Genomic DNA, 72,089 nt, shown 5'->3' on the forward strand with positions numbered 1-72,089 from the left:
GAAAAATCCAAGGCTATAGCCTTACAAAAATTTTGCTCATATTTTCAACCTCTTCAGATTTTATTGAAAATCTAGGTATAGATGTTATCTTAAATGCTAATTAAGGATTTCTAGTCAAATGACAGCATTTCGCATTATTAATGCCTTTACTCCTAAGATTAATTATAGTAAAATTAGTATGCTAATTACTCGACTAATAACAGGAATTTTTGGGTGTTGACCACAGATTCGTATTCAGCATACCCAAAAGCATCTATGCTGACATTCTTAAGAAAATCCATTTTTTTGAAAAAATCAAAAAAATTCCAAGGCTATACCCTTACCAAATATTTTCCTCAAATTTTCAACCTCTTCAGATTTTAATGAAAATCTGGGTATACATGTTATTCTAAATGCTGATTAAGGATTTCTAGTCAAATGATAGCATTTCGCATTATGAATGTCTTTAATTACTCCAAACATTAATTATATCAAAATTAGTATGGTAATAACTCGAATAATTACAGGAATTTTTTGGTTTTGACCACAAACTCGTATTCAGCATACCTATAACCATCTATGCTGAAATTCTCAAGAAAATCCATTTCTTTGAAAAAAAAAAAATCAAGAAAAATCCAAGGCTATAGCCTTAACAAAAATTTTGCTCATATTTTCAACCTCTTCAGATTTTATTGAAAATCTAGGTATAGATGTTATCTTAAATGCTAATTAAGGATTTCTAGTCAAATGACAGCATTTCGCATTATTAATGCCTTTACTCCTAAGATTAATTATAGTAAAATTAGTATGCTAATTACTCGACTAATTACAGGAATTTTTGGGTGTTGACCACAGATTCGTATTCAGCATACCAAAAGCATCTATGCTGAAATTCTCAAGAAAATCTATTTTTTGAAAAAAATCATGAAAAATCCAAGGCTATAGCCTTACAAAATATTTTGCTCAAATTTTCAAACTCTTCAGATTTTAATGAAAATCTAGGTATAGATGTTATCTTAAATGCTAATCAAGGATTTCTAGTCAAATGACAGCATTTCGCATTATTAATGCCTTTACTCCTAAGATTGATTATAGTAAAATTAGTATGCTAATTACTCGATTAATTACAGGAATTTTTGGGTGTTGACCACAGATTCCTATTCAGCATACCCAAAAGCATCTATGCTGACATTCTTAAGAAAATCCATTTTTTTGAAAAAATCAAAAAAATTCCAAGGCTATAGCCTTACCAAATATTTTCCTCAAATTTTCAACCTCTTCAGATTTTAATGAAAATCTGGGTATACATGTTATTCTAAATGCTGATTAAGGATTTCTAGTCAAATGATAGCATTTCGCATTATGAATGCCCTTAATTACTCCAAACATTAATTATATCAAAATTAGTATGGTAATTACTCGAATAATTACAGGAATTTTTTGGGTTTTGACCACAAATTCGTATTCAGCATACCTAAAACCATCTATGCTGAAATTCTCAAGAAAATCCATTATTTGAAAAAATCAAGAAAAATCCAAGGCCTTACCAAAAATTTTCCTCAGATTTTCAACCTCTTCAGATTTTAATGAAAATCTAGGTATAGATGTTATCTTAAATGCTAATCAAGGATTTCTAGTCAAATGACAGCATTTCGCATTATTAATGCCTTTACTCCTAAGATTAATTATAGTAAAATTAGTATGCTAATTACTCGACTAATTACAGGAATTTTTGGGTGTTGACCACAGATTCGTATTCAGCATACCCAAAAGCATCTATGCTGAAATTCTCAAGAAAATCTATCTTTTGAAAAAAATCAAGAAAAATCCAAATATTTTGCTCAAATTTTCAAACTCTTCAGATTTTAATGGAAATCTAGGTATAGATGTTATCTTAAATGCTAATCAAGGATTTCTAGTCAAATGACAGCATTTCGCATTATTAATGCCTTTACTCCTAAGATTGATTATAGTAAAATTAGTATGCTAATTACTCGATTAATTACAGGAATTTTTGGGTGTTGACCAAAGATTCGTATTTAGCGTACCCAAAAGCATCTATGCTGACATTCTTAAGAAAATCCATTTTTTGAAAAAAATCATGAAAAATCCAAGGCTATAGCCTTACAAAATATTTTGCTCAAATTTTCAACCTCTTCAGATTTTAATGAAAATCTAGGTATAGATGTTATCTTAAATGCTAATCAAGGATTTCTAGTCAAATGACAGCATTTCGCATTATTAATGCCTTTACTCCTAAGATTGATTATAGTAAAATTAGTATGCTAATTACTCGATTAATTACAGGAATTTTTGGGTGTTGACCAAAGATTCCTATTCAGCATACCCAAAAGCATCTATGCTGACATTCTTAAGAAAATCCATTTTTTTGAAAAAATCAAAAAAATTCCAAGGCTATAGCCTTACCAAATATTTTCCTCAAATTTTCAACCTCTTCAGATTTTAATGAAAATCTGGGTATACATGTTATTCTAAATGCTGATTAAGGATTTCTAGTCAAATGATAGCATTTCGCATTATGAATGTCTTTAATTACTCCAAACATTAATTATATCAAAATTAGTATGGTAATAACTCGAATAATTACAGGAATTTTTTGGTTTTGACCACAAATTCGTATTCAGCATACCTAAAACCATCTATGCTGAAATTCTCAAGAAAATCCATTTCTTTGAAAAAAAAAAAATTAAGAAAAATCCAAGGCTATAGCCTTACCAAAAATTTTGCTCAGATTTTCAACCTCTTCAGATTTTATTGAAAATCTAGGTATAGATGTTATCTTAAATGCTAATTAAGGATTTCTAGTCAAATGACAGCATTTCGCATTATTAATGCCTTTACTCCTAAGATTAATTATAGTAAAATTAGTATGCTAATTACTCGACTAATTACAGGAATTTTTGGGTGTTGACCACAGATTCGTATTCAGCATACCCAAAAGCATCTATGCTGAAATTCTCAAGAAAATCTATTTTTTGAAAAAAATCATGAAAAATCCAAGGCTATAGCCTTACAAATATTTTGCTCAAATTTTCAAACTCTTCAGATTTTAATGAAAATCTAGGTATAGATGTTATCTTAAATGCTAATCAAGGATTTCTAGTCAAATGACAGCATTTCGCATTATTAATGCCTTTACTCCTAAGATTGATTATAGTAAAATTAGTATGCTAATTACTCGATTAATTACAGGAATTTTTGGGTGTTGACCACAGATTCCTATTCAGCATACCCAAAAGCATATATGCTGACATTCTTAAGAAAATCCATTTTTTTGAAAAAATCAAAAAAATTCCAAGGCTATAGCCTTACCAAATATTTTCCTCAAATTTTCAACCTCTTCAGATTTTCATGAAAATCTGGGTATACATGTTATTCTAAATGCTGATTAAGGATTTCTAGTCAAATGATAGCATTTCGCATTATGAATCTCTTTAATTACGCCAAACATTAATTATATCAAAATTAGTATGGTAATAACTCGAATAATTACAAGAATTTTTTGGTTTTGACCACAAACTCGTATTCAGCATACCTATAACCATCTATGCTGAAATTCTCAAGAAAATCCATTTCTTTGAAAAAAAAATCAAGAAAAATCCAAGGCTATAGCCTTAACAAAAATTTTGCTCATATTTTCAACCTCTTCAGATTTTATTGAAAATCTAGGTATACATGTTATCTTAAATGCTAATTAAGGATTTCTAGTCAAATGACAGCATTTCGCATTATTAATGCCTTTACTCCTAAGATTAATTATAGTAAAATTAGTATGCTAATTACTCGACTAATTACAGGAATTTTTGGGTGTTGACCACAGATTCGTATTCAGCATACCCAAAAGCATCTATGCTGAAATTCCTAAGAAACACCATTTTTTGAAAAAAAAAATCAAGAAAAATGCAAGGCTATATATAGTCTTGGATTTTTCTTGATTTTTTTCAAAAAATGGATTGTCTTCAGAATGTCAGCATAGATGCTTTTATGTATGCTAAATACGAATCTGTGGTCAAAACCCCAAAATTCCTGTAATTAGTCGAGTAATTAGCATACTAATTTTACTATAATTAATCTTAGCAGTAAAGGCCTTAATAAAGTGAAATGCTGTCATTTGACTAGAAATCCTTAATCAGCATGTAAAATAACATCTATACACAGATTTTCATTAAAACTGAAGAGGTTGAAAATTTGAGCAAAATATTTGGTAAGGCCCTTGGATTTTTCTTGATTTTTTTCAAAAAAAATGGATTTTCTTGAGAATTTCACCATAGATGCTTTTAGGTATGCTGAATACGAATCTGTGGTCAAAACCCAAAAATTCCTCTAATTAGTCGAGTCATTACCATACTAATTTTAATATAATTAAACCTACGAATAATTAAAGGCATTAATAATGCGAAATGCTGTCATTAAATAGAAATCCTTAATAAGAATTTAAAATAACATCTATACACAGATTTTCATTAAAATCTGAAGAGGTTGAAAATTTGAGCAAAATATTTGGCAAGGCTATAGCCTGGCATTTTTCTTGATTTTTTTCAAAAAATGGATTTTCTTGAGAATTTCAGTATACATGCTTTTTCGATATGCTGAATAGGAATCTATGCTCAAAACCCGAAAATTCGTGTAATTAGTCGAGTAATCAGCATACTAATTATATCATAATTAATCTAAGGGGCAATTAAAGGCATTAGTATTGCGAAATGCAGTCATTTGACTTAATATACTTAATCAGCATTAGCAATAACATCTATACCCTGATTTTCATTAAAATCTGAAGGAGTTGAAAAACTGAGCAAAATGCAAGGCCTAGGATTTTTCTTGATTTTTTTTTTTTTTTTTGAAAAAATGGAGTTTTTTAAGAATTTCAGGATAGATGCTTTTAGGTATGCTGAATACGAATCTAATGTCAAAACCCAAAAATTCGTGTAATTAGTCGAGGAATCAGCATACTAATTTTATTAGAATTCATCCAAGGGATAATTAAAGGCATTAGTATTGCGAAATGCAGTCATTTGACTTGATATACTTAATCAACATGTAAAATAACATCTATACTCAGAATTTCATTAAATTCCGAAGTTGAAAATCTGAGCAAAATGCAAGGCCTTGGATTTTTCTTGATTTTTTCAAAAAATGGATTTTCTTAATAATTTCAGTATACATGCTTTTAGGTATGCTAAATACGAATCTATGGTCAAAACCCAAAAATTCTTGTAAATAGTCGAGTAATCAGCATACTTATTATGTTATAAATGATCTAAGAGGTAATTAAAGGCATTAGTATTGCGAAATGTAGTCGTTTGACTTGAAATCCTTAATCAGCATGTAAAATAACATCTATACTCAGATTTTCATTAAAATCTGACGAAGTTGAAAAACTGAGCAAAATGCAAGGCTAGAACTGAACAACAACACACAATAAACATTTTTCTTTCTGCTTAAAGTCTTGAAAAGCTCTATACCCAGTATGGTGTGAAAGGGGATATATTCTTTTCTTTTTTTTCTCTCCATCGTTTGGCTTTGTTGGCATGAAACAAACGACAGAAGTTTGTGTAAGGAGGAGAAAGTTTCTTGCGTAGTGAGAGAGAGAGAGAGAGAGAGAGAGAGAGAGAGAGAGAGAGAGAGAGAGAGAGAGAGAGAGAGAGAGAGAGAGAGAGAGAGAGAGAGATTTTGTATGACAAAGTCACTGGTCGGACGCCGTTTGTGTGTGTGTGTGTGTGTGTGTGTGTGTGTGTGTGTGTGTGTGTGTGTGTGTGTGTGTGTGTGTATTCAACTGTTCTCATGGAGAAAAGAGTAATCCGCCATTTGCCGATAAGTTCAATAAAAGAAAATTTACGGTAATTTTTTGTTTTGTTTTGTTTGTTTTTTAGTCGAGTGTAAAGGTGGGCGACCCGTTGGATGTGGAGAGAGAGAGAGAGAGAGAGAGAGAGAGAGAGAGAGAGAGAGAGAGAGAGAGAGAGAGAGAGAGAGAATGGACTTCAAAACAGGCCAGAGAGATAAAGACATCAGATCCCCTATTTGAAATACATCTATAAAGTCCATGGTTCGACTTGCTGGCCGCTGGAGGGAAAACAAAATCAAGAGGAACGTTGAGCTGAGAAGCTGGGTGAATGGCGGGCTGATAAAACCATGAACCCGAGCCTCACTGACTCCCACCAAACTTTGGAAGCTTTTTGCAGCGAAAATTGAGGTGCAGGGATGAGCGAAATACCCGCAGACTTAACACTATTTCTGAGACACAGATGTTGCTGTGTTAGGAGAGGGAGGGGAGGGAAGAAGAGAGACAGTTCATTCCTGTGTCTGTTTGTATGAAAAGAGGACATGAAAAAACAAACAAAGAAAAAAACGCTTGAAGATCCTCTCACAGAAGTTTAAACCAAGGAAGATAAATGGAAATATATCGTTCAGAGAATACAATATACGGCAATAGCCTCGTTGAAGGACTTTGAGAGGGAGTAATGGAGAGACACCCAAAAAATCAATCGGAGATTTTTTCCTATCTTGACTGATTATTATGAATGTCTGAACCATGTTGCTCGAGCGTGGAACTGGGCTGTTAGTGAACCAGTCTCGCTGGTGTGGAACTGATTCGCTGGCGATACGAACGCTCGATCAATTCACTCTTCTCACACTGAGCTGACTACATCTCCATGAACTGGAGAGGTGAACCACTCGTTGAAAAGAAGTAGAAATGAACTTTCCCCTCACAAAGACCAGTTTGGCCCACAGACGTACAGATGGGTCGCCAAAACTAAGCGAAGCAGTTGATCAAACTGATGAGATTCTAACACTTCAAATACCTCGTCCAGCGTTCGTATTTCTGGGATACATCGTGAGTAGAGAGAGAGAGAGAGAGAGAGAGAGAGAGAGAGAGAGAGAGAGAGAGAGAGAGAGAGAGAGAGAGAGAGAGAGGGAGGGAGGGAGGCTTCAGCTATATGAGGCAATGAATCAGGTCTAACTACATGCCTCAACAGCACAGATTCAGCGTCCAGTAATCCCCCAGCTGATGGTAACGATTCCAGCTCTGTGCTGGCGCGCATTTCGTTTGTTTTTTTTTTCATTTGAAAGACGTTTTCATAGTCAGTTTAATGCCCGATGTTGATTTATCATTTCGTGAAATATTGCGTGACGAAATGATGAAATGGTTGAGGAATCTTTTGTTTCTACTCCTGTAATAGACTTACATAAATCCTCTGGAAAGCAAAATGATTTAGATCAAATCTGTCCAAATCCATAGATCTGAAAATCTATCAGTTTGGAATATCAACATCAACTTGAAAGGATAAAAATAATCAAGCTTTTACTTGTATCTAATTAAGAAAATAGTCGTATCCAATGTAAGGATAGATGGTAATGGCAATAAGATAGATTTTCATATATGTTTTATACATGAGGATTTCGTCCTCAAAATGATGGCAGTGTATGATATTCCAGAGAACGAGACGCTCATCAGACTAGATCATGAGTACTAATAAAAGGATCACCAGGGTATGTAACACTGATATTACATATTACATATTTTATCTGATCGTAAGAAACAACCAAAATTTCATGAGAAATCAAATATGTTGGCGCCCAAAAGAGTTGACTTTCCGAAAGCTATGGTTATTTTCACATCAAAACCCATTATCAAAAATCTCACACAGACACATGGAGGAATGGACTGAGCTAGGCAGCGAGGCCAGGTACTGACAGGTGGTAGGGTAGGAGGCCAAGTACTGACAGGTGGTAGGGTAGGAGGCCAGGTACTGACAGGTGGTAGGGGAGGAGGCCAGGTACTGACAGGTGGTAGGGTAGGAGGCCAGGTACTGACAGGTGGTAGGGTAGGAGGCCAGGTACTGACAGGTGGTAGGGTAGGAGGCCAGGTACTGACAGATGGTAGGGTAGGAGGCCAGGTACTGACAGATGGTAGGGTAGGAGGCCAGGTACTGACAGATGGTGGGTAGGAGGCCAGGTACTGACAGGTGGTAGGGTAGGAGGCCAAGTACTGACAGATGGATATGGTAGGAGGCCAGGTACTGACAGATGGTAGGGTAGGAGGACAGGTACTGACAGGTGGTAGGGTAGGAGGCCAGGTACTGACAGATGGTAGGGTAGGAGGCCAGGTACTGACAGATGGTAGGGTAGGAGGCCAGGTACTGACAGATGGTGGGGTAGGAGGCCAGGTACTGACAGGTGGTAGGGTAGGAAGCCAAGTACTGACAGATGGTAGGGTATGAGGACAAGTACTGACAGGTGGTAGGGTAGGAGGCCAAGTACTGACAGATGGATATGGTAGGAGGCCAGGTACTGACAGATGGTAGGGTAGGAGGCCAAGTACTGACAGGTGGTAGGATAGGAAGCCAAGTACTGACAGATGGATATGGTAGGAGGCCAGGTACTGACAGGTGGTAGGGTAGGAGGCCAAGTACTGACAGATGGATATGGTAGGAGGCCAGGTACTGACAGATGGTAGGGTAGGAGGCCAAGTACTGACAGGTGGTAGGATAGGAAGCCAGGTACTGACAGATGGTAGGGTAGGAGGACAGGTACTGACAGGTGGTAGGGTAGGAGGCCAGGTACTGACAGATGGTAGGGTAGGAGGCCAGGTACTGACAGATGGTAGGGTAGGAGGCCAGGTACTGACAGATGGTGGGGTAGGAGGCCAGGTACTGACAGGTGGTAGGGTAGGAAGCCAAGTACTGACAGATGGTAGGGTATGAGGACAAGTACTGACAGGTGGTAGGGTAGGAGGCCAAGTACTGACAGATGGATATGGTAGGAGGCCAGGTACTGACAGATGGTAGGGTAGGAGGCCAAGTACTGACAGGTGGTAGGGTAGGAAGCCAAGTACTGACAGATGGATATGGTAGGAGGCCAGGTACTGACAGGTGGTAGGGTAGGAGGCCAAGTACTGACAGATGGATATGGTAGGAGGCCAGGTACTGACAGGTGGTAGGGTAGGAGGCCAAGTACTGACAGGTGGTAGGATAGGAAGCCAAGTACTGACAGATGGATATGGTAGGAGGCCAGGTACTGACAGATGGTAGGGTAGGAGGCCAAGTACTGACAGGTGGTAGGATAGGAAGCCAAGTACTGACAGATGGTAGGGTAGGAGGCCAGGTACTGACAGGTGGTAGGATAGGAAGCCAAGTACTGACAGATGGTAGAGTAGGAGGCCAAGTACTGACAGGTGGTAGGATAGGAAGCCAAGTACTGACAGATGGTAGAGTAGGAGGCCAAGTACTGACAGGTGGTAGGATAGGAAGCCAAGTACTGACAGATGGATATGGTAGGAGGCCAGGTACTGACAGATGGTAGGGTAGGAGGCCAAGTACTGACAGGTGGTAGGATAGGAAGCCAAGTACTGACAGATGGTAGGGTAGGAGGCCAGGTACTGACAGGTGGTAGGATAGGAAGCCAAGTACTGACAGATGGTAGAGTAGGAGGCCAAGTACTGACAGGTGGTAGGATAGGAAGCCAAGTACTGACAGATGGTAGGGTGGGAAGCCGAGCAACAGAGCGATGTGTTTGACACACGTAATTGACGCCACATAAAACTCTTCCAGCTCATCACTCGCGTCTGTCATTCACCTAAATTACACACGAGGGAGATTCCAGTCCATATTTACCCACGATGGATGGTTCCAGGACGGCAGTGAGCTAGGATAAGCTGCACTGGGAATGAATGTGGGTCTGGAAACACACAAGCGTAAAGATATGGTGGATTAAACTCATTCCCTCTCACCAGTCAGTACCTCGTCTCATCATTCCCTCCCACCAGTCAGTACCTCGTCTCATCATTCCCTCCCATCAGTCAGCACCTCGTCTCATCATTCCCTTCCTACCAGTCAGTACCTCGTCTCATCATTCCCTCCCATCAGTCAGTACCTCGTCTCATCATTCCCTCCCATCAGTCAGTACCTCGTCTCATCATTCCCTCCCACCAGTCAGTACCTCGTCTCATCATTCCCTCCCATCAGTCAGTACCTCGTCTCATCATTCCCTCCCACCAGTCAGTACCTCGTCTCATCAATCCCTCCCACCAGTCAGTACCTCGTCTCATCAATCCCTCCCACCATTCAGTACCTCGTCTCATTCCCTCCCACCAGTCAGTACCTCGTCTCATCATTCCCTCCCACCAGTCAGTACCTCGTCTCATCATTCCCTCCCACCAGTCAGTACCTCGTCTCATCATTCCCTCCCACCAGTCAGTACCTCGTCTCATTCCCTCCTATCAGTCAGTACCTCGTCTCATTCTCTCCCACCAGTCAGTACCTCGTCTCATCATTCCCTCCCATCAGTCAGTACCTCGTCTCATCATTCCCTCCCATCAGTCAGTACCTCGTCTCATCATTCCCTCCCACCAGTCAGTACCTCGTCTCATCATTCCCTCCCATCAGTCAGTACCTCGTCTCATTCCTTCCCACCAGTCAGTACCTCGTCTCATCATTCCCTCCCACCAGTCAGCACCTCGTCTCATCATTCCCTCCCACCAGTCAGCACCTCGTCTCATTATTCCCTCCCACCAGTCAGTACCTCGTCTCATCATTCCCTTCCCACCAGTCATCACCTCGTCTCATCATTCCCTTCCCACCAGTCAGTACCTCGTCTCATCATTCCCTCCCATCAGTCAGTACCTCGTCTCATCATTCCCTCCCACCAGTCAGTACCTCGTCTCATCATTCCCTCCCACCAGTCAGTACCTCGTCTCATCATTCCCTCCCACCAGTCAGTACCTCGTCTCATTCCCTCCCACCAGTCAGTACCTCGTCTCATCATTCCCTCCCACCAGTCAGCACCTCGTCTCATCATTCCCTCCCACCAGTCAGCACCTCGTCTCATTATTCCCTCCCACCAGTCAGTACCTCGTCTCATCATTCCCTTCCCACCAGTCATCACCTCGTCTCATCATTCCCTTCCCACCAGTCAGTACCTCGTCTCATCATTCCCTCCCACCAGTCAGTACCTCGTCTCATTCCCTCCCACCAGTCAGTACCTCGTCTCATCATTCCCTCCCACCAGTCAGTACCTCGTCTCATCATTCCCTCCCACCAGTCAGTACCTCGTCTCATTCCATCCTATCAGTCAGTACCTCGTCTCATCATTCCCTCCCACCAGTCAGTACCTCGTCTCATCATTCCCTCCCACCAGTCAGTACCTCGTCTCATCATTCCCTCCCACCAGTCAGTACCTCGTCTCATCATTCCCTCCCACCAGTCAGTACCTCGTCTCATCATTCCCTCCCACCAGTCAGTACCTCGTCTCATCATTCCCTTCCCACCAGTCAGTACCTCGTCTCATCATTCCCTCCCACCAGTCAGTACCTCGTCTCATTCCCTCCCACCAGTCAGTACCTCGTCTCATCATTCCCTCCCACCAGTCAGTACCTCGTCTCATCATTCCCTCCCACCAGTCAGTACCTCGTCTCATCATTCCCTCCCACCAGTCAGTACCTCGTCTCATCATTCCCTCCCACCAGTCAGTACCTCGTCAGTTTGCCACACTTCTAGAGGCGAGGTCAGCCACCTTCTGATATCTGTGAGTCATTTACGAGAGAAGGTCGGTCTTCCAACATCAGCGGGTGTGGTGTACCTCGACAGTGTGTAAATCCCCCGACACAGTGTGTAAATCCCCCGACACAGTGTGTAAATCCCACGACACTGTAAATATCCCGACACAGTGTGTAAATCCCCCGACAAAGTGTGTAAATTCATGACACAGTGTAAATCCCCCGACACAGTGTAAATCCCCCGACACAGTGTGTAAATCCCCCGACACAGTGTGTAAATCCCTCGACACAGTGTGTAAATCCCCCGACACAGTGTGTAAATCCCCCGACACAGTGTGTAAATCCCCCGACACAGTGTGTAAATCCCCCGACACAGTGTGTAAATCCCCCGACACAGTGTGTAAATCCCTCGACACAGTGTGTAAATCCACGAATATTTCATTTACACCGCAGCCCAGACACTTTTTTGTAAACAGCTTCAGAAGTTCGCTTAGGGTCAGCGATGCCTTTGGGGGAGAAGGAGGAGGAGGAAGAGGAGGAGGAGGAGGAGGAGGAGGAGGAGGAGGAGGAGGAGGAGGAGTGGGGCACCCGCTCTTATCAGTCCGGCATTCACGAACTTCTCGCCTTAGCGTTGTTGACCTCCTTTATTTCACTCCCCTGCAGCGGCCCAGCCGGGGGTGTGGGGGTCATATCCTTTTCAAACTTTGATACAGCTCTCCTTAAGAGATCTGATAACCTCTCTCTCTCTCTCTCTCTCTCTCTCTCTCTCTCTCTCTCTCTCTCTCTCTCTCTCTCTGTGTCCAGTGTCACAGCTCATGCTGTCTGCCTTCAGGCTATCCATGGACTGAAGACAAGAGAAAGAGGAGGAGGAGGAGGAAGGAGTCTGGTGGATCCAACGTGGACTTTTTTCCAAGTTAAGTTATGGTGTTTGTTGTCAAACTTCTGTCTCCACCAATGACCCACTGACATATGATAGATTGATGCTTTGTTTACGCATAAACAAATGAATTCACACACACACACACACACACACACACACACACACACACACACACACACTCACACACACACACACATACATACACACAGATACACAGTTACACAGCTATACATACGTACATACGTGTACACAGACGCATAAATATAAATATATATATATATATATATATATATATATATATATATATATATATATATATATATATATATATATATATATATACACACATACAATCATACATACTCATAAAAGCACATCCACTCAAAGATATAGGGGTTCCAACGAGTGTAGAGCTCCCTCCCTCCCCGTACAGTGCAAATAAACAATTACAAACACATAAAAACACAGGTAAAAAAAATACTTCCAACGAGTGGCTTTGGAATTCAAGATCTCTGTCCAAAAGAATTTCTGTTTCCTACAAACTTCTGTCATTTGTCTCATTCCAATAAAGAGAGAGCAAAAAAAAATAAATAATCCCTTTTCACACCTTCCATTGTTGAGAACTTCTCAAGAATGTAAGAGGATAGAAACATGTTCCTTGTGTGTTATTTTGTGTTCAGTTCTGCATTCCACGTCTACGATAAGTTCAGGGGTTCAGGTAATGAGATTTGATGCGTTCACCTGCTACACTTGGTTCAGTCATAACCCCTCTCTTTACACACATATATACATCCATGTATCACGCAACCATGTCTCGGACTCGAATTAGGTAATGTAACACATATTCTTCTTCTTCTTCTTCGTCTTCTTCTTCTTCTTCTTCTTCTTCTTCTTTTCTCAAGCTTAAAGTATGTTTCACAGGAGACAATAATAACCCTCGTACCATTGGATTATCAGACAGTTTATCTATTTCTAAGCAAATTACTTTTCACTTCATATCCTCACTATCACCAAAGCAGAAGTGGAAGATAAAGTTACGTATAGTCTCAGCGTTCACTGAGGTTTCGCTGAGGAGAAAGAATTCCTCTCGTCTCTGTCCGTAGTGAGTGGAATGTAATCTTATGGTCATGTGTGGCTGAGGGAGAACCGTCATTTCCCCCCCCCATGATGCAGAAATCTTATTCAAATCTGTAAGAAAGAAAAGGATAACTCCTTTGTATGATATTTCGGGAGGGAAATATGGCATACTATTCTCACATTAGTCTCTCCCTCTCTCTCTCTCTCTCTCTCTCTCTCTCTCTCTCTCTCTCTCTCTCTCTCTCTCTCTCTCTCTCTCCCAGGCTTGGATTCTCGCCTTCCCTTTACGAGAGAGAGAGAGAGAGAGAGAGAGAGAGAGAGAGAGAGAGAGAGAGAGAGAGAGAGAGAGAGAGAGAGAGAGAGAGAGAGAGAGAGAGGTTCATGTGTGGAAAGAGACAATGAGGGAAGACTCGCCATTTTGTTGGCGTGATGTGTGTGTGTGTGTGTGTGTGATGTTGCGAAGCTTGACCAAGATCCGACCAAAGGACCTCCCCATTATACGACCAGAGGAGCTCCCCAGGATACGACCAGAAGACCTCCCCAGGATACGACCAGAAGACCTCCCCAGGATACGACCAGAAGACCTCCCCAGGATACGACAAGAAGACCTCCCCAGGATACGACCAGAAGACCTCCCCAGGATACGACCAGAAGACCTCCCCAGGATACGACCAGAAGACCTCCCCAGGATACGACCAGAAGACCTCCCCAGGATACGACCAGAAGACCTCCCCAGGATACGACCAGAAGACCTCCCCAGGATACGACCAGAGGACCTCCCCCTTCTGTAAGGTCAGACCACCAGCAGAAGATCGGACAGACCACAGGACCAGAGGATCTCCCTAGAGGCGGGAACAGCACAACTCCTTCAGGATAAGAATAACTGGACCTCCTGAAGGACACAGTGACGGAGGAACTCCTCCTGAGAGAGGAAGACAAGATACTCCTCCTTCGTCAAGAACGAAGGATACTCACCTTAAGGGTAACACATCAATATATTTTCTTTTCTTTCTTTTAAACTATTCGCCATTTCCCGCGTTAGCGAGGTAGCGTTAAGAACAGAGGACTGGGCCTTTGAGGGAATATCCTCACCTGACCCCCTTCTCTGTTCCTTCTTTTGGAAAATTAAAAAAAAAAAGAGGGGAGGATTTCCAGCCCCTACGCTCCCTCCCCTTTTAGTCGCCTTCTACGACACGCAGGGAATACGTGGGAAGTATTCTTTCTCCCCTATCCCCAGGGATAATATATATATATATATATATATATATATATATATATATATATATATATATATATATATATATATATATATATATATATATATACAACCTTTTCTTACGGGTTTTCGTGAGTATGCAGGCAATGCCCTAAAACACAAGAAATGCCGAGTCAAGATGACACAGGGTCGTAACTCCTAACCAGACTTCGGGAGTTAATACCCTTACTGCCATCAGTCACTACCGTCAAGAGCTACAATCGCTTCTCCCATGTTGGGACTGTACGTACCCAAGTCCTTATGACGGGATGACGCAAGGAGCATTCTTATATCTTGTAGGTATATGTGTGAATATGATATGACGATTGTGATGCTCAAGAGTCTATCAGTATATCATGAATGACTTGTACTATCCAGTGGGTGTTAGGATAATTCAGGACTTGTACTATCCAGTGGGTGTTAGGATAATTCAGGACTTGTACTATCCAGTGGGTGTTAGGATAATTCAGGACTTGTACTATCCAGTGGGTGTTAGGATAATTCAGGACTTGTACTATCCAGTGGGTGTTAGGATAGTTAGGACTTGTACTATCCAGTGGGTGTAGGATAATTCAGGACTTGTACTATCCAGTGGGTGTTAGGATAATTCAGGACTTGTACTATCCAGTGGGTGTAGGATAATTCAGGACTTGTACTATCCAGTGGGTGTAGGATAATTCAGGACTTGTACTATCCAGTGGGTGTAGGATAATTCAGGACTTGTACTATCCAGTGGGTGTAGGATAATTCAGGACTTGTACTATCCAGGGGGTGTAGGATAGTTAGGACTTGTACTATCCAGTGGGTGTTAGGATAGTTAGGACTTGTACTATCCAGTGGGTGTTAGGATAGTTAGGACTTGTACTATCCAGTGGGTGTTAGGATAATTCAGGACTTGTACTATCCAGTGGGTGTTAGGATAATTCAGGACTTGTACTATCCAGTGGGTGTTAGGATAATTCAGGACTTGTACTATCCAGTGGGTGTTAGGATAGTTAGGACTTGTACTATCCAGTGGGTGTAGGATAGTTAGGACTTGTACTATCCAGTGGGTGTAGGATAGTTAGGACTTGTACTATCCAGTGGGTGTTAGGATAATTCAGGACTTGTACTATCCAGTGGGTGTAGGATAATTCAGGACTTGTACTATCCAGTGGGTGTTAGGATAATTCAGGACTTGTACTATCCAGTGGGTGTAGGATAATTCAGGACTTGTACTAACCAGTGGGTGTTAGGATAATTCAGGACTTGTACTATCCAGTGGGTGTTAGGATAATTCAGGACTTGTACTATCCAGTGGGTGGAGGATAGTCAGGACTTGTACTATCCAGTGGGTGTAGGATAGTTAGGACTTGTACTATCCAGTGGGTGTTAGGATAATTCAGGACTTGTACTATCCAGTGGGTGTTAGGATAATTCAGGACTTGTACTATCCAGTGGGTGTTAGGATAATTCAGGACTTGTACTATCCAGTGGGTGTAGGATAGTTAGGACTTGTACTATCCAGTGGGTGTAGGATAATTCAGGACTTGTACTATCCAGTGGGTGTTAGGATAATTCAGGACTTGTACTATCCAGGACTTCACAAGGGCGTCATTAAGACTTTCAGACTGTGTACATACCATGGTGTAGGATAGTCAGGACTTGTACTATCCAGTGGTGTAGGATAGTCAGGACTTGTACTATCCAGTGGTGTTAGAAGTCAGTACTTTACTATCCAGTGGGTGTAGATAATTCAGGACTTGTACTATCCATGGGTGTAAGATAATTCAGGACTGTACTATCCAGTGGGTGTAGGATAATTCAGACTTGTACTATCCATGGGTGTAGGATAATTCAGGACTTGTACTATCCAGTGGGTGTAGAATAATTCAGGACTTGTACTATCCAGTGGGTGTTAGGAAATTCAGGACTTGTACATCCAGTGGGTGTAGGATAGTTAGGACTTGTACTATCCAGTGGGTGTAGATAATTCAGGACTTGTACTATCCAGTGGTGTAGAATAATTCAGGACTTGTACTATCCAGTGGGTTTAGGATAATTCAGACTTGTACTATCCAGTGGTGTAGGATAATTCAGGACTTGTACTATCCAGTGGGTGTTAGGATAATTCAGGACTTGTACTATCCAGTGGGTGTTAGGATAATTCAGGACTTGTACTATCCAGTGGGTGTAAGATAATTCAGGACTTGTACTATCCAGTGGTTGTTACCAGGTCCCTGGTGGCAGTAGTGGTGGCAGTGGTGGTAGTGGAGGACGAGGCTCGTAAGCTTGGGCTGCCGACAGACTTGTCGACCAACCACACTCGTCCTGGTCATGAACACTAGAGTCTCTAACGAGGCTTTTGATCCTTCACAAGGGCGATCATTAAGCAGCTCTGCCAGACTTGTGTCATGAGACACGACAAAGACACGTTATACCCATGATCCTCTTCATGATGATTAGCGTTAATGGCGTCACAGACCAAAGGCTAATTAATGTCACTGACCTAATTAAGGATATGAGATGCTTGGGGGGTCTCATCCGTTTTAATGGAACCTGTAATTAAGAATGGTGGCTGGTTGGCCGAACCCGGAACCAATAGCCAAGTGGCCTTACATCAACCAGTGACTTAAGCATGCAAATTACCCATCTGTTCGTCTTCTCTGAATCCTCTTCGTGGCCTTCGTTCAACTCCTGTGGTCGAAGCCGTCATCGAACGGCTTCATTCATCTCACACTCGTAGGGTTCGTAATGTTAGCTTCAACATAGAAGTAGGTTTACTGAAGAGATTTTTCCTTCAGCAGATAACTCGAGGGTGTTGAGTACAACACGATAATGATGTCGAGAGATAATTGCTCTAACCTAATGGTGACAGTTAGTGGTGTGGTCGGCGTCATGAACTCCAGCGTGATATCTGATAAGGTCTTAGATTACAAATCTGGTTCGTGACAATATTGATATATTTTTCATGTGAAGAAGAGGCGACGAGTCTCCGTGTTCGTGACGAACAAACACATAAAACTGGGGACGACATGTGTGTGTGTGTGTGTGTGTGTGTGTGTGTGTGTGTGTGTGTATGTGTGTGTGTGTGTGTGTGTCGGGTGGGTGGGGGAGAAGTAGCGTTGTAAATGTCTCACGTCAAGATATGCTCATCACTGTGGAGTTATGTTCCTCAAGGTTTCCCACGCTAAGAGCAAAAGGACACAGAAGAATGATCTAAAACGCGGTGTATTAGCGTTCACACGGAGCGTACAGAAGGCGTTCTAAGATCAGGGAAACATCAATAAGGACATATCATAATGTTGGGTACAACTGAATTTCTTTCGGACATTTCAAAAAACGCATGACGTCTATTGACGTATGTATCAATAGGGCATAAACACACACCCAGCAATTGGTTCATTCTTCATTCCTGGTACACAGATGTATACACACAAGAAGAAACACGATGATAAAGAACCAGACTGACGTGTAGCCAAGGAGGATACATCATACAGTTTTTCTGACCTGGCTATCACTTGGGAACGGTATACATATGTATCCCGTCCTCGAGTTTAACATTAAGTCATATATCCCCAGGCATGTCATTATGGACCTGGTATGCAAAGACCTCCTTTGGCAACCTATGAACATGACTGATGATGAATAGCAAGAGCACACAGTTCTGATTCCACTGCCCCTCGCCGCGAAATGACAATGTGAGAACTGGACGACACCTCATCCATCCCTTTGCACTTCGTCTCCGTTTAAACTCCCTTTCCGAGGCACTTCGGCATCACAAAGGCCATTGCCGTCCGGGAATCGCGTCTCTCGTGGGTTTAAAAAATATATATGAACAGGGAGCTTGGCCTCGTGTGTAGTTCAGGTGAATGACAGGCTCGAGTGATGGTGTGGAGGAATTTTGTTTCCAGTCAATCAATGGTGTCAAACACATCACTCACCTCCTCACTTCGTTCCCTACCATCAGGCAGTACCTGGCTTCATTCCCTACCACCAGGCAGTACCTGGCCTCATTCCCTACCACCAGGCAGTACCTGGCCTCATTCCCTACCACCAGGCAGTACCTGGCCTCATTCCCTACCACAAGGCAGTACCTGGCCTCATACCCTAGCGTAAAGCGTATAGTGATGAGGATAGGTCACAGTAAAAGTAGGTTTCGATATGAATACTATCTAGCGAGGAAATGAGCTGCAGAAATCTATGTGTGAGAGAAGGACTTGGTAGTTGATAATGTTCCTAACTTGTCGACTTCGCTGAATAGCTAAGGATCCCGACTGTCAGCCAGCAAATGTTAGAACTGCATTTAGGTTTATGGATGAGGAAATATATTCAGTAAGCTATTCACGTCCTACATGAGGGCAAGAGTAGACTCTACTTCATAGGTTTGGTGACTGCAGCCAAAGAAGCACAAAGACCTAATAGAGAAGGTCCTGAGGAAGGCGATAAATGCGTTACCAGAAGTAAGAGAAATGTGCTACAGGGAAAGACTAGAGGCCTTCGATTTACCCACCATGGAAGAGAAAAGAGTAAGGGTTTGACCTGATCACAGCCTTTAAGTTTCTGAAGGAATTTGATGACACACAGACAGTCAAGTTCTTGAAAGATGCATCGATAAGGCAACCAGAAGACATAACGTGAGATCAAGCAAGAGACACTTGCTCAAAAGATGTAAAGTTATACGAGTAGTGGATATCAGTAACAGACCGAACGAGGATATAGTAAATTCATACAGCACATAGACGTTTAAGAAGTTATATATATGACTGTAGAGAAGCTCTAAGAGACTGGGGATGGGGACCCCCACGAGTGTAAACATCCCTTCCCCTAAACAGTACAAATATATAACCATCTGTACCTCGACTAGTTATTATACGCTCTTATCCCGTAGATAAACGTCAATGCCTTGATCTTTCTTTGTTGAACAATGACGCTCTAAGTTTCACACAGACAGGCAGTAAATCTGTAATTGAAACACATTTGGTAAATGTATTGTTCTGGTCGACAAAAGGTCCCTCATGCAAGGCTAATCCAGGACAGAACAAACGAAGCATTCCTTTACCATTTCTATCCATGAATACAAATACAAAATCAATGGCGGTAAATAGATAAAATATGAAAAAAAAAAAAAAATAGAATGAAAAGGAATTGAAATTCGTATCAGCACAAAGCTGTAATCCTTGTTCTCACCTGTGGATTTACAGAACGCTGAGTCTTTGACGCCGAGGGGCTGGTTAGACCTGATGCATTGCTTCATATACAAAGGCTTCAACCATCTATATATTAACGAGAACGTACAGAAATACGGACGTTGGTCGATGCGAATGAAAAGCAGAATTTTTCTCAGTCTGATAACTTGCCTGGGACAAGTCCCCCACCGTCTATACGTCTATAAACACCTCAACTATGAGACAAGGTTCATTTCTATACTAGCGACTGATTCGCCTCTCCAGTTGATGGTAATGTAAAGGACTGAGCGCTAACAACAGCATACCAGTCCAATGCCCTATGCGGATCGATACACAAGGCACTCCGGGTGATATCCATTCAAATCTGTAGCTCAAAGCAACGCATGAAATGGACGTGAGCCATCTCACTACTATGTACCCTGGGGTCGAACCCGGCTTCACGTGTGCCACTCCAAAGGTACAGATGGAGATAAAGAACGGTTCGCCTTTTACCAGAGCACGAGATATAAAACATATACCCGAGCTGAAGATAAAGGACATTATTCTACAAAACACGTTATGAAAATCCTGCAGGAGAGATTATTACCATAGTTACGCTGAATGCAACGGCAGCTTCCCCTCGAGACGACTGATTTCTCGGAAAGACGATAGATCATCCAGGGGAGACGATAGATCATCCAGGGGAGACGATAGATTACCCTCCCGAACGTAGTTCAGTCTGCTGACGCCAAAGCGATCTGTCGACCCCGACAGACGAAGGGGAAAAGCCACACTTGTATACGAAAAGAAGCGGGGCATTAGAAGGCCCCCCAAGGAGAGGCTTTGGAAGGGGAAGGTTGGTGGTATGTATGCTTGATTTATATACTCGTGTCTTATCGCCATTTGGGTGTACTTGCTCTCATAAAAGAGAGCTCTAGTGCTTTAGAGGTAGACATTCCTGTGCGCGATGAAGGATGGAGGTATGTTTGGGACGAGTGTGTGTGTTGTGTGTGTGTGTGTGGGTGGAGGTGTATGTGTGTAGGTGTGTGTGTGCGCGAAGGAGATCCTCCCACGGCGAAAGTTATCTTGCTTGATGTCTCTGAAACAACTTTAGACACAACAACGCTTTAATCACTCACTGTTCCACTTTATGTCAAGCTTAAGTAATTATGCATTAAGCTTTTAAGCGCTTTTCGTGAGAGGGAAGGGAAGGGAGTGGGGATGTGCATGGATGTAACTTGGGGGGAGATGAAGTTAATTCCGTTTGTATAATGCATCATAAGCATATTCGGGTACCTGAGGAGGACATGGGAACTGTGAGATTAATTATGAGGCAACGCTACTTTACAGTCGCCATTAAGTATAACGAGATGAAACACAGATTCCCTTTAAAGAACACATACGAGATGGTGTTGAATCCTCTTGCTGGACGACCACAGATGCTCAACACCATTGTGTTCGTCTTCGCATCAGTTTCCTTGAGGAAAATGAACGTAAAGGTTTGTACACTGGACGGAAATACTCAGCCACATAGAGTGAAATAAAGGAATGTGGATGATATTAAATCTTAAGTATAAAGGGCGTAATAATCTCAAAGTCTCTAGGAATATTCTGGTCTCATGTATGATCTGTCAGGCACCACTGCAATATTTTTCTGGTCATATCAGCAACTTCGAATAAGTTTTTTGAGACATAGATACCAGCTGGTGGGTCTATGTGAGTGTACATGTGTACTGGCATGTGTATATTATTATGTGGGCGTTTTGTTACTTATGCATGGTTTGTGCTGGGATATGTTGATGTAGATATATGTTAACGTGTGGACGTATATGTATGGGGGTCGTGCTATGTGGGTGTGTTGATATGCGAGCAGTATCTGTGTGGGGCATCTTTGTGTGAGTATGCTCCTGTGTATATTCGTTTGTGTGAAAGTATGTTGCTATGTGGGTGGGTCGGTGTTATGATGTGTATGTTGGTATGTTGCCATGTAAGTGTTCTGGTGTGTGTGTGTGTGTGTGTGTGTGTGTGTGTGTGTGTGTGTGTGTGTGTGTGTGTGTGTGTGTGTGTGTGTAAACGTTGAGAGCTGATGGCCACATGGTCTTCTTATAGCAATATTGATCAAGACGTTATCAAAGCCACGTATTCCACAATCTCTCTCTTTTCCCCATTGCCATGGGACGGATCACAGTTCACAAAGGGAGGGAGGGGTTTGATCCTAAACACCGCCTCTTGCCTCGTTTGCCACAAGCACGTTACACATTCAAGGAATGACTGGCTCCCTTCACTCAGGCGTGGAGTCTCTCATGAATGAATTTTACATGAGGAATATTGCGTGACGAATGCAGGAGCTGTAAGATAACGTGTCTCATGTATTTACGTTTCCCAGAAACTTTCATATGTTTTGAATTTTGACCTTTAAATTAAATATTTTCCTCGTTAATATTTACAGACACACACACACACACAGACACACACACACACACACATATATATATATATATATATATATATATATATGTCTATCCATAGAGGCTGTATGAGGGCAAGAGTTGTAGGAGTGTGTGAAAGAGTGTAACAATGTAAACCCCAGACTGCTAAACGATTTCATGAGGTAAATAACTTTTAGTCCTTAAACCCCTGGAATCGATAGGAGTGAGGAAGAGAGGCGAGAGTTTTTTTTTGGAGAAGGTGAGTGAGTGTGCAAAAGCAACTTTGACACAGAGACTAGATCCAAAACGATTATTCCCATACTGAATATCTCTTTCGTAATAATAAGGGAAATTCGAACCACCGTCTGAACTAAATGATTCGCACAGCCACAAAGTGTCATTCACGATTTCTAGATCCTGGGGAATCTAGGAACTTAATGGAAATGAAAAAGAGTTGGAAAAATAATATAGAGATAAGTTTTCATGATATCTGAACCTTTTGGAGAGGTTAGCACGGAATATAATGAGGTCTGACTAACGTGCTGTTAAACCAATTATATTTGTTTACGGAATTCGAGGGGAAAAAAAAAAAAGATAAGATTGTATGTTAGATACTGATTTCTTGATATTCGTAAATATCAACTAGGTTGCTTCTCTCTCTCTCTCTCTCTCTCTCTCTCTCTCTCTCTCTCTCTCTCTCTCTCTCTCTCTCTCTCTCTCTCTCTCCCTATACATTATGCAAGCATCAATTCCACCGTCAAAATAATGAATGGACAAACGGCGAGGCGAATCCCAATTTTCGTGGGCGACACACGAACGGCAGCAGACACACTCACCTTTTTTTTTTATATACATCAGACTGGCTAGTGTCTCTATTACTACTTGTGTTCGTTCAGCAGGTACGGGAGGGAGGGGAAGGGAAAGTCTAATCAGTTCTCCACTTCCACACACACACACACAAAGAAGCTAGGACGCCAATCACTTGTTTACCACATGGCGTCCTAGCTACACGTCTTTTCGTTGTATATCAACTGACTGTTATATTTTTTTTCGTGTGTCTCCCCTGATGATGTGATTATTACACGAAAGTGCACTTGGGAACTTATCGTGTTTCATTTCCCCCCCGTGGACTCATAGGAATATACTTGAACACGCGCAAAACTGTGATCCTTTCCAATGTGTGTTAATTCCTACCTTCCTCTGTAAAAATGCACAATCCGGCCATGTCCCACAAACACCGACAACAAATACTAAAAATCATATGACAAACGCACATCAGCCAATTGGATAGACGTGTCAAGGAAGAACTCAGGGAGTCATACAGGGAGATCAGGGAGGGATGATCTCCCTGCAGGTGTATAATCCCTCGGTGCTTGTCTCCATGCATGCTGGCACCTCCATCCCTATAGGATCTTGCATTTATCAAAGGTTTTTTCTTCATTACTTGGTGTTCTGTCGCTTACGTGTATGGATGTATTCAACACATCAGCGCACGTGTATGGATGTATTCAATACATCAGCTTACGTGTATGGATGTATTCAATGCATCAGCTTACGTGTATGGATGTATTCAATACATCAGCTTACGTGTATGGATGTATTCCATACATCAGCTTACGTGTATGGATGTATTCAATACATCAGCTTACGTGTATGGATGTATTCAATGCATCAGCTTACGTGTATGGATGTATTCAATACATCAGCTTACGTGTATGGATGTATTCAATACATCAGCTTACGTGTATGGATGTATTCAATGCATCAGCTTACGTGTATGGATGTATTCAATACATCAGCTTACGTGTATGGATGTATTCCATACATCAGCTTACGTGTATGGATGTATTCCATACATCAGCTTACGTGTGTGGATGTATTAAATACATCAGCTTACGTGTGTGGATGTATTAAATACATCAGCTTACGTGTATGGATGTATTCAATACATCACGATAGAGGAAAAGAAGGGGTATACACGTACGAGGGGCCCAAAAAAAAGGCTGTGAGGAGCGTTGCCAAGCCATATCACCCACACCTGGGCTGCCGTGCACGTACAGGCCTGAGTGACACTGCGTCAGCCCAGGTCACCCACCACCTCAGCGTCCACCCACAGGTGACGCGTCGTGGCAAAGGGACCGCAAAAAGGCGCACATATTTCCTCAATGGGATGATCTGCGTTCAGTCCAGCCGCTCAGAAGGAAGCTTTGTCGTTATGGCAACGCTGCAGAGACTAGGAAGATGACGGACGCTTTGGGACCTCTGGCAAATGTGGGTTCTGCATCTTAACCATGGTTCGTTAATTATATCTTTTGTCCTGTGTTTGGCAAGTTCTGCATCTTAACGAAGGTTCGTTAACCACATCTTTTGTCCAGTATTTAGCAGGTTCTGCACCTTAACGAAGGTTCGTTAATCATATCTTTTGTCCTGTATTTGGCAAGTTCTGTATCTAAACGAAGGTTCGTTAACCATATCTTTTCCAGTATTTAGCAGGTTTTGCATCTTAACGAAGATTCGTTAACCACATCTTTTGTCCAGTATTTGGCAAGTTCTGCATCTTAACGAAGGTTCGTTAACCACATCTTTTGTCCAGTATTTTGCAGGTTCTGCATCTTAACGAAGGTTCGTTAACCATATCCTATGTCCAGTATTTGGCAAGTTCTGTATCTAAACGAAGGTTCGTTAACCACATCTTTTGTCCAGTATTTAGCAAGTTCTGCATCTTAACGAAGGTTCGTTAACCACATCTTTTGTCCAGTGTATGGCAGGTTTTGCATCTTAACGAAGGTTCGTTAACCACATCTTTTGTCCAGTATTTAGCAGGTTCTGCATCTTAACGAAGGTTCGTTAACCATATCTTCTGTCCAGTATTTAGCAGGTTCTGCATCTTAAAGAAGGTTCGTTAACCACATCTTTTGTCCAGTATTTAGCAGGTTTTGCATCTTAACGAAGGTTCGTTAACCATATCCTTTCTCCAGTGATGAAGCAGGTGAGCGTGCTAAAGGCTTCTATCTGTTCCTGCCGAATATTTTGTCTATGCCAGGATCACAGTGCACTTCCATGTTATAATCACATCATCAGGGGAGACACAAGAGAGAAATATAACAGTCACTTGATATACATCGAAGAGACGAAGCTAGGACGCTATATATATATATATATATATATATATATATATATATATATATATATATATATATATATACATATTCTTTTTTTCATACTATTCGCCATTTCCCGCGATAGCGAGGTAGCGTTAAGAACAGAGGACTGGGCCTTTGAGGGAATATCCTCACACACACACACATATATATATATATATATATATATATATATGTGTGTGTGTGTGTGTGTGTGTGTGTGTGTGTGTGTGTGTGTGTGTGTGTGTGTCTGTGTCCGATGATATTTTGAGTCATGGTATACTACTGTACAGTTCAGTCTTCAGAATAAATGCCTTTGAAAATGGTGATGCACAGTTTTGCTGGGTGATTCATCCAGGGACGACGACCCTTGTCAGGAGGAGAATACAATGACTCTCTGGGGCGTCTGGCTCACCCAGATGAGCAACTACTGAACGTCTTGGCTCCGTTGGACGACAAGCCCCTGGAGGACCAACGACGGGTCGCACTTAATGCATCACACGTGAACATGTCACTATTTATCTGCGGTTGAAAAAGGTGCTTTTAAATGTCCCTCAGTTTTTACCACTGGGATTTCTGTCCCACGTATGAACAGAAAGGAATGGGTGGGGGATCATATGGCTGAGAAAGGGGTGACGGGTGGAAAGGGAGATGTAGGGAGATGAGAAGGAAGTCAAGAAAGATGCAGGGAGACGGGTAGGAGTTGCAGGGAGACGGGGGATGAGGGGGTTAGAGAGGGAGAGGGAGGAGACGGGAGGAGGGAGGGGAGGTGGTCCAGCGTAGGACGGAGTTGGCAGAAGCGAGGATGAAGTTTCGGAAAGGAGAAAAAAAAAATAGAGAGAGAGTAAAAGTCCCTTTCTTTGTAGTAGATGAAACACTGGCTGAGATCAAGGACGGTCGGGGGGGGCCAACTTCCACACACACACACACACACACACACACACACACACACAGACGAGGCAGCTTCAACTCCAGAGGAAAATTATCAACTACAGCTGGGTGGCTCATCCCGCTCCAGGTAGGCACAAGATGAGTTTTCTCCTCTCCCGTCACAACTTCTTTTTTTTTTTCTTCGCCTTCATGAGATCGTGGCGTTTTGGACCGGATCGAGATCGTTTGAGAGAGGGAGTACAGCTGGAGGAGGAGTAGGAAGAGGAGGAGGAGGAGGAGGTGGAGGAGGAGGAGGAGGAGGAAGAGGAGGAGGAGGAGGAGGAGGAGGAGGAAGAGGAAGAGGAGGTGGGTGGTGTTGGTTCAACAGAGGCTCCCTCCTGCCAGCGTTTCCTCGCCTCACACACGTTACGCCGTCAGAAGACTCGCTTGCTGCAGTTGTGCGACCAAAACCTGCCAACTCTTGGGTCAACTCCGGCACACTGTCTCGTCGGCCCATCCACCTCCCACCTCTGCTGCTGCTGCTGCTGCATCACAGCCACACAGGCTGTTTCCCTGGACGTGCGCTGTGCTGCTGCTCATGAAACCAGTAGCGACCATCCTTACTAGCGACCCCCTCTGCTGCTGCTGCTGCTACATCACAGCCACACAGGCTGTTTCCCTGGACGTGCGCTGTGCTGCTGCTCATGAAACCAGTAGCGACCATCCTTACTAGCGACAGAACAGTGAGTTATGAGCGACAAGGATTGTCCTATAGCGTTCAGGGTCCACGGGGTGATCGAGGATACGCTAATTCAGGATTTTCAGAGACGAATCTTATGGGTCAAATTTCCTGGAAATTTCCCCTCCACGACCAGCGATTACCCACAAGGCATTGTCTACGCCCTCACCTCTCTCTCTCTCTCTCTCTCTCTCTCTCTCTCTCTCTCTCTCTCTCTCTCTCTCTCTCTCTCTCTCTCTCCTTTTTTCAGTTTTAATCCACTCGAGGCGTTGACATATTACATTCTCGGCTGGGCTGAAAACAGACACGGCTCGTGCTTGTCTTCAAGTGATTTACATACCCGTGTGGAGGATCAACGCTTAACCCCCCTTACAGCCGGTGGGTATAGCGTCCGTTCTGGCCCCCAGTAAGGGAGTGAGGGTTGCGATACTAAGGCACCGTTTTATTACACAAAGCATCGCGTTTCACTGCTCGCCTGGAGCGGTGTGTAGTAAAAGCGGCCAGTCCGCGGAACCCGATGTTTACCGTGGCTGTCCAGGAACTCTCCTCATCCAGTGCTTAAACGGGGCGACGTGGACTGTGCTGAGGGAGAGACACGCGTCGTCCTTTTTATATTTTCTTTTTTTCCCTCTCTAGGGTTCCTTTTTCCACACGTCGTGAGAGAGAGAGAGAGAGAGAGAGAGAGAGAGAGAGAGAGAGAGAGAGAGAGAGAGAGAGAGAGAGAGAGAGAGAGTGTTCCAAAAGGGCATTTCCAGGATCTGCGTCCTGCGGAACCCTGAGCAATGGGATGGCGTGAGCGATGAGCCAGAGAGCAAAAATGCTCACCTTGGATTGCTACACTCAACACGTCGGTCGGTCGGTCGGGAGCGAGGGAGAGAGAGAGAGAGAGAGAGAGAGAGAGGGGTGAGTGTCGGTGGTAGGCAGTGGGGTTGGGGCGAGAGGGGGAGAGGAGTAATCAAGATCACTTTTAATCTTCGAGTCTCTCCAGCAGAGGGAGGACTTGTGGGGCCACGGCTGATCGCGCCTGGCGCCCTCGGGGATTAATATATATCACGGAACCAGCAGCTCAGGGGCACGGGGGCGGACGATGACGGGTTTGATATTGGTGCTTAGTTAAGACTGGAAGCTTTCCCGACGCATGGTGAGGGTCAGTGCACACACACATGTATTCTCCTCACGGATTATACATTACTGCAATGAATGCAACTACTATATATATATATATATATATATATATATATATATATATATATATATATATATATATATATATATATATATATTATCCCTGGGGATAGGGGAGAAAGAATACTTCCCACGTATTCCCTGCGTGTCGTAGAAGGCGACTAAAAAGGGGAGGGAGCGGGGGGCTGGAAATCCTCCCCTCTCGTTTTTTTTTCTTTTAATTTCCCAAAAGAAGGAACACAGAAGGGGGCCAGGTGCGGATATTCCCTCAAAGGCCCAGTCCTCTGTTCTTAACGCTACCTCGCTAACGCGAGAAATGGTGAATAGTTTGAAAGATATATATATATATATATATATATATATATATATATATATATATATATATATATATATATATATATATATATATATATATCGGGTGTGAGTTTAAATGGAGAAAAACTGGAGGAAGAGAAGTGTTTTAGGTCCCTGGGAGTGGACAAGGAAGCGAATGGAACCATGGAAGCGATCAGGACCTGAACACGCAGATGGATGAAAGGTGTGCATGAGATAGAGTGAATAGGGACAATGTGGCATACATGGGTCGACGTGTTGTCACTGGACAGAACCAGGCATGTGAAGCGTCCGAAGTTAACCATGGAAAGGTCTGCGGGGCTTGGATGTGGGTAGGGAGCTGTGGTTTCGGTACATTATACATGACAGTTGGAAAATGGACGTGAACGGATGTGGCCAATCTTCGTCAGTTCCTGGCGCTACTTCGAACGCATAAAACGGCGATCCAGTGTTCCAAAATGCTTGAAATAGCACATTAATGGTACTGAAGATTTCATGGAAGCTTCTGGTAAATTATTCATAACGGATCAATGTTTATACTTAACCTTAGGAGAACCTAAGAAGATGACTTCTACTGTCATCAGTCCATTGAAAAAAGGAAAATTAAAGACTGTGATCAGATCACCCCCAACTCTTCTCTCTCCTCCTGTTTAGAGAAAAGTCAAGCAAGGCCTTTGGACTTTGCTAAATAGACCCATTCCTAGGGATGTAACTTCCAATTTAGACAAAAGTCAAGCAAGGCCTTTAGACTTTGCTTAATAGACCTATTCCTAGGGATGTAACTTCCAATTTAAAAGACGAATTTTTCGAAGAAATTTACAAATCACTTCGGGAGGACTGAGTTACAGTGGAGCAGAATGGTTTCTCTCCAATTTGACAGAACAACGAAGAAGGCTGCCGTCTGACGCAACTCAGAGGAGAGGCGGATGGCTGAATCCTCCTTTATCGCATATATACGTAGGGCCCGTTTTCCCTGTGGTGCCTGGTCGATGTTTACGCTCCTTTGAAGCTCGGCCTACGCGTCTTATACGCAAATCATCCTCCTTCAAAGGCCTCCCGATGCGTCTTGCGAGATGCGCTAACGAGAGTGGTGGGAGTCAAGGGGCCAGGTCGTTTAAGGCGAAGTTGTTGCAGTTAGGTTAGGAGGGAGAGAGGAGGGAGGAGGAGGGAGAGAGGAGGGAGAAGAGGAGGATCGGCCACTGTTCCCTGGCGAATGTTGCGACATTTAATCGGTTAAAGGTGATATGTGTCGCTCATGAATAACTCATCTGTGAGGTACTCAGGGCCTACGTACAGCGGCTCTCTTTTTCTTTTCCTTTTTTTTTTTTTTTTGAGTGTGTGATGCATCGAGAAAATCCAGGTTTAGGGCTGGGGTGTAAGGAGGGTGATTTAGGTTATTAGTGACGTAACCTTAATGGTGTATTGAGTCGTTTACGTGTCGCAAGACTGAATATGGGAAGGACAGGTAAGAGAAGACCTGATGGTGTATGAAGAGGTGGTCTGATGTAGGTCTGTGCATGGGAGGGACAGAAAGCAAGACCTGATGGTATATGATGAGGCCATGGTATGTACGTCTGTGCATGGGAGGGACAAAACGCAAGACCTGATGGTGTATGATAAGGTCATGGTATGTAGGACTGTGCATGGGAAGGACAGAACGCAAGACCTGATGGTATATGATAAGGTCATGGTATGTAGGACTGTGCATGGGAAGGACAAAACGCAAGACCTGATGGTGTATGATAAGGTCATGGTATGTAGGTCTGTGCATGGGAAGGACAGAAAACAGACCTGATGGTATATGATGGGGTCATGGTATGTACGTCTGTGCATGGGAAGGACAAAACGCAAGACCTGATGGTATATGATGGGGTCATGGTATGTAGGACTGTGCATGGGAGGGACAGATAACGAAAGACTTTGAGGGTCTATGACGAGATTATCTCTTACACGCCGGTATTACCATCCTAAGCTCCTGATCTATATTGATGGAGACTGAGGCAATAAAGCAGATGGCTCCTCAGTGAAGGAGTAGAACTGGAAGCCATCAGTGGGTTGATTGGCTCCTCGTACATGGCCAGTGCTTCTATGAGGCTCATACCACGAGATGAAAGTAGATGTTGCTCTCTACTGGTAATGGCGTGTGTGTGTGTGTGTGTGTGTGTGTGTGTGTGTGTGTGTGTGTGTGTGTGTGTGTGTGTGTGTGCATAATGACTGTTTTTTTATATATAATGACCAACATGGCACGGGCAAACCATGCCTCAGTCAAAGGCCATCTATGCTTAAAAGAAAAATGTAAAAGAATATGAGTGTCGAAATTAATCAGGTTTTCGTAAGTGCTTGGTAGACCTGACCCTTAAAGGAAGAAGGGATAGAAGACGAGGGGGAGACGAGAGGAGGAGGAGGAAGAGACTACCTCAGCTCGAGGTGTTCGAGGGTAGAGGGAGGCACCACAACGGCCAATCCTCGAGTGGCTGGTCTCTACACAGAAACTGTGGGAAAGCAACTGCCACATTCGAGTCCACCTTAGGAGTTCAAACCCTGAGGGTCGGGTGGGGAAGGGAGGGGACACACACGCCCCACGAAAACAATGGCTGAAATAATACCTAGAGAGAGAGAGAGAGAGAGAGAGAGAGAGAGAGAGAGAGAGAGAGAGAGAGAGAGAGAGAGAGCCAAGTGCCCTGGGAGGGGGTGGATCAAGTGCCCTAAATAAGAGGTGGGACAGGTGCCCCTAGGAGGCAGGTATCCTGGATCAGGTGGTAAACTTTAAAGACCAAGAGCAAATGTCACGCGTCCTGGAGCAGGAGGATCGACTCTGCCTAGCCGTCGTCAGAGGCAACAGTGACCTGTCTGGCCACCCAGTGACGTAAGGTTATGGCCGGCCAGGAAGTGACGTAGCCGGCCAGGAAGTGACGTAACCGGCCAGGAAGTAACGTGGCTCGTTATGGTTGATAGGGAAGTGACGTGGCTTGGCGGGAAGTGTCGTGGCTGGCCTGGAAGTGACGTAGTTCGTTATGGTTGATAGGGAAGTGACGTGGCTTGGCGGGAAGTAGCCAGAGTTGGCGGGAAGTGTCCCCGTGGGGGAATTATGTCCCCTTCATCGTGGAGGAAGTGACGACAACCCCACTTGTTACTATTAACGCCTCGTTCCGATCGTACTACTCCCCTCCTGCGTTAGTACTACTACCATGTTGCGTAAGTACTATCATCATGTTGCGTATGTACTACTACCATATTGCGTAAGTACTACTATCGCGTTGCGTAAGTACTACTACTATGTTGCGTAAGTACCACAGCCTTAACAGGTTAGTATCAATGCCTTGTTAAGTATCACTGCCTCATTACGTAGTAAGTATTACTATCTTGTTATGTAAGTACCATATCCATTGTTACGTAAATGATACTCTCTTGTTACGTACGCATCTCGCGTGAGCAACGGTGTTACTTGCCACCTCTAGCAGTGCTGGGAGGGTCGAAGCCTGACCCATAAAAGGGCGTGCTTCACAGGGCCATCCAACCCAGGTGCAGACCTGATCTATATATATATATATATATATATATATATATATATATATATATATATATATATATACATATACATATATATATATATATATATATATATATATATATATATATATATATATATATATATAATGCCTTCCCACTCTACCTTCCCCTTCCCCCGGGACCAGGATTCGAACCGGTGCCATTTCTGTGGGAGCTGGGTAAGCTAACAACTTGACCATGGAGCCCAGATCTGCCAGTTGTCAAAAGTATGACATTCCTCTGCCGCTGTGATCCCCCGAAACCGTGCGCTTAGGCGAGAACAATCCACGTCGAACGTGTGTGTACACACACACACACATACACACACACATACGCTATCCATACCTCCTGGAACATTACCAGCCCAAAAACGTAGCTATGACCTTTCTCAACCGAACCTATAAGATAAAAGAATCTAAACCCTTCAAATATTCTACGCCTATGGAAAAGAAAAGGATCTAAAATCTTCATATCTTTAACATCTATGGAGGGAAAAAAAAGAGAATCTATAGCCTTTATATCTTTTACATCTATGGGGAAATAAAAGTATCTATAGCCTTTATATCTCTTATATCTATGGGGAAATAAAAGTATCTATAGCCTTTATATCTTTTATATCTACATAAGGAGATTGTCTGTTCCTGATGCACTATTCAGAACCGTCTACAAGTTTTTCACTTGATGGGGGAGACTAAAAGCTGGGGGTGTTGTACAACTCTCTCTCTCACACACACACACGTTCTCTCTCTCTCTCCCCCTCGCCTTCCCGCAAACATTACCCTGATGATATTGCCTTTTGTTCCAATATCGTAAAGCAAGAGACGAGAGAGTGCTCTTTACGGGATTATCCACAGCTCCTTTTCGCCCCCCTTCAATGAGCCCCAGGGGGTGGAGAGCAGAGCCTCCCTAGGGGAGGAAAGTGATGAGGTAGGGAGGGAGAGGAAGGTAACCTGGGGAGGTTGAGGGTGAGGGAGGAATGGGGTGGGAACTCAGAGGAGTTGAGTGAGGTGGTAGGTAAAGATGAGGTACAGAGGAGGGGAGATAAAGGTTTGGATTCCTTAATGAGAGGAGTAATTAAACTTCTCCCAGGATTATGGCTAATGCAAATTGCCCTTGGTTTGTTCGTGTGTGTGTGTGTGTGTGTGTGTGTGTGTGTGTGTGTGTGTGTGTGTGTGTGTGTGTCTGTGTGTGTTTGGCCACCACTTACCTGGTTACGAAGTGTATGCCCCCTGTACGTAGAGCACTTCCATCCACAATACACAAAACGTTTCATGCGTATAGGATTACTTTACGAACGGAAGTACGCAGAACGTGGGGGAGAACCATCTCCATAGAACGTAGGTAGCGTTCGTGAGAGAGACACCTCGACACACGAAGAAATAAAGGGACAATTTCTTAATAGCTTTGGCACATATGTGGTGAAGTGTCACAGTGAGGGTTTCCACCCAATTTTGATCTATGTTGTCGCTAAGCAAGTCTTTCATCAGAGCCGAGGTTTTCCCCACCATTATTTTCTTTTCTCTTTTCCTTTCTTTTCACTTCGTGTATTGGAAGGTTTTACGTCACCCGACACAGTATTCCACTGCTAGATCTATAAGTGACCACCACCTCCCCCTCACTAGATGCAGTACCATTGCTTGTTGCGTTATGTCTGTTTTCATCTGATGAGACAAGGCAACATGCATTGAGTACAAGAGTACAATATCTGGTTTCGTTGTGGTCCCAGAAACATATCATTTGGTCCCGTTTTTCGTCCCAGTTTACAATGTTTGGTCCCGTTATGGTCCCCAAAATGAAAATGCTCGGCCCTATATGGGTTCCAGACTATAACATTTGATTCCATTTGGTCCCAAAGTCACAATGTATAGTCCCGTTTAGTTCCCACTCCCACAATGCTTAGTCTCGTTTGGCTCCAGACCATAATAATTGGGCTCCGCACTGTCATCATATTACTAAAATTCCTAATATCTAGGTTAGGTCATGAAGGCCGTAAACCCTGCTTTGACCCACATAAAAGAGCCATTAAAGAACTTTTATGATTACAGTGTTAATTGTATGTCTGTGTTCCACGAACAGACAGTAATGGCTTTGATAATGTCGGTCGCTGCCTGACGCAGTGAATCACTGTTGGATGCCAGGCACTGTCAATGGCACTGTTTGTAGTGATGAAGAGATGTGCCTGTTTGTGGCACTCTTGACAGTGAAGGTAATTGGTGCCTGTTAGAGGAACTGTTGGCAGTTGACAGTGAAGGGTTCCTGTCAGTGGCACTGTTAGCAGTGATAGTGAGAGGTTCCTGTCTATGGCACTGTAGGTGGTGACGGTAAGATATCTGTCCACGGCACTGTAGGCAGTGAAGCTGAGATGCCTGTCTTTTAGTACCACAGGCATTGATTGTGAGCTATCTGTCCAGCACTGTCTATGGCAGTGATGACTGGTGAGGGGGAAAGAGGCTGGTGAGGCGTGATTTAAGTTGGAGTGGATGATTACCTTTCCTTGTCCAAATCTGGATCATAATCGTTGACAGTCACCTGGAAGTCACGCTAGAGTAGAGAGAGGGTGTTGGAGCGGCAGTCCACCCTTTTGGGAACGACGTGACGACCCTTGGGTACGACTTGACGACCATTGGACAGGACGGAATGACCCTTGGCTTTCATTCCCAAGAGGCGTGGAGGAGTACTGTCGTGCTCAAGGGTCGTACCAGCGTGCTTAAGAGTCTTATTGTCGTATCCACGAGGGTCGTACCTTGTGCTCAAGGGTCGTACCTTGTGTTCAAGGGTCGTACCTTTGCACTCAAGGGTCGTACCAACATTCAAGAAATTTTACTATTTTGTAAAATGCCAGAAGTTGGCCGGGAATATAGACGTAATAGAAAAAGCTAAGTGCTTTACAGAAGAGTCGGTAACTTCAGGTACTCAGGGCTATATGTCTCTATATCATAACTGGCTATATTAAGCAATGAATATATATATATATATATATATATATATATATATATATATATATATATATATATATATATATATATATATATATATATATATTATCCCTGGGGTTAGGGGAGAAAGAATACTTCCCACGTATTCCCTGCGTGTCGTAGAAAGCGACTAAAAGGCAAGGGATCGGGGGGGCTGGAAATCCTCCCCTCTCGTTTTTAATTTTCCAAAAGAAGGAACAGAGAAGGGGGCCAAGTGAGGATATTCCCTCAAAGGCTCAGTCCTTTGTTCTTAACGCTACCTCGCTAACGCGGGAAATGGCGAATAGTACAAAATATATATATATATATATATATATATATATATATATATATATATATATATATATATATATATATATATACATATATATATATATACATATATATATATATATATATATATATATATATATATATATATATATATATATATATATATCCCGTTATGTCCAGATTAAAAGTCTGTCTAGCGACAACAGTCTGATATAATGTCTGCCTCCATCGATGAAAATATTCCTCTCGATCGACTTCATCAAAATCAGATATTCAAAGCTTGTTGGAATAATGGCTGGGAGGTCTACCCTCCAGACCGGGGATAATTCTGAAAATTTCATTTCATTTTACCAGAGTCGGACCTGATTTATCTACCCTCAGTTTAAAGCGTCGTATCAGTGTCGTGTTATATTGTCTTTTTTTCTTCCTCGGGGTGATCATACAAGGACTATGTTGACATACTTTCATCACATATGAACGAACACCATAAAAAAAAGTATATAAAAGACTTAAATTGATATGGAGATTAGAAAAAAAAAGGGGGTCCCTTTTTTGTTATCTGACACGATACGGGCAACTAAGTACCCTATTCAAGTCTATTTCTTTAATATATATATATATATATATATATATATATATATATATATATATATATCTTCTTTCTTTTCTTTCAAACTATTCGCCATTTCCCGCGTTAGCGAGGTAGCGTTAGGAACAGAGGACTGAGCCTTTTTTGGAATATCCTCACCTGGCCCCCTCTGTTCCTTCTTTTGGAAAATTAAGCCTAAGCCAGAGAGCCATTTTATCAATCAACCTCTAAGAAGAGATGAACAGCTGTGTTGACTGTGGACCGACTGCCGTGACCACGATTCGAACCTATACCCTTGACCCTGGGCGGCCCATTATGCCTCAGGGTTCAGGCTACGCTAACTCCGACACCATTTCAAGAAATCATAAATATTTTACGGAATACATAGGCTACAGGATCTTCCCATTTTCTTTCTCATAGAAATAAGATTCATCAGGGTCACATAAAGGTGATATTACAGTAACTGAACAATACGTACGTGGATCATTTCGCGGAAGAAATTAAGTAGAGGGATTCCACAGCTACATATAAGTAATACTCAAGTAATAGTATAAGTAATAGTTAAGTAATTACGCATGGAGAGACAGGAGGACTTAGTGAGCAAGTTTTCAACTACCTGCCCTCTCCTGGTGCCCTTATTTCTATGTGATGCAGAAGCGAATGGAGAGAGAGAGAGAGAGAGAGAGAGAGAGAGAGAGAGAGAGAGAGAGAGAGAGAGAGAGAGAGAGAGAGAGAGAGAGAGAGCAGCTGGTCAGACACGTCAGACCTTATCACAGGTGTTACGTGGAAATTATCATCAAAAAATAGTAACATTACTTTTAACTTTCGGTGGAAAAGAAAAAAGAGATCCGGGACGCTCTGCACGCTTGAAAGAAAACGGGATGAGGTTACATCCTGTAATATGTTAATCATTTAAAACATCTTGATGTAAATTCTATCACAGAATATGCAAAATAAACTCCGAGAAAAGACTTTCTGGTTTTTATAACTTTAGCATAACAAGAAAATAAAGACTATATCTCACAATTCAATGTCCAAGAAATGGCTCCCACCGAAGCAATATGGAAAACAAAAAAAATGGGAAATAATATCTTTTCTATACTCGCCAGCATCTCGTTCCACCCTATAAATTACGTCGTTTAACCCATCACGAAAATTCTCTTCATATAGAATTTTTTTACAGAATTATCCTAGGATTTCTGAGTGGACTCTCTTAATATATTATTGAATGAACTGGCAACTCGAGTAGCAAGCCCGTGACGTCATAATGATTAATTACGTCACGAACCATTATGAGCCAATGAAAAACGATCGATGCTTTCGTTCATCCTGTTAAAAATGAATTCGTATCTGGCTCTGTCTTTGGGACTTTAGCCGGTGACGTCACACGGGGAGGAGGAGGTTCTAGCAACACTGGATTTGAAAGGCGATCGCTGATTGGCGGAGTGTCTCAGCTCGCCCCGTGACGTCACAGTAGGGGAAGGTTTCCATGGTATCGACCAGCAGTCTAGTATGAGCCTTGGTGGAGGTTGGATGTACGACCTTAGACCCCCTGCATCTCCTCCACACACTAGTTAGGTACATAACTTTTCTACACACAGAACCCCTGTGGCCCGGTTTGCCAACATTACGAAATATAACTAAAAAGAAAAAACTTTTTTTTACCGTCGCAATTGGAAATAAAAGTTTAGCAATGTATATATTTTTGTGCAATGAGACTTTTATTGATGTCCTTCGAAGTCCAGCAGCTACAGAGGTTTGTCTGATAGAGGCCAATGGCGAGATCTACCCTATAAGAGGGTCATATGAAGGTTAGGGTACACACAGATTGAGGCACGAGGCTATGTCCTTCTCGACTTCGGCAGAGTTCAGTACGAGGTGTGCAAAGTTACTTTAAACCCCTCCCGAAGAACGACGGTACATTATCACTTTGAACACGACGGTACGATGGACCTTTGAACACGACGGTACGATGGACCTTTGAACACGACGGTACGATGGACCTTTGAACACGACGGGACGATGGACCTCTGAACACGACGGTACGATGGACCTTTGAACACGACGGTACGATGGACCTTTGAACACGACGGTACGATGGACCTTTGAACACGACGGTACGATGGACCTTTGAACACGACGGTACGACGGACCTTTGAACACGACGGTACGATGGACTTTTGAACACGACGGTACGATGGACCTTTGAACACGACGGTACGATGGACCTTTGAACACGATGGTACGATGGAGCTTTGAGCACAAACGGTGCGACTATTGGGTAATATTTGACCTGACCCTCCAGGTAACAGGTCAAAGACCAGGCTAACATACCCAAGGGTCGTTCCTTCGTGTTTCAGGGTAGTTCCGTCGTCCTCAAGGGGCTGAGGCAGCTAGGTAACCATTGGCTTAGATGACCACACCAACTCAGGGTCTCTGAGGGTCATTGCGAGGTCAACGAGACACAGCATCAGCGGACGTGGCTGACATCCGTGATGTGAGCCAGCGCTCGCTGAAGACCCACTCGCTACCGACAGCAGAGGCTGGTAGACCTCCGAAGACCCCAAGGGAAGGTGGTGGTAACCCTTGAGTCTTCTGCATGCGTCTTCGAAAAGACCCAGTTCCTCCAGGTAACGGGTGATGCCACCTCACTCTGTCTCAAACAGCTGAGGAAGGGGGAATTATACTGGCTGCCCCCAGCAGTGGCTCCTGGACACCCTGTGGTGTCTCCCAGATAACGGAGGAGAGAGAGAGAGAGAGAGAGAGAGAGAGAGAGAGAGAGAGAGAGAGAGAGAGAGAGAGAGAGAGAGAGAAGGAGTTCCCAAGGGTAACTGGCTCGTCCCAAAAGGATCCCAGCTTACCCTGATCCCGCGTGGAGCGCAGCCGCGAGACTACAGGAAACCTAATAAAGACTTTTCTGTAGCAACATACTAATAATACGAGTGATATAAATATATAGATATGTAGATAGATAGATAGATAGACAGATAGATAGATAAATAAATAGATAGAGAGATAGATAGATAGATATAGATAGATAGATAGATACACAGATATAGCCCAGCTGAAATACGAGGTCTATCAATAAGCCTTCCCCACTAGTGAGCCTTTTCCACCATCAATCTATATTCAAATCACCTCTCAGCCACTCATCATTCTTCAGTCCTGAGGCAAATAGTATTGAATCAACTCATTCTTTTTCGTCCACCATTTCCCCTCTCTCTCTCATTCTCTCCCTTCCTTCCGTCAACATATTTCTACCAGTGGTTTTTTTCTTCTTCTCCTTCCCTCAAAGTCGAGTCTCTGGCATCCTTCTCGGGGCCTGACAACATCCTCTCCCCAAATAAGACGGGATACAGGAGTTATTCATCTGATTTGCATACTGGATCTCGGCTACTGTGATGTCTGGATATTGCCATCTGCGCTCCAGCATGATGTGGGTATATATATGTGTGTGTGTGTGTGTGTGTGTGTGTGTGTGTGCGTGTGTGTGTGTGTGTTACAGGACTCTGCCTGCTTGAGGTTACATCACGTGAGGAAAGATACCTTTGACGAGACTGTACGACTAGGAGCCGATCCTCTTCTTTAAAGAGCTTTTCATTCGAAAGGAATCACCTTTTCCCTGCTCCTGGAAGTGGACGTCTCCGGAAAAGAGATTGTGGGTAGGACCACGACTCTATGAGATAAGCGTGCTAGTGGGATCAACTGTGAATGAAATAGATAAGAGATGGATTAGATAGCTAGATTGACCTCAACAACGTTAGGGTGGGTGACCCCCAGAGACAGGTGGTGTGACCCCTGAAGACCACCTCACTGCTGAAGCAGTTTCCCCATTCCCCCTTCTACCAAAGACCCTCGAGGACCACCTCACTGCTGAAGCAGTTACGCCACTCCCCCTCTACCAAAGACCCTCGAGGACCACCTCACTGCTGAAGCAGTTACGCCACTCCCCCTCTACCAAAGACCCCAAAGGACCACCTCACTGCTGAAGCAATTACGCCACTCCCCCTCTACCAAAGACCCTCGAGGACCATCTCACTACTGAAGCAGTCACTCCACCCCCTCTACCAAAAACCCCAGAAGACCACCTCACTACTGAAGCAGTTACGCCACTCCCCCCTCTACCAAAGACCCTTGAGGACCACCTCACTGCTGAAGCAGTTACGCCACTCCCCCCTCTACCAAAGACCCTTGAGGACCACCTCACTGCTGAAGCAGTTACGCCACTCCCCTTCTACCAAAGACCCTCGAGGACCGCCTCACTACTGAAGCAGTTACGCCACTCCCCCTCTACCAAAGACCCCAAAGGACCACCTCACTGCTGAAGCAATTACGCCACTCCCCCTCTACCAAAGACCCTCGAGGACCACCTCACTGCTGAAGCAGTTACGCCACTCCCCCCCTACCAAAGACCCTTGAGGACCACCTCACTACTGAAGCAGTTACGCCACACCCGCCTCTACCAAAAACCCCAGAAGACCACCTCACTACTGAAGCAGTTACGCCACACCCCCTCTACCAAAGACCCCAGAAGACCACTTCACTAATGAAGCAGTTACGCCACACCCCCTCTACCAAAAACCCCAGAAGACCACCTCACTACTGAAGCAGTTACGCCACACCCTCTCTACCAAAGACCCCAGAAGACCACCTCACTACTGAAGCAGTTACGCCACACCCCCTCTACCAAAGACCCTCGAGGACCACCTCACTACTGAAGCAGTTACTCCACTCCCCCTCTACCAAACACGCCACGCAGTAACGCCTCCATAACATACCCTCACCCCCCTTACATCATAAGACACAGTGCAGACTGAATGACAACCACACCTCCTCAAAAAAAAACTATCTTTTTGGACTATCTTAAAAACGTATGGGCAAAAATAGAAGAAAAAAAATATTTTATGAGAGGAGAGAAAAAAGAGAGACTTTTGTTGCCCACGTTGATGAGTGGGGCAACGTCAACTGCCCGTCGACAGGGAAATTGATGAAATAGTTAGTGAAGTCAATAACAGTATGAACCTAGAGATAACTGAACAAAGTGAGAGGATTCGCTCGTAAAGGTGAAACTCCTGGAAAAAAAAACCCAGTTTAACACACACACACACACACACACACACACACACACACAGATATATATATATATATATATATATATATATATATATATATATATATATATATATATATATATATATATATATATATATTCCTATGAGACCATATATTTTTCATGTCCTCGTTTAACATTCGCACTGTTCATGTGCATGTGAACACTGATCGCTTCGTTTCATTTTACAACACTTGCAGTAAAACGCATTAACACTGCACTACACACTACCACTTTTTAACATATAATGTTAACATATCTAATCCTCTTGGTAGAGAGGCCATGTGTATATCATAATACACACGATAGTACTTTCCTGAAGGAAATAATACGATGCGATTTTTGAATTCGTTAAGTAATTCGCAGGGGTTGTTTATAGTGTGAAGTGATCGGGATTTTGATTCCCAAAATCACGCCCACGTCTGTAGTGGATGTCTGTGTGATGATGCCGAGATATACAATGAGGTGACAGTAGTGTTTGGCATTGACTAGGGCCGTCGCGAAGAGAGACGAGGGGAGTCTCTCTCTCTCTCTCTCTCTCTCTCTCTCTCTCTCTCTCTCTCTCTCTCTCTCTCTCTCTCTCTCTCTCTCTCTCCAGGGGCCCGACCTTATGGGTCGAGACACGGGTATAATTACCTAATATCTCCAATGTCGGGTTCAGCTGATCTGTGGTAATGGGAACATCTTGTTAATTAGCGCGGGGAGGGGGGGAGGGGCAGAAGGTGGCGTGGAGGTGTTGGGTTTTCCCCTGACCTTAGGTCATGGCATCGAGACCTGTGACACTCCGCTGGGGAAAGCCTATGACCTTGACCCGAGGTAGGTCATACCTCAAGACGTGACCTCGGAATGAGTCAACCGTATTTCAGGTCGTGTTTACCCTACCCCCAACTCCCCTCCTCCCTCCCTTCTTAGTTGAGAGAGAGAGAGAGAGAGAGAGAGAGAGAGAGAGAGAGAGAGAGAGAGAGAACTCTCTCTCTCCCGGGGCATAATTGTTCCGGAATCTGACATCACCTGAGCACAACGGAGATGGAGTCTCTTTAATTGTCTCAGGCGACACCAGCCAGGTATGTCCCTCCTCCTCCTCCTCCTGGGGCGGGGCGGGGCGGGGCGGGGCGGGGCGGGGCGGGGCGGGGCGGGGCGGCCGTAATGAAATTTGAGTCGGGTAATGTGACATGAACCCGTCAGACGTGGTGGCCCGTTATTGGCAATAAGCTTGGCCACTCAGACGCATGCGGTTCGAAAGAACAAAAGCTTTAGCCGACTTGCAAAAAAAAAAAAAGAAAAACACTATAAGCGTTGTGTGGGCTGGCGCTCTCTCTCTCTCTCTCTCTCTCTCTCTCTCTCTCTCTCTCTCTCTCTCTCTCTCTCTCACACACACACGCAGCTAATGAGATGGCCTATTTTCGTTGCCAATAGAAATGCCTATTTTTTGCTGTTTTCCTCCGTAGCTGAATTGCCTTATTTTCATTGCCAATTAAATCAACCATTTTTCGTCGAAATATGAAATACCCATTTCCTATGAAATACCCATTTCCATCGGCAATGAGATTACCTATTTTCAGCGCTGAGGAGACTGTCTATTTTTCATGCCAATTACATCACCTAATTTCAGTGCCTAGTACATGGCTTATTTCCTTTACCAATTACATTACCCTATTTCCAGAACTAGGTAGATTGTCTCGTTTCATTTTGCCAATTGGACTACCTACATCCGCTGTTGATGACGCTTCCCGTTTTCATTACATCCCGTTTTCATCACATCCTTCTCCAAGGTTTAGAACCCAGACTTCTGTGCATCGCGCTCGGTAAAACCTGGTGGTGTTCGCTTTGAAGGCAAGACCATGTCTCACTCCGGGCCCTCCCGCCCGCCACGCCTCCCCCCGAGCCAGGCCCATCCTGAGCCAACCCCCTGAGCGCATACATTATGTTAATGGCAACCCAAGAATTAGCAGGTGTAAAGCGCCAAAAAAACGGCAGAGCACTACTGGTGGTGGTGGCTCGTCTTTGCTATTCAGATTCGCACACACTTCCTTGGCTGGCTTGCCTGCCATCTCTCTCTCTCTCTCTCTCTCTCTCTCTCTCTCTCTCTCTCTCTCTCTCTCTCTCTCTCTCTCTCTCTGTGTTTGTATGTGTGTGTGTGTGTGTGTGTGTGTGTGTGTGTGTATGTGTGTGTGTGCTTGTGTGTGTCTATGTGTGTGTGTGTATGTGTGTGTGTGTGTGTGTGTGTGCGTGTGTGTGTGTGTGTGTGTGTGTGTGTGTGTGTGTGTGTATGTGTGTGTGTGTAAGTGTGTGTGTGTGTGTGTTTATGTGTGTGTGTGTGTGTGTGTGTGTAAGTGTGTGTGTGTGTGTGTGTGTGTGTGTGTGTGTGTGTGTGTGTGTGTGTGTGTGTGTGTGTGTGTATGTGTGTGTGTGTTTGTGTGTGTGGCAATGGATCAGGCCTCTGTGGCAACTGTCCCGGTCTCTGTGGCAACAGCACTGGTCTGTGTGGCAAGAGGCCCATCACCTGCCTTGCCAGACGACAAATTGCTCCTCGGATGCTGTCTCTTAGGATACAAATAAAAGTTTACGGTGCCATCAGAGATGGAACGTGGAGAGGGAATTCAACGTGTAGACCAAAGGTACATAGACACACACACACACACACACACACATACACACACACACACACCAACCCTCGATGGGGTAGGAGCTGCGTCAGCTGGCGTTCACGGGTCGAGAGAGAGAGAGAGAGAGAGAGAGAGAGAGAGAGAGAGAGAGAGAGAGAGAGAGAGAGAGAGAGAGAGAGAGAGAGAGAGAGACATGACAGTGACATATTCCTCGGCCTTCCGACCCTTGAAGCTGTGACCCAGCGACACCAAGACAGTGACATATAACACCATCACACTACCACACACCACCACACACTACCACAAACTACCAAGACTAACCTCCAACAACCGACGTCCCTCACCACAATCACCTTGTGCCATCCAGTGGTCTAAGAGACCAACCCGTGCTCGTCCAGATATATGAATCGTCCCATACCTACGACTGTTAATGTCAGCGCACACCTAAGCCAGCGAATAACTTACGTAGTTTCCCTGTAGCTATGTGTACGTCAACTACCACATTCCTGTCACGCAATCAATGGGTAATCGATCATATATTATTCACTATCAAATACATCAACACAGTATGACGTCAGATCAATGATTATGTAGCTTTTTATCCCTTAATGTTCACTATTACATACATAACGTAGGTCAACACAGTACAGCAGTAATTCAGCCAATGCGTGACTCTCCATCACTTAATGTTGAAGTCATCACCATCAGATGTAAACTGTATGAACCATTTCTTAACCTTAAGTTAACTCTTTTGTAATTAACAAGTTGATTTGATGGTTTCGCAGTTATGTAAGTCTATTGGTATATTTTCAGTTACATGGATGCCCGAATTCAACAAACCGTTCTCTATTTATTCATCCTATTTATTCATCTATTTATGCATTTAATTTATTTATTCATTGACACAAATACTGACTGCGCATGATATATGATTATTCACCCCACGATATGCGCTTCAAAACTTCTCCGAATTCTTTGAAAAGTTTTAATGCCCTTTTGGCTCTCTCTCTCTCTCTCTCTCTCTCTCTCTCTCTCTCTCTCTCTCTCTCTCTCTCTCTCTCTCTCTCTCTCTCTCTCTCTCTCTCTCTCGTCAGTGAGAAACACCTCGATATATGCAGCTCTACCTGCAAACTCTCTCTCTCTCTCTCTCTCTCTCTCTCTCTCTCTCTCTCTCTCTCTCTCTCTCTCTCTCTCTCTCTCTCTCTCTCTCTCTCTCTCTCTCTTACAATCCAGTGTTTCATATCTTGTCTTTTTGTATTCTTTGTTCACCATTTCTGTACCAGGCCGTTGATACAGAAACGCTGTAACTTTGTATTTCTATCTTTTTGTATTCTTATCTTTTTTAATACACTTGGAAAAAAAAAATGACACAATAAAGATGCTTTTCAGCATATACATCCATCCATTTACATTATTCCACATACATTCCTGAATTCATTTTTTTGGGGGGGGAGGAGGCGTGAGATCTTTTACGAAAAATTTACTCTCTTCATCGTGAAAAGTCCACGACACCAATCTCATCCGAGCAAAGAGATGAGATAGTGTTAACGGGTTTCGAAGCGGGAGAGAGAGAGAGACGGACGGAGGGAGGTAGGTAGGTAAGGTAGGGTTTGGAAGAAACCCCCTCCCCCGTGAGAAGAGTTACGCACACGGGGAATTGAAGATACATACGAGGTAACAAAATGGAGGATAGAGGTATGAATTTTCTGAGAGAGAGAGAGAGAGAGAGAGAGAGAGAGAGAGAGAGAGAGAGAGAGAGAGAGAGAGAGAGAGAGAGAGAATAACGTTCTCCTCAATCGCTGTTTTAGGCTAGCAATCTTCAGTTTGATAAAATATGATAGAAAAGAAAAAAATAAACCCGTTCTCCCCGACCGCTTATCCAGTGAATCTCAAGGACAAGAAAATTCATAAATGTAAAAGATGGACGACCATTGTCGAGCGGAGTTGAAAAGATGTGTACCCCCGCAGCGCCGAGCGAGAGGGTAAACACTGCAATGGTTTCTGGAAGCGCGCGGGGCCCAAGAGTGTGTCTGGTCCTCAATGGGTCTTGAACACGAGACGAAGGTGTTCTTTTTCTTTAATTTTCTTCAGTTGGTGACTCTAACTGGATGCTGACGGGCCCTTTTAAAGACTCTGGCAGTCGATAGAGACGCGAAGACGAAAGGATTAAACTGTTCAACATTTGAGTCCCTGGGTATGGCGCCTCCACCAACGCACTCTAGCGGTGTTCGGTCATTCGTCTGGCACTTTATAGCCAATGCTTGCAGAGTGTACAGGTACGATCCTTGAGCACGATGGTACGATCCTTGAGCACGACGGTACGATCTTTGAGCACGACGGTACGATCCTTGAGCACGATGGTACGATCTTTGAGCACGACGGTACGATCCTTGAGCACGAAGGTACGACCCTTGAGCACGACGGTACGATCCTTGAGCACGACGGTACGATCCTTGAGCACGAAGGTACGATCCTTGACCACGACGGTACGATCCTTGAGCACGAAGGTACGACCCTTGAGCACGACGGTACGATCCTTGAGCACGAAGGTACGATCCTTGAGCACGACGGTACGATCCTTGAGCACGACGGTACGATCCTTGAGCACGAAGGTACGACCCTTGAGCACGACGGTACGATCCTGGAGCACGACGGTACGATCCTTGAGCACGACGGTACGATCCTTGACCACGACGGTACGATCCTTGAGCAAGACGGTACGATCCTTGAGCACGACCCTTGAGCAAGACGGTACGACCCTTGAGCAAGTCGGTACGATCCTTGAGCACGACGGTACGATCCTTGAGCAAGACGGTACGATCCTTGAGCACGACCCTTGAGCAAGACGGTACGACCCTTGAGCAAGTCGGTACGACCCTTGAGCACGACGGTACGATCCTTGAGCACGACGGTACGATCCTTGACCACGACGGTACGATCTTTGAGCACGGCGGTACGATCCTTGAGCGCGAACGGCACGGTCCTTTGAGCACGGCGGTAGGAACGCAATGAGCCCGACCCTCGAGTACGTCGATAAGGAGAGACCATTGGTGTTTCCCCCCATGTCTTGAGGGTACTATCGCTGTGCTCAAGGGATTAAAACCAAGAATAGACATCTCCATGCAAATAAGGAGTTCCCGGTCGCCTCCAGAGGCGTCGCCAGACAGACTGGCCACACGGGATACAGGGAGTTCACACTGTGGTTCATACACCCAGGGGTAGTCCTCCCTGACGGTGGCCTGAAACATACATGGTCGTCGGGGGATCATCCAGCACCAGAGAGAGAGAGAGAGAGAGAGAGAGAGAGAGAGAGAGAGAGAGAGAGAGAGAGAGAGAGAGAGAGAGAGAGAGAGAGAGAGAAGGGTGAGGGAACGTATTCGCTCGTAATCCATATACTTTACGAAAACATCATACGAGAGTTTATATTCTCCTATCATTGCTCTTCTATTATGGATTATCATAAAGAAAAAGGAGAGAATCTGGCCACAAAAAAAAAACAACAATAGATTAAAGCTATTTTGATCGGATATGATAAACGTAAAAATATCTGAGAAATTTGTATAATTACGAAGCATTATGGGGAAGCTATCTGCGATTCAAAGGGACATATAAACCCTATCTCACCTTTCAAGCAATATGTTCCATATCATGGCTGACCTAAGTCACATTTTCAACCTAAGAGACACGAGCGAAATCACAATGGAAGCAAAACTAGTCCAACTCTGACGTTATTTTCCCACGGAGGCGTGAGTCAGCTGATGGTAATTAATTTGGGGTTGTTAGACAGTCATTTGGGGGGAGGGGGAGTGTAATTACCAAGGTTGTCGTCGGGCTGGTCATTACGTCTGTGATTGGTGCTGGGATGGGAACCACCGGAAAATGTGAGCTAGTAATGAGACACAGACATGAAATGACTGGAAATGTGTCATTGGTCAGAGAAATGAATGTGTGTGTGTGTGTGTGTGTGTGTGTGAGAGAGAGAGAGAGAGAGAGAGAGAGAGAGAGAGAGAGAGAGAGAGAGAGTCGGACGGAGGAGGACCTGTGGTATAGCGGTTAGCGTTGCCGACTACACATCCATCCCAGGTCGGTATTCTGGTCTGGATCCCCTACGTGTGCTGCAGCCAGCAGCCAACCCACCACCCACCACCAACACACCCCAGGTGTTCGTCTTTCCCACCTGGGTCGTTCGATCAACTGCGTCCCTGACTCCGGCTTGGGTTATGAATCAGTCGTTAAGCCGTGACACATCACAGTTAACTACCTGTTTGCTGTACCTCCGTCGTCGTTCATGAGATCACGTGTCTCTTGGCTATTTTCATCTGTTTTAGATGAAAAAAAAAAAGAAGAAAGTTTGAAGAAAAGATACATAGTAAATGAAGAGATACTGTACGAAATATGGCGTTTTCATAAGAAAGTGTACGTACTTGATCACATGAACCTTCGTCCCTATTAATGAGACTTTTGAGTAGAGGAGTCCAAACTATAATTCGTGAGGTTTGACGAATGCCTGATGGAGGAACCCACGGTATTATACGATGAGAGACTGGGAGGGAAGGAGGAGGGAGGAGGGAAAGTTTTTTTTTTTCCGTGGCTTCGTCAAGCCACGGAAAAAATATAAAACCCTTCCAGTGGACGAGAATGATCCCATTCTATCATGTCCTCAGAGATTCGCGCTCCGCGAAAGAAAGAAAAGACATTGAAAGAACACATCAACAGACTTTCAACGAAGGGAATTTTTTTTTACACACACACACACACAGAAGACCTGTTACCCAGGTTCCTCGTCCTGTAGGAGGGCACGGCGTTCCTCCCTCACGTCATCCCATCAGACTCCAAGATCACCAGACCTGCTACCCAGGTTCCTCGTCCTGTAGGAGGGCACGGCGTTCCTCCCTCACGTCATCCCCTCAGACGCCAAGATCGCCGGCCTTATATCCCCCCCAGACTAGAAATGCGGAGTATTATACTGATCAGTTTTAGGAGCTATACCAATATATTCTCACTATCTCCCGGGTTCCTGGGATCACTATATCAGTCCCGAAAGTCTTTCTACCCCCACACACATGTGTCGATACCACGTCTCCTACCGGGCCAGTGTGGGATTAACCCTGAGGGGGGAAAGACGAGAGAGAGAGAGAGAGAGAGAGAGAGAGAGAGAGAGAGAGAGAGAGAGAGAGAGAGAGAGAGAGAGAGAGAGAGAACTGAGGCGCTGGGCCCACAATGCCATTGGTCTGGGGGGGATCGAACCCATGGCGTCACGGCGATTGATACCGTCTATTCATACAGTCTAGCCACGTTAATGGACTCGGCTTCAACGCTTGGAGTCCTTCCTACCTTCTTCTTTTTCTTTCACTCAAACTCAACTCCGAAAATAGGTGGTGCGTTTGGTTCCAGTGTCTGCCATAAAGTGGCATTATTCCCCAGAGTAAACATCGACACACCGAGTGAAAGAAAGATGAATAACGATCCTGTAAGAAGCTGATACATTAAGGGTGTTAGGCGCACGTAATTCACTGGCATATTGATGGATAAAGCTTTGATTTTCGATGGTAAGAGGAGGAGGACTTTAAGCTCACCTCACCGAGGGTGAGACTAGAGCTTAAAGCTTGCCCTTGGGAATTGGTCATACGAGACCTTAAGCTTACCACGCTCGTAGTAACAGTTTGACCTAAGCTTAAGTTGATGAATAAGACCACGTGAAGCTTAAGAAGAAAAAAAAAAAAGGTCTTAGGACTAGCTACAGCTCTTGGTCTCAAGACTCCCTTCAAAGAATTTACGCACTCCTCTGGTAACATCTAGTTACCCAGTCTCCACCAACTGCACTAGGAGCAGCAGAACAAGAACAGCAGCAGCGGCAGCAGCTGTAGTAGTAACAGCAGCAACAGCTGGTGCAGCAGAGACTATTTCCTTCAGTCATAAACCCCAGGATAAAAGAACATGTCTCTAACGTCCGTCAAGTTTGGTCGATGCAAGACACACATGGTGGTGTGTCTTACAAGAGATACATAATAGCTGGACGTGTTCTGAGTCCAGGTTTTTAACAGCAATTTTCTTCATGGTAAATAGTGAAAGAAAGCAACAGAAAACTGTGGTACAGGCAAAGAGAACATCCTTAGGTTGCGAGGCTCTGTTGAAATACAAACAAATAAACGTCATTATATATATATATATATATATATATATATATATATATATATATATATATATATATATATATATATTATCCCTGGGGATAGGGGATTAAGATTACTTCCCACGTATTCCCTGCGTGTCGTAGAAGGCGACTAAAAGGGGAGGGAGCGGGGGGCTGGAAATCCTCCCCTCTCGTTTTTTTTTTCTTTTTTTTTTCCAAAAGAAGGAACAGAGGGGGCCAGGTGAGGATATTCCAAAAAAGGCCCAGTCCTCTGTTCTTAACGCTACCTCGCTAACGCGGGAAATGGCGAATAGTTTAAAATAAAGAAAAAAATATATAAATATATATATATATATATATATATATATATATATATATATATATATATATATATATATATATATATATATATATATATATAAAGTCAGGTGGAAATGGAGGACAAGAAAAACAGAGAACAAATATGAGAATGTTGAGGGAGTGGGGAAACAATGAGAATGTGAAATGATTCATAGACATTTTGTCTGGGAGGGAAGGAAAAAAATCTATATACACGAGGCAGGAAAACAGGCCAATGGGCAACTGGCGAATAGAATGAAAATTCATGACACAATAAAGATGGGGAATATCTCTCACCACACAGGTAGGGAGTGAAGAGGAGAGGCTGTCTGCAGCGGAGGGGAGCAGCTGAGGATGGTACAGCAACAACAGCAGAGAAGGGATAAGTCTGGTGCAGCAGAGAGAAGGAATGAGTCTCGTGCAGCAGTAGAGACAAGAGATGAGTCTCGTGCAGCAGCAGAGATAAGTGATGAGTCTTGTGCAGCAGCAGAGATAAGAGATGAGTCTCGCACAGCAGCAGAGATAAGAGATGAGTCTCGCACAGCAGCAGAGATAAGTGATGAGTCTCCTACAGCAGCAGAGACAAGAGATGAGTCTCGTACAGCAGTAGGGGTAAGTGATGAGTCTCGTACAGCAGCAGAGACAAGAGATGAGTCTCGTACAGCAGCAGAGGCAACAGATGAGTCTCGTGCAGCAGTAGAGATAAGAGATGAGTCTCGTACAGCAGCAGAGGCAAGAGAAGATTCTCGTACAGCAGCAGAGATAAGTGATGAGTCTCGTACAGCAGCAGAGATAAGTGATGAGTCTCGTGCAGCAGCAGAGAGAAGAGATGAGTCTCGTACAGCAGCAGAGGCAACAGATGAGTCTCGTGCAGCAGTAGAGATAAGAGATGAGTCTCGTACAGCAGCAGAGGCAAGAGAAGATTCTCGTACAGCAGCAGAGATAAGTGATGAGTCTCGTACAGCAGCAGAGATAAGTGATGAGTCTCGTGCAGCAGCAGAGACAAGAGATGAGTCTCGTACAGCAGCAGAGATAAGTGATGAGTCTCGTGCAGCAGCAGAGGTAAGGGATGAATACAGAAGGACTTGGGAAGGCGAGGTATATTTGCATAAGGGACGCGTTACAAAGAGGGAAAAACAGATGTTTTATGTCTTCAGTGTAGCAAAGATAATGAAGAGGGTTGAAGAATAATTAACAGCTCAGAGTGAACGAATGGCTGAATATAATTCATGGACTATATTGATGACTGAGAAAGAAGTGATTCATGGAATGGTTATGATTTGAATTTGTAGAGAGCATATGATAAGATGTGAGATCATCTCTTCCCATCGTATTTCCCAATAAAGATAAGACTTCTTCACCCAGCTCAGGTCCCACTGCTGGCGGAGGACAACTTTTTACAACGCACTGAGTTACCAGATCAAGATATACTGTCAGCTTTAAACGGGACACCAAAGGAGATAAAGCAACAGGTTTATGATGTGTTTTACATTCAAAAAAAAAATTGAAAGAAGCTAAAAATGATATGAATAATCCCAGCGATTATTCATTTCAGTAAAGTCACTTGCCACAGGAGTATACGTTGCTCAGCGTTACACCGAGGCTCATAAAAGATGAAAAAAAAAGAGTTCCCTCATGAAAATTATCGCGCAATGAGTTTGTGATCTTCATGGATGGCAAACTTGTGAAAACTATCAAATTAACTAAGACCGTAAACTATCTAGAGAATCGCTATATGTTATACGATTCACAGCACAGTTTTGATCGCAGTCATTCATGTCCTACAAATATTCTTAGTATCTTTCATGATACAATCCAGTGTATGATGGCAGTAGAGGAGATGAAATCCTTTACCACAAGTTCCAGACGCCATTCATCAATTTCCTCATCATAGATTCCTCGCAAAAGTTAAGTCGTATGGTAGAGATGGGGATGTATTCCAATGTTCTTTGGCTGAATTGTGTTGTGATAGTTAGACGTAGCAAGTGGCGTGCCACGGGGATTCGTCTTTGAGACCAATTCTGTTTCTGATGATATCAACGACGTAGATGAATGATCTGTGTTGCATGATCCTCACTTGTCATAGACGCCTCCAAACTGGGAGGTAAAGCTACAACAGGAACTAAATCGAATGCTGAATTGGGCTCACAAATAGCGCAGGAACTTGCAAAAAAAAAGATAATAGCAAGGATAAGTGTTGAATTCCGTCTATCAAAATGACAAACTATAGCATGACCGTTTTTTCAGCTACATATGGAAATATAGAAATAAACACTTAGGTGTGATAATTCCCGATGACCCAAAAATCAAAAAACCGGTGCATAAAACCTGTAGATAAAATGAACTTTAGGTCTCAAAGGAAGATCGCTCATATTTACATTCCTCTGAGACGCTTCTCACCCTTCATGATCCACTGGCGCGTCCCTATCTTATCTTCCCTGATCGGCTTTGGTCGCCGCACTCTGGACATCCATAGGAAAGCGAGTCCACAGGAGAGCTGCAGATCATTCACAATCTGAGATAGAAATCCTCTGAAATTCCCTTTTGACGCCCGTGACTGACTTATTCATCTTAGAAGATTGAGGGATGTGATCTGAGGCGGGTATCCAGTGTGACCAAAGCCTTCTCTAGAGTTTTGACTTAAGCAAGTATGTCATACTAGTTCAGGTTGATTCCACCCACTCGTGGTAATGGATACAAATTGGTAGGTCAAGATTCTCCTTCGATGGGGCAAAGTACTCCTTCCTTCAACAGGATTGTTTACATGCGGAGTAACTTAACGAGAACAGTTGTTAAAAAAGGAGAGAACTACATCTACGAAACAGTCTAGACGGATACTTCGTTGAAAACCTACGGCTGACGTCATCTGTGATTCCGTCATCGAAAGAGAAATTCTCTCTCTAGTTTGTCATTATGTTTTCCTGGTCTCTTTATCTTCCTCTCTCTGTTTCTGGTCTCTTCTACGCTCGCAAACTGCCTCAAAACAACCGTATGGCCTGTTGCTCTTCCCCCTTCTTTCTTGTCTCTTTCTGATTACGTTGAAGACGTGGCTCGTATAGAGAAATTAATTCTACAGACTTCGACACATGATGCTAGTTAATTATACCCTCTCAGGTCCCTGGGGTCTAGAGATGCTGGAGGAAGGAATGTTCGTGTTGTGTAGTAGTCACACGTTATTTCTACACCTCAATGTATTCCAAAGCCTTTCTTCCCTTTGAAGGAAGTAACGCCTGAGTTGACTAACATCGGATCCCGAAGTACTTCGATGGATCATGATGGGATGTGTCTTTGTCTGGGTAACTTGTGTATTCATGGGATGAAAGTGGAATTCAGGTATATGACGTCGACAACATACAGGGTTTACAGTCGCTATGGGTGTCGGTGTTTGCGGGCGGTTTTAAAACCACCATCTGTTTGAACAGCTGTTGGCCTATTTATCCAGCGCGCGTTGCAGAGGCCGCGAACATGTCTGATCGTTCATATCAGCTAGGAGTCACGTACGAGAAGGACGTGAACTAAACCCTGGGACCGTAGAGGAACTGTCATCACCTTCGTTTCAGATGCGCTGAGCGTCTGAGGAAGGTGGGAGGTAAATCCTTTGAAGATCCGTGGCCTCCTGCGCGCCCATAGATCCTCTCGCATTTAAGATGCATAACCCGACGCTCGGAGGAGGGGGGCCCCGAGCGCTGGGGGAGCACCAAGGGTTCGCGGAGGGTGATCCAGTTACGCAAGAGCTTACATTCCGACACCAGGATGCCTCCTGGATTTCAGACGAACCACCTCCGCCCTGGAAAGCTCTAAAAAACACTTGAAGGTCTCCATGTTGGCGGGACGATGTCACGCCATGTCGAACCTGGCTCAGCAGCACCAGGAAGCAACAGCTGCCGGAGGGCAAGGCGAAGTCATGATCAGATGAAGAGTATGGTCGATTGCCTCCTCCAAAGCTGTGGCTTATTTCGCCCGGCGAACGTCTAAAGGGGAGGACAATATCGCCAGCGACGGTGTCTATTCATATGTAAATTTCTCTTGTCAGCGTTACTGCTCTCGAGGCGAGCCTGACGCGGCTGAGGTCGGGAACAACAGTATCTTACATGAGGAGAGCAATGTTAACCTTTCCACTAGACTGGTCCTTGTATGGGCGGTGGTGGTGGTGGCGGCGAGGGGAGAGGGAAGGAGGGAGGAGTAGAGGCGGAAGAAGAGACTTGAGGGAGAAGTAGGATTGAGGTAGACCTGGAGACAAAGAGAGAGAGCAGGGGAGAGAGTTGGAGGAGAAGGAGAGGTGGGGAGAAGTAAGAGTGTGGAGAGGAGGAAGAGCTGAAGGAGAGGTAGGGTTGGGGAGGTTAGAAGACGGAGGAGAGTGGAGAGAAGAAGGGAATTGGAGGAGAGGTGTCAGAGTAGCTGGACTCACTAAACCGTCCAAACTTATATCTCCTGCAGCTGAGAAGAGAAAGGAGTTAGAAAATATATAGAGATAAGAGATTAGACAAACAGATTGTAAGTAATGATACAAATAGATTGTAGGTAATGATACAAATAGATTGTAAGTAATGATACAAATAGACTGTAAGTAATGACCTCAGGTATAGAGCAAATTACTCTGATTATCATCAAACAACATCATATACGCAGTAGAGATCTGATCAAATTTTTTTTTTTTCGCGAACTATGATGGCCATTTTTTTGTGCCTTTCCTACCAGACTAGCTTTATATCAGACTAGCTTTATAAACAGACTAGCTTTATAACAGACTAGCTTTATAAACAGACTAGCTTTATAAACAGACTAGCTTTATAACAGACTAGCTTTATAACAGACTAGCTTTATAAACAGACTAGCTTTATAAACAGACTAGCTTTATAAACAGACTAGCTTTATAACAGACTAGCTTTATAAACAGACTAGCTTTATAACAGACTAGCTTTATAACAGACTAGCTTTATAAACAGACTAGCTTTATAACAGACTAGCTTTATAACAGACTAGCTTTATAAACAGACTAGCTTTATAACAGACTAGCTTTATAAACAGACTAGCTTTATAACAGACTAGCTTTATAACAGACTAGCTTTATAACAGACTAGCTTTATAACAGATTAGCTTTATAACAGACTAGCTTTATAAACAGACTAGATTTATAACAGACTAGCTTTATAACAGACTAGCTTTATAACAGACTAGCTTTATAAACAGACTAGCTTTATAACAGACTAGCTTTATAACAGACTAGCTTTATAACAGACTAGCTTTATAACATACTAGCTTTACATCGGACTAGCTTTATAACAGACTAGCTTTATATCAGACTAGCTTTATAACAGACTAGCTTTACATCGGACTAGCTTTATCACAGACTAGCTTTATAAACAGACTAGCTTTATTCCTCACAGACACCCGGACAGCGTGGTAAAGCTAGCACACGTGAGAAACATATCTGACCACATAAGTCCACGATGCCATCCAGGTGGAGCGACTGCAAGCTGGGAGGGCTGGCTCCCGTTCAGCTGGTAATGATCCAGGCTGTTGTAGTGGAGGGGGCCTGGGTCTGTAGTGGAGGGGGACTGGGTCTGTAGTGGAGGGGGACTGGGTCTGTAGTGGAGGGGGACTGGGTCTGTAGTGGAGAGGGACTGGGTCTGTAGTGGAGAGGGACTGGGTCTGTAGTGGAGGGGGACTGGGTCTGTAGTGGAGGGGAACTGGGTCTGTAGTGGAGGGGGACTGGGTCTGTAGTGGAGGGGGACTGGGTCTGTAGTGGAGGGGGACTGGGTCTGTAGTGGAGAGGGACTGGGTCTGTAGTGGAGGGGGACTGGGTCTGTAGTGGAGGGGGACTGGGTCTGTAGTGGAGGGGACCTGGGTCTCTCGAGGACGCTGAAGACCCCCTTCAGTGGTTCGAAGGTAATCTAACCCTACCCCATCTTCCTACCTCCCTCCCCTGGTCCCGCAGGGCCGTTGGGGGGGTGGGGGGGGATTGGGGGGGATGTCCACATGTCATGACCTGGGTCATTACTGTCTGGGGTGACCTGGCACAGTTGACCTCGTCAGCAGCAGTGCTTGGTATTTCACCAGAGATGGATGTCGTGGGTAATATCTATTCATGGCGAGAGATTATATTAGATTATATTACTCATTCTACCTCGCGATTACCTTCACGGCTTTGAAAGCGTCGTAACAAAAGAGGATATTCTCTTTTTTGATGTGATATTCGAGAGAAGATTTGTGACAGAAAATGAAAAAAGAATATTAACAGGGGAGCGAGTGAGTCTGGCTGCTGCTTGATCCAGCAATAACGTCTATAAAAAGAGAGAATATATGACTCTGGTCGTGAATTCATATTGGAACGACTGACGAGACAAAAACGACACTTGAGAGTGACGTCATACTCATACGACACTTGATAGTGACGTCATACTCATACGACACTTGATAGTGACGTCATACTCATACTCACGTCATTATTCCTAAATGATTTTGTCATTGCATCTTTCTGCCTCGAGAGATCGGTCCCTCCCTCGTATCATTCAATATGAATAACCCGCGTCTGTACGTGAGGAATAACTCCTCGTATACCCTATACCCTTCTCGACCAACCCTTGGGGGGGTGTGAATGAACAGCTGGGTTGACTGTGGACCGACCCCCGCGACCAGGATTCGAACCCACGTATGCACTCGACCCTAGGCGGCCCGTGAATGCGTCACGGTCAGCAACGCTTAACCACTACACCACACTGCTCACATAAAACAGTATAACTGCCCACAGACACTAGGGGAAGATCAACCCTACCTTAATACCCCCTCCAAAAAAAGGGGGAAGAACCGGCCACTACAGAGTGTTAACAGCTCTACAAGTGTTGACCAAGTGCCAAGCCTCGACTCGACTCTAAATTATTAACCACATCATTATGAGATGTCATGATGATCGGTACTGACGTATAACCATGCCACCTTTAAAAGACAAAAGAAAGGACTTTCCCTCGTGGTTAAGTCATAAGTCACCGAGCGTGGGAGTGGACTGTGGACTGGCTTACAACTAGAAAGAAAGTGGTAGGAAACGTGGGAAGTATGTAATCGATTTGACCCAACGTGACGAAGTGAAAACCACAAGGCTTAGTCCCAGAGGCAGGCAGGCCTCCCTACCTCCTTCCCCCTGTATTTCTATATGGCCCAATGCTGAGGAAGGATCAAACGCGAAACTCTTAATAAAATAATCTACAGATGGTATATATACAGTTAGATCGTTAAAGCCAAAAGAAAAGAAACACTGATGCTGAGAGATGGAGGGGAAAAATGACGTATTAGTGAGAGATGGAGGGGAAAATGACGTATTAGTGAGATATGTGGTATAAAGATAATGTTATAGACGAAAGCAACGTGAGAAAATAACTGACTACGATTATAATTAAGATGTGTAATTATCCATTTTTTTTTTACGAGTAGGTAAAGACCGTATGATAATCAGCGATGACCCAGAATAAACGCAGTAATGTTGAACTTCATATGAGAAAGAAAACAGAATGTGAGGTTTCATAGCTAGAAATTTATACCATAAAACGAGATCACATTCAGAAAAACAAAATTAGGCCAAATACAGAGCGGAGCAATAAAACTAATTTCAACACTCAGAAATAAACCATATGAAAAAAAAATGTTATAAAAAGTCATGTTCTCTACGAAAGTGCAAACACCGGGGAAATCTTCTGTTAGTTTTCAGAGTTCTTGATGATCATTTGAATACAACAAAATCACAACAATATCGGCACATCAGATGAAGATACAGAGGACAGAGATAACAACGATTGGAAGCTGAAGGAAAGAACATGTTATACAACCGCGAGTAAAAGCTTCTTCATCACAGAGAACTGTGGAATAATCTACCATCAGGTACTGTCATACCAAACGACTATCAATTTGTTCACAATACAATCAGATAATTACTTTAAATATGTCCATTACCAATGAATAACCTTCTTTAAGAATGACAAAATGCTGTGGAAATATTCCAGGATCTTTTTTCTTTACAGACGAGAGGGTAAACTCACGCCTCATCCACACAGTACCGGTGGCCGAAATTAGATTAAACTTTCCATTCATTCTTTCCAACAGAATTTCCATGTCAGCATACGTCAGCACACAGCCTCTGTATAGTGTCTCATCTCTGGTTCTTTTCCCAACCGACTGATTCGCTGGCGGGAGTGGGAGAGGTGGGAAGGAGCCATCTGCTTTACTCTCTCGTCTCTATAGAGATTTAGAATTAACGAAAGACACACACACACACACACACACTCTCTCTCTCTGTCAATAGTTCGTCATAGAAGCTCGCAAGTGTGTTCTTTCTTTCTTTCATTTCTATCTTTCTCTCCGTCTGTCTCCCCTCCCTTCTCTCTCTCTCTCTCTCTCTCTCTCTCTCTCTCTCTCTCTCTCTCTCTCTCTCTCTCTCTCTCTCTCTTTTCCTGTACTCCATCGTACGACCTCCCACACCACGATCATTAGAGACCCTCATGGTTATGGCTCTTGTTCTCTGTCTTTCCCGCGTACTCTCATGGCATGTACGGACACCACAAGACTTCATCAGGACTGACTGAGACGCGAACACCATTCCACATCTTGTATTGTTCAGCTTTAAAAAAAAATAACCACCCTCCCTGGACGCCAAGCTGTCGAGTGGATTCACTGGAACACACAAGATACCCACCTGAGTTGCAACGGCGTCTCGCACAGTCAGACTGGAATGTTAAGGGTGTTCAAATACAGTATTGACTTTCAACATACACAGATAGGTCAGTAGTGAGTGAGTGTGTGTGTGTGTGTGTGTGTGTGTGTGTGTGTGTGTGTGTGTGTGGTGTGGGTGTGCGTACTTCCTTGGGGTAAAGACACACACACACACACACACACACACACACACACACACACACACACACACACAGTTTCACTCAGGCACACACAATACCACTTAAACTTCTGGTCTCTTACTGACATTTTCATCTCTTTCGAAACCTGCTTCAGCTTGAGTTCCGACCGACCAGTTCCTGGTAATACCGCTAAAAGCCATACTCGGGCTGGTGGGGGTTGGGGGGGGGGGAGGGAAGGGTGCAATTTGAGCGCGCTCAACCAGGCAATGAGATAGCCAAGGAGAGAGAGAGAGAGAGAGAGAGAGAGAGAGAGAGAGAGAGAGAGAGAGAGAGAGAGAGAGAGAGAGAGAGAGAGAGAGAGAGAGAGAGACAGACAGACAGACAGACAGACAGACAGACAGACAGAGAAGGGAGGGGAGACGGACGGACAGAAACAAAAAAAAGAATAAATAAAGAAAGAAAGAACACACGTGCGAGCTCCTATGACGAACTATTGACAGAGATAGATGGACAGATAGATAGATAGATAGAGATAGATAGATAGAGAGAGAGAGAGAGAGAGAGAGAGAGAGAGAGAGAGAGAGAGAGAGAGAGAGAGAGAGAGAGAGAGAGAGAGAGAGAGAGAGAGAGAGCTTAGCCTATCGGAAAAAAACAAGGTCTTCGCCCCTGCGCGCACAGAACATTCCAATCCAAGGCCAAGAAGGAGAGAGAGAGAGAGAGAGAGAGAGAGAGAGAGAGAGAGAGAGAGAGAGAGAGAGAGAGAGAGAGAGAGAGAGAGAGAAAAAGAAAAGAGGTAAAATTACGATCCATATCACATCTGTCCATAGTCAGCAAAATCTTACAAAGGGATTACCACGGGCGATGGAGCCAGCGGTAGGCAATGGCGTGGAGGCCGATCGCTCAGGTCTATAGCATCCATAGCACTGATGTTCTAGGACTGCTATTGATGTACCTGACAAATGGTGTCCTGGAGCGGTGGGTGGTGGGTCAAGCGCTAGACGATATCGCCGATGGACCCCTCCTGTGGTCGCTGAGGGGCATTGCAGGGTTGGCTTTCCAGACCACGGCGTGTGTGGGACGGAGGAGCCATTTCCAGAATCCTCGGTGCTGGAACGATTCGGCTGCGACTCGAGGGAGAGAGATCCTCCCTCGCTGGTGGTGGTGGCCTGTTGGTCACGGACGCCTTGAGACTGCCAGGCACAGAGAGAGAGAGAGAGAGAGAGAGAGAGAGAGAGAGAGAGAGAGAGAGAGAGAGAGAGAGAGAGAGAGAGAGAGAGAGAGAGGGAGGGAGGGAGATCTGTTCCTTGTCTAAGTCTCAGTCAGTCGACTCTTCTCCTCCTCCGCTGGCAGTAGCTCCCGCCTTCCACGGTGACTGGAAAGCGTCTCTGGATGGCTCATACCGGCAGAGGAAGGGGAACCAAGTGGGAGAGTGAGGAGGTATGTGGTTTGAGGTGATGGCAGAGAGTAATGATGAGGTGTGATCTTTTTTTTTTCGCCCTCCAGAAGCTGTGTGAAGGGACGGAAAGCCACACCCTGAACATGTCACCTTGACTTCGAAGAGAAGATGAAGTTCGACAGATTCACAAAATTCTTCTTTTTTTTTTCTTTTTTACCTCAGGGGCTCTTAGAACTTCGGGTGTCTGAAGGCTCGAACGCTATCTTGGTCCAGGGGTCCTCCTTGACGAAGGCCATCGTCAGCCATACGGTGAGTATTGTAGCACGGAAGACCAGCGCTGGACGCCACTTCGATGATGACCTTGATAAAGTCGGTGTGCGCGCGGGGGAGGAGGCGGCGGTGGTGGTGGTGAGTGGTGGTGGGTTGAGGGATGGTAGAGGGAGGAAGCACGACAGCATACGATACAACAAGGAGTGTGGGAACTTTGTGTCTCCTCTGCCACAGTACTCCCATCTGTCCAAACGAATCTTATCATCTCAATAAGGTTGTTGAAAATATCTTTTTGATGTCAGCCAAGTGACTGGTATTATCATCCCCTCCACTAATACGTCATGGAGAGAGAAAAAATCACTGCTATGTTGGCATCATCTTTAATTAGCCTTTCGTCTTAATTATGCACAAACCGTAGCTTGTCATCAAGTCCCTAATGACCAGAATCTGGCCCACACGACCTTCTTCCTGTTCCCGGGAGACGTGATTTAGGCAAATACTCAAGTAAGAGTTAATTACAGCTCAGAGTGAGTGGTCATTAGCGCAGGCTGTTCACGAGGCTCGGTGAGTAAGGGGGGAAGGGGGGGGGGGTGTGCACCTGCAACACAGCCAGAGGTCAAAGGTCATAATTGGCTTACTGACGGGTAATTGGTACGTACGGGTGTGGGACTTGAACTGAGCTAAGCTGAGCTGGGGACGGCTCACAGATCGTATAGGCTCAGCTGGAGTGGATTGGATAGGGATAGGGCTAGACGGATTCGGTCCAGGATTGACTGGGGCTAGGTTTGAGCTCCACTGAACTACTTGATTGGTCCGGGTGGAAGCGTGACCAGAGTGAGTGGGACGATGACTGGTCTGTTCTGAAGCAACATGGTCTGAAATGGCTTGGGATGGGCTGAAGTAAGCTTAGCCAGTCTGGTCTGTGTGTGTGTGTGTGTGTGTGTGTGTGTGTGTGTGTGTGTGTGTGTAGCAAGGAACAATTAGGGATAGATTATTCACATAATTTGACTCGTACATATTCTATGGATCATGTTTCTGTTCTCAATTTGCATATTAAGCAGATATTTGCATGTACGTCATTTGCACTACAAACCTGACTCTCCCGGAGCGAGAAAAGATCCACGTTAGTGCAACAGGTGTCTGGGGAAAGACCAAGGAATATCTAAATATATATGTATATATTCATTCATATATCACCATAGATACACACACACACACACACACACACACACACACACACACACACACACATATATATATATATATATATATATATATATATATATATATATATATATATATATATACACGCTTGTTCGCCGTTTCTTACGTTAGCAAAGTAACGCCAGAAGTAGATGCAGAAAAGAACCCATTCGCTCACATTAATCCTTCCTTATTCGCTCACATCAATCGTCCAGCTGTCATGTGTAATGCACCAAAACCACAGTTCCCTATCCACAACCAAGCCCCACAGCCTTTTCCATGGTTTACCCTCTTCAGCTCTCTAAACCACACTCTTCCATAGCCACACCTCTCCCCTATCCAGTTATTTCTTATTCCATCAACCTCCTCACACCACACATTGCCCGCAAACATTTCATTTCCAACACATCCACTTTCCTCCACACATTCTGATCTATGAGACTAAGCCTCGCATCCATACAACATCGTTGGGACTACCATAACTTCAAACAATCCAAATTCGTCCGTCCAGATAGCCATCTTTCTTTCCAAACATTCTCCAGTGCTCCCAGAACCTTCGCGACCTCGCCCACCCTATGACTCGCCTCCGTTTCTATGATTCCATTCGCTGCCATGTCCACTCCCAGGTAATTAAAACACCTCACTCCCTCCAAGTTTTGTTCACTCAGACTCACATCCCAACTGTCTCTCTGCACTTGAAAACCTTAATTTTATTCACATATATTGTCAACTTCCTCCTTTCGCAAACTCTCTCAAACTCAGTTGCCAACTTCTGCAGTTCCTCACTCGAATCTACTCCCAGTACTATCATCACCTTCAAACACCAATTGATTCACTTCCAGGCTCTCTCACCCCATACAGACTGCTTAACTAACCCCGACTCCAAGACCCTTGTATTTACTACCCTCACCACCCTATCCATAAACAAATTAAACAGCCATGGCGACATCACATACCCCAGCCGCAGACCCAACTTCACATGAAACCACTCACCTTCCTCCCTACCTACTCGCAATCTCGCCTTACTCTCTCGACGAAAACTCATCATCGCTTCTGAAAGTTTCTTCCCTCACCATATCTTCGTCACAACTTCTACGAAGCTTCTCTTTCCGCACCATCTTATGCTTCCTCCAAGTCCCTAACATGCCACAAATAAATCTTTCTGTTTCCATAAGTATGTCTCACACACGTTCTCCCACATGGTAATTTATGAGGAAGAGGGTGGGCGAATTCTAAGGAGAGAGAGGGGGATCTTCATTCCAGTGATTTGGAAATGCTGTTTTACTACAATAAGCAACTGAGGAATTTGTGGGTTCGACGACAGATAAGAAATGCACAGTGTGCAAGAATATCTGAAACAGAACGTAGCTCCCACTTCGGAGTGGCGAACATGGACTGTGCCGTCTATTTTCAGCCAGTTCCTCTTCGTTTCGAAGGACACGTACCTTTGTTTTCGAAACCAGTGGCTGGCTTCATCCATCATAAGCTTCGAGAGGAAAACAGAGGGATAGACGAAGTAATTGGTGTTTTCCGTCAACACAAATGGTGTTGACCTCACTGTATCTGTATTTCGATACCATTCAGATGGATTCTGACACCTTTCTTCTACGCTGTTTTGTTCTCGGAAAAAAAAGAAACAGAGACGGAATAACAACTTAATTAAAACGTCCTGTTTACACTTGCTGACGTGTTGTGCAGCGTTGTGTGTGTGTGTGTGTGTGTGTGTGTGTGTGTGTGTGTGTGTGTGAATGTGTGTGTGTGTGTGTGTGTGTGTGTGTGTGTGTGTGTGTGTGTGTGTGTGTGTGTGTGTGTCCAAAGTTTATGGTGATAATCTGGTTTAATCAGGTGTGCAAGTCAAATGGGGTCACCCGCGGGGGATCGCCCGAGCGTACAGGTCAAGCGAGGTCACGCAGGGTCATTAGATAAGGTGTCAAGATCATATAAGGTGAGACTGGGTCGCTAAATCAGGTTTAAAGGTCAAGTAAGGTCAAACATGGTAATGTTACTTTCCAGTACAATAACACCATCAGTAAGACCTTAATAAATAGTAGGCCAAAATCATGCAACAACTGGGAGTGTTTACAACGTCAAATGCAAGACATGTAATGACCGAAATAAAAAAAACTGTAACGAAGAAGTGTTATTGGCACCGTCATGCAGTACGCAGGGATGACCACAAAAAAATGCGATGGCTAAACATTGCCATGAAAATGATCACCCTGGCCATAGATCTTGAAAATCCCGTTATTCTATACCCCTCTGCTGATGATGTCACATGCAACGTCATTCAATCTGTCTTAATTGCTTTAATACTAAGAACTTTAATTTGTCCCCCAAGCAATGATAAGGCCCATCCTAGCATTAACTAAATCATTATGAGAGAATTCACAAAACACGAAAACAACAAAAAAAAATAAGTTCAAGACACACCCAGCTACCCAGGTCAACTCTCGCCACATGACCTCCCCTTAATCACTCACCCTCACAATGGTTACTGCCGAACAAAGTGGACAGTGGTTGGTCTGTACAGATTGGGGCTGGACGGCGGGACTCAAGTGTGATGTTGGGATTCAAATAACTTTGTTAAGTACTGGCGCCTGATGAGGGGGATTGTCTCCACGAAACATGTCGTACCGCATGCATAGAAAAATTACATGTTAAATTAGATAGTATGAACTACTGAAGTGCAATTTCACCTACACACACACAATATATATATATATATATATATATATATATATATATATATATATATATATATATATATATATATATGTATATATATCTTTCTTTCTTTCTTTTAAACTATTCGCCATTTCCCGCGTTAGCGAGGTAGCGTTAAGAACAGAGGACTGGGCCTTTGAGGGAATATCCTCACCTGGCCCCCCTCTGTTCCTTCTTTTGGAAAATTAAAAAAAAAAAAACGAGAGGGGAGGATTTCCAGCCCCCCGCTCCCTCCCCTTTTAGTCGCCTTCTACGACACGCAGGGAATACGTGGGAAGTATTCTTAATCCCCTATCCCCAGGGATAATATATATATATATATATATATATATATATATATATATATATATATATATATATATATATATATATTTTTTTTTTTTTTTTTTTCAAACTATTCACCATTTCCCGCATTAGCGAGGTAGCATTAAGAACAGAGGACTGGGCCTTTGAGGGAATATCCTCACCTGGCCCCCTTCTCTGTTCCTTTGTTCTTTTGGAAAATTAAAAAAAAAAAAAAAAAAAAAAAAAAAACGAGAGGGGAGGATTTCCAGCCCCCTGCTCCCTCCCCTTTTAGTCGCCTTCTACGACACGCAGGGAATACGTGGGAAGTATTCTTTCTCCCCTATCCCCAGGGATATATATATATATATATATGAAATACAAGCATGAACTAAATTTCTTCATAAAACCCACCGGTTTTTAAGGAAGATAGAGCCAAACCACAGTCAACAAGATATTAGGGAACCTCTGCGCTAGGTCGATCCTAATGCGATAAGGTCGAACACCTCATCAACCTTCCGTGAGCAAAGCACAAGTTCTGGGATTATTACCACTAAGGTGCTCCAGAGTTGCGCCAGCTACAGACAGACAGACAGACAGCCGGGAAGGGAAGAAGGGAATGAGCGAGGAAGCAATCAAGATGTAATGAAAATCATATTTTGCTAAAAGTCACAAAAGACAAGGGACTTATTCAGGCGAGAAGGACTCCTTCCCCCCCCCCCTCTCCCCCTCCCGAGGATATATTGCTGTTGCCGGGAACAAAGAAGTTGACGAAGAGGCGGGAGAGAGAGAGAGAGAGAGAGAGAGAGAGAGAGAGAGAGAGAGAGAGAGAGAGAGAGAGAGAGAGAGAGAGAGAGAGAGAGACTGAAGTGAAGGATCCAGAGGCAGAGACCAGAGAGGACAGATGAAGTACACGCAGGAGATGAAGAGGAGAGAGAGAGAGAGAGAGAGAGAGAGAGAGAGAGAGAGAGAGAGAGAGAGAGAGAGAGAGAGAGAGAGAGAGAGAGAGAAGGGGGTGTAAGTAGATGAGGGAGATGGAAATCAGACACCACATATAGAGAAATTGATTCAGATATAGATTTAATAAAAAACAAGGGTAATGATCGATACTTGTGATGTGTTCGTATATCAAGACTGGAAGAGATATGTTAAATGATCACTTTGGGATCAGTTGAATCAGTCCCTCCTACTAGCCTGTTTACCTCATTGGTGATCGTCGCAGTGAGGCCTTCGTTCGAGGTGTCCCATCCTTATTAATGTGTGTATTTGTCTGAGGTCAACCTCTTCATCAATATCCCTGACCAACTCTACTGTCTGCCAAAGCTCCCATTATAAGCGGATACAGTCCTCCTTGTCATACCTTGCTTATCCAGTTCGATCTGGCAAGCCGTTAACGAAGATCAAGAAAAACAAAGGTCCGTGAACAAGACCTGCGGGACGCCACTGGTAACCCTCATCTCACTCAGAACAGGCCTTCGTGACGTGTGCCCACTGTTCCCTTTAGCTAAGATACGTAATTTTGGACTCGGCAATGGAGTCGTCTTCGTCTTTCCCTTCAGGATTCCTAGGCTTTACCGACTACTGATGTGGGAGAGTGTCAAATGCTTTCTTGAAGTCCAACATAAAAGAGTCCACCCCTCCATCTCTTCTGCATAAAGGAAAACTCATGCTCTCATACAGTCTATTTCTTACGCATACGTATAAAGGAAAGAGCATGCTCTCATACAGTCTATTTCTTACGCATTACTTTTCTTCTCTGATCCATTTCTCCAGCTTAAGCACATTCTTTTTTTGCGAGCCATCATCCATTTGTTTTTTGATAATCTTTTCCAATATTTTGTAGGCCAACCTCGTCAGGTACAGTAGTCTGCAGTTCAGTCCAATTTACCCATTTCCTATCTTAAAGATGGGCACGACATTTGCCTTGTTTCACTCCCTTGGCACTACCTACTCTTCCATCTATTTCTTTAACACAACTTCAAACGGCCAGTCACAATCACCAGATCTGGAGGACTGTTAACCATCAACACCGTATCATACGTTTTTCTTCCTAGAGTTACTTTTTCCCCCATTACGTAATGCTCAAATGAATCACCCATCATTATCTCTTGAAACTTTAAGCAGAACTTAGTAAGGAGAAGATGGTGCCTCTCGCCTTCTCCCTCCTTCCTCACCATGACATAAGTCTCAGGATAGAGTCAGTCAGATTCCATATCTTTGCTATGCCTCGTCTCTAACATTCCCCTCTCAAAAAAGAATTATCTCGTTTGGTTTCCCTTAACGAGTCCTCAGATCCTATCTATTTTCCATCTATGTGTTTTAAGACAAACTAGACATGGCGCTACAGAGAACCGATCCCCCCCGCTCCCCATTTCCCCTCTGGTTGTCTGTCTTTCCCATGCACTCCTGTATACACCTCCTCTATCACCACTTCAGTAAATTACATCCAATCCTACTCTAGCATCATTAAACCATGTCCTCTCTTTGTTCGTGGTGGGATTACGGTTTTGATGTCCCGCATTACTTGCTTGCAGCGTGTTTAATTCTTTCTCCCTCTACCTTTGATCCGTCTCTTCTGATGATGTCGTGTGTAATTTGCCCAATTTGTAATTACACCTTTTCTTTTCCACAAGTACGGGGAGAGTAATTACCTATCTGTTGAGGATGGGGAGGCACTTCCACACTCATGGGGGCCTCATACCATGATCTTTTTTTTTTTACCTATGATGAAGTTTGCACTTCCACACTCATGGGGGCCTCATACCATGATCTTTTTTTTTTACCTATGATGAAGTTTCGCCACGAAGTAGGGTTAGCGCGTACGGTTCACAGGCGTGAACATTTAGAGATGCAATTACATCTATTTGTACAGTACGAAGAGAGAGAATGTTACGCTCGCAGGTCCTCCCGATCTGTGCTGTTCTGTACCATCGTCCATTTCTCTTAATCTTCTCATGTCGTCAGCATTCACAGTCTCATGTCTCATGTTATTCCACTGTCATTACCGTAAGTAACATATTTACATTTACCACCCCAAGTCCCTTGTTTAACGTCGTGTCATGGCTTCAGGATTAGCTGTCTGTCTCGGCATCTTTTGGAAGAACTTCTCACTCCCGGCGACAAACTGGTTCAAAAACTTAAGAGGCTTTGATCAAGTTACCTCTTGCGCTTTTCTCTTCCGTGGTGGAAAAAAAAAAAGAATTTATGGTCTCTTAACTTCCCATTGTAACTCAACGCTCTCAATTCTGTGGCGACCCTTCCTACTCTCCTCTGGACCTTCTCTATCAGTTCTTTGTGGGGAAACCAAATCTGTGAAGCATATTTGAATTCTATGCGCATATATATATATATATATATATATATATATATATATATATATATATATATATATATATATATATATATATATATATATATATATCCCAGGGGATAGGGGAGAAACAATACTTCCCACGTATTCCCTGCGTGTCGTAGAAACTCATTTTTGATAAATTAACGTTTATATCTTACATTAAGAGAATAGTTGTGCCGGACAGTTAAATCTTTATCCCTTAAATCTAAACAAACAGTTTAAATTTATGACATTTACGGAAAATGGGGAAAAGAAAAAACCCCATCCCTCACCACAGGTTTGGCTACACAATGAATTAACCTTTTACCTTCGTTCTGTTCATTATTCTGACCACATGGTCTTCACCAGAGACCCGTCTTCGTCATCCCTCCTCCCCCCCCCCGCACCCCACACACACACACACACACACACACACGGACAGTCATGACCCCCCCCCCCCCCCCCGCCCCCCCAGCAGACAAAGCGGACCCGCGACATCTTTGATCAGACAATGGCAACACCGAGGGTCTTTGATGGTCCACAAAACCTCAACGTTGGTTCGTCTGGGGCAGGAGGGAGACGATCCTCAGGACACAAAAGGTGAAGAAGCCTTTGGCAGAGTGGTGGTGGATGGTGGTGGTAGGTGGTGGATGGTGCATGGTGGTAGGTGGTTGAAGGATGGTATGTGGTGGGTGGGTGGGTGGTGGATGGTGGATGGTGGTAGGTGGTGGATGGTGGATGGTGGTAGTGGTGGTAGGTGGTTGGTGGTGGATGGTAGTGGTGGTAGGTGGATGGTAGTGGTGGTAGGTGGAGGGTGGTAGGTGGTGGGTGGTGGATGGTAGTGGTGGTAGTAGGTGGTGGTAGTGGTGGTAGGTGGTGGATGGTGGTAGGTGGTGGCAGGTGGTAGGTGGTGGTAGTAGGTGGTGGAGGGTGATGGCGAGCGTGTCGGTCGGTGTTGCTGTTTGAGAGGCATTGTCTCCAGCGATCTCTTGAGGGTCACAGGCGGTCACCCTCCTACCATTGTCTCAACGTTAAGTGTCGCGCACCATCGATTCTCTTTGTCGTGGCCACCTGGCGGTAAGGGCTAATGAGTCCTGCGGAGGGTATCTATATTGCTCTTGGGGTGATGAACCTCGTTGCACTTACTCAGTCTTGAAGGCTAATAAGTCTTTTCCCTCGTCTGTGTGTGTGTGTGTGTGTGTGTGTGTGTGTGTGTGTCTGTGTGTGTGTGTGCTCAAGGCATACCTAAGTCTGACAACCTGTTTCTAAAAGCACGTCAGTCTTGTAGCCAGCTACTGTTGAGGCCATGTAGGTCTTGTGACCATCTGCTCTTGAGGCTAATTAATCAGTCTTTCCTGTGGCCATTTAAGAAATCCGACTGTTCTTTAGGAAATTAAGAGAGACTCCTTCTCAGAATCCTGTATACGTATCACAACGGGACGTAGTGCGCTAAAATTGGCGCTCCTCGCTTGCCTCCTGGGCAGCCTCGGGCTGGGCTGGCTGGGTGGCTGGTGGCTGGCTGGGCTGGCTGGCTGGCTGGGCTGGCTGGGCTGGCTGGGCTGGCTGGGCTGGACTGGGTGGCTGGCTGGCTGGGCTGGACTGGCTGGCTGGCTGGAGCTCGTATCTACAGCAGGTAACGTGAGACGAACACTGTAGCCGCCAAGTGCAATCCCATGGAAGGCGAAGTCGATCAAGAGACCACTGGGAAGTTCTCGTCTTCGAGGAGCAAACAGGTCAGGTCAGGGAGCTGAAGGGGCCCAGTCCACCACTCGACGATCCAGCACCACCCCATCAAAGGTCCAGCCAGACGCCCCCCCGTCAAATGCTCTCATGTCCATCCAAAGACCAACCCCTCACTTGAAGGTCCAAAACCCTCGTGATGGTCCATGCTTACCTAATGCTCAATTTCCCCTGTGGTAAGAGTCTCTCTCTCTCTCTCTCTCTCTCTCTCTCTCTCTCTCTCTCTCTCTCTCTCTCTCTCTCTCTCTCTCACCCACCTGCCGAGGATCACCTGGGTTGACCAAGAGAGTCTACGTGTCGTGTAGGACACAGAGTCCTCCTTCCTTCCTTCCTTCCTTCTTTCCACGCTGTCACCAATCCTACATGCTCGTCAGCACAACAGGGAACTCCCAAGAACTGTCCACCAGTAGCCAAAAGTCTTGGATCAGTGTGTTACTGTGAACGTTTGTGTTTCTATTGGTCCCGCTATATCGTCCTTTCTGAACTGACTCTAAGAATTACGTCCTCACAAAACTCTCGGAGGTGATAATGGTCGAGTACAGACATGTCAAAGAACTTGATGAAATTATGGATATATTTTTTTTTCCTTTTTCTTTTTTTTTTTTTTTTTGGCAAGTTCATGGAACCGTTGAGAGACACCGTTGCCAACTGATAGGATAGTTAAGCGGAAGTGTTGCCAATGAGCTAATACCCTAGCAGCTCTCTGTTGTTAATGAGGGCAATACACAACAGGTTAACTTCTTAAGCACGTAGGGACGATGAACCTCTGATGACGATGGTACGACCCTTCAGCACGTCGGTACGACCTTTCATCTCGATGGCACGACCCTCGAATACGACACTGCAACGGGGGTCGTCATGTTTTAAACTACCCACACACCCCCCTACAATATCGCCCATCACCCCACCACCTCCTCACGAATGCTCCATGGGGCTATTCTTTCTCCCTCGTCTTAAAAACCTGGGTCGTTCGGTAACCCCCGCCCTCCTCCTCCTCCTCCTCCTCCGTAACCCACATCACCGCAAATAGGCCAATCTCCCTCAACAAAAACCCTCGACGAAAAATAATCTCTCCATCACCACAACTCACAACTGGCCAAGGGCGTCGCCAGGCTTGTGTATGTGTGGGGGAGTGAGGAAGGCGTCTATTCACAACCAGACCCCTACAGCATTCAGAACAACCCATCATTCTCATCTGCTCTTCTTTTCTTTTTCTTCTGTTGTATGTAGTAGTTTCTACCTTACCTTACCTCATCCCCCTCCCCCCGCCCACACCCCGTCCTAATGGCATTCTAATGTCCTCCTTACTTGCTTTGATAACCTGATGGGTTCCATTAGCTGGCAGACATTTCCATTAGCTTACTTTTTTTCGATTGTGTGTGTGTGTGTGTGTGTGTGTGTGTGTGTGTGTGTGTGTGTGTGCGTAATGTTTCGTTAATGGAAGACTAATATATTTCATGTGTGTCCTGAGAAGCCTTGGGTTATATATACATATATATATGTATATAGATAGATAGATAGATGACAGACAGATAGACAGATAGATAGATGACAGATAGATAGATAGATGACAGATAGATAGATAGATAGATACATACATACATACATACATACATACATACATAGATGACAGATAGATAGATAGATAGATAGATAGATACATACATACATACATACATAAATGACAGACAGATAGACAGATAGATAGATAGATAGATAGATAGATAGATAGATAGATACGGCTCCTTGGTGTTCGTGCAAATGTTGGAGTGTAAAGGAGGAGGGGAGGGAGCAGGGGATGGATGCTGACCAGCAAGGATGTGGAAGGGAGGGAGAGGCAGCCAGCCCCCTCCCTCCCTCTCCCCCGTTGAATACATGAATATGTTCTGCTGACTTTGAGAGAATAGGTCAGGCAGTAAAAATATATATCTCTCTATATCTATATCTATATCTATATCTATCTATGGACGAGAAAAAGTGGAGAGATATTCTATGGGGTCTGGAGAGATGACGACCTACCATCAGTCATATATATAAAAAAAAAAGAAATATTGGAAATATGATTCGTTCCTCTGAATAGTGAGGGGATAATATTTGGCGAATATCTGCATCAATATTAGGAAGCAAGTGAAGCTTTTGATGATGAATATCTGAATCAATATTAGGAAACAAGTGAAGCT

At 44.2% G+C, this 72,089-nt stretch overlaps 1 protein-coding gene across 1 annotated transcript; it reads right to left on the reverse strand.

Moving 5' to 3' along the window:
* Positions 1-26,842: 26,842 nt before the first annotated feature.
* On the reverse strand, positions 26,843-56,570 carry LOC139766708 (uncharacterized). Its single transcript, XM_071695628.1, has 5 exons — positions 56,566-56,570; positions 53,863-54,004; positions 52,524-52,620; positions 50,485-51,207; positions 26,843-27,021 (listed from the first exon to the last, which is right to left on the reverse strand). Exons 1-5 carry the CDS (start codon positions 56,568-56,570, stop codon positions 26,843-26,845), a joined length of 1,146 nt encoding a protein of 381 aa, XP_071551729.1.
* Positions 56,571-72,089: the final 15,519 nt, after the last annotated feature.

This window comes from Panulirus ornatus, chromosome 58 (assembly GCF_036320965.1).
Source record: "Panulirus ornatus isolate Po-2019 chromosome 58, ASM3632096v1, whole genome shotgun sequence".
NCBI classification, from domain to species: domain Eukaryota; kingdom Metazoa; phylum Arthropoda; class Malacostraca; order Decapoda; family Palinuridae; genus Panulirus; species Panulirus ornatus.

Coding starts and splice junctions, on each gene's coding strand:
- LOC139766708 (XM_071695628.1), bottom strand. Junction 52,621..53,862: donor AGGCATCCTGGTGTCGGAAT/GTAAGCTCTTGC, acceptor AATGATCTGCAG/CTCTCCTGTGGACTCGCTTT. Junction 27,022..50,484: donor CCTTCTCTGCTGTTGTTGCT/GTACCATCCTCA, acceptor TTCTGTCGCTAG/TAAGGATGGTCGCTACTGGT.